This window comes from Arachis ipaensis, chromosome B9 (genome assembly GCF_059453495.1).
Source record: "Arachis ipaensis isolate K30076 ecotype BB chromosome B9, ASM5945349v1, whole genome shotgun sequence".
Classification (NCBI taxonomy): domain Eukaryota; kingdom Viridiplantae; phylum Streptophyta; class Magnoliopsida; order Fabales; family Fabaceae; genus Arachis; species Arachis ipaensis.
The window spans coordinates 67,293,122-67,365,210 of record NC_142444.1 but is presented as its reverse complement, the minus strand read 5'-3'; the positions used below and the strand labels follow the sequence as shown (position 1 = coordinate 67,365,210).

At 36.4% G+C, this 72,089-nt stretch overlaps 1 protein-coding gene and 3 non-coding genes across 5 annotated transcripts; all 4 read left to right on the top strand.

Moving 5' to 3' along the window:
* The first annotated feature begins 29,341 nt into the window (after positions 1-29,341).
* LOC107615600 (heme oxygenase-like, multi-helical) lies at positions 29,342-34,661 on the top strand. Of its 2 annotated transcripts, XR_015899782.1 has the most exons (7): positions 29,342-30,188; positions 30,978-31,086; positions 31,667-31,957; positions 32,098-32,512; positions 32,600-32,866; positions 33,735-34,535; positions 34,630-34,661. XR_015899782.1 is itself a non-coding variant. In XM_088499536.1 (6 exons), the coding sequence occupies exons 1-6, from the start codon at positions 29,833-29,835 to the stop codon at positions 34,145-34,147; spliced, it is 1,851 nt and encodes a 616-aa protein (XP_088355662.1). In that variant the 5' UTR covers positions 29,342-29,832; the 3' UTR covers positions 34,148-34,661. The 2 variants fall into 2 exon arrangements, 1 of the variants encoding a protein (XP_088355662.1); XM_088499536.1 differs by having other exon boundaries at positions 33,735-34,661.
* An 8,741-nt stretch (positions 34,662-43,402) lies between these two features.
* LOC148544949 (small nucleolar RNA R71) lies at positions 43,403-43,510 on the top strand. Its single transcript, XR_015901362.1, has one exon. It is a non-coding gene; the product is annotated as a small nucleolar RNA R71 (small nucleolar RNA).
* A 7,815-nt stretch (positions 43,511-51,325) lies between these two features.
* Positions 51,326-51,433, top strand: LOC148544948 (small nucleolar RNA R71). The gene has a single exon (XR_015901361.1). It is a non-coding gene; the product is annotated as a small nucleolar RNA R71 (small nucleolar RNA).
* Positions 51,434-66,416: 14,983 nt separating this feature from the next.
* LOC148544947 (small nucleolar RNA R71) lies at positions 66,417-66,524 on the top strand. Its single transcript, XR_015900912.1, has one exon. It is a non-coding gene; the product is annotated as a small nucleolar RNA R71 (small nucleolar RNA).
* The last annotated feature ends 5,565 nt before the right edge of the window (positions 66,525-72,089 follow it).

Here is a 72,089-nt window from a genome sequence, read left to right as displayed (position 1 = left end):
CATGAAAACCTTGAAAAAGAAAATACAGTTACAACAAGAAAAGCAAAAAGGAAAGAATGAGAAAGCGGAAGGCTCTGAGTACCAATGGCAATTCGTTTGCTAAGTACTTGTGGTGTTTATGTATCAGGCAAAAAGCTTGAAAACAACACACTTAGAAGTCAAGGCTAGGCTCAAGTGCAAAAGCACTCCCTCAAAGCACAAGATTCTAAGCATCAATGATTAGAGAGTCAACAAAAGAAACAAATAAGCTTAATGAAGTCCTCTAATTCAATGCTTGTGGTGCTTATGTATCAAGTGGTAATACTTGAAAACAAAGCATTTAGAATCGTAGCTTTGTTATCAACTCATGGGGTAAAACACCCAAAAGGAGAAGCTAATAAGAAAATCAAAAGCTTGTTTCAAGGAAGAAATATAAGGAAAAGATTTCATAAATTAAGCTAGATAGAAGCATCAATCACTTATATTTCTTTTGTGATTGTGGCATGCATGGAAAACTAGCCAACCATGAACATTGAGTTGCTATTCTTCTTACCTTGTATTGTCAATCTCTATTGCATGATTCTTTTCTTGCTTGGGGACAAGCAAGGTTTAAGTTTGGTGTTGTGATGACATGTCATCATGTCATGTTTTTCTATGCTTTTTCATACAAGAAATTGATGATTAGTGCTTAAATATTGCATTCTTTTATGCTTAAATGATATATTTCTTTGATCTTTTGATTTTATAAACTTTGTAGAAAATAATAGAAGAAGAAGCAATAAAAGCACCAAAAAGAAGAATCATACTCCCATGGTGGCAAGAGAGTTGGAAACAAACTCAAAGAGGCTTCTGAGTTAAGCAAAGAGGATTTGCAACCCTGACCTCTTCACATTCCAACGAGAATAACTTGAGCTACAAAACTCCAAATGAGGTGATTTTAGTGGCATTGGAAAGTAGACATCCAGAGCTTTCCAAGCATATATGGCACAACATGGTGGACACTAAATCTGAGGGACAAAACTTGCCTCGAAAGTGCATAGATGAACATGGTGTCAACCTGCAGTAAGGCCAGCTGACCTCTTCACCTTCCAAGGAGGATAACTTGAGCTGTAGATCTTGGAATTATGCGCTCTCAATTGCATTGGAAAGTAGACATCTAGAGCTTTCCAAAATTATATAATAGTATGGGGTGAATCTCAAGAATGGGCCTCAGAAGCTGGCGCTAAGTTTGGCATCCAAACAGCCCCAATAGCGCTACGTTTTGCCAATGAACGCTACGCTCTTTCTATGAGCGCTACGTTTTCTTAATAAACGCTACGCTTTGAGCGCCAGCGGCCTCCAAACAGCACGACCATGCCTTCTTCAAAGGACTATAACTTGAGCTCCAGATGTCCAATGATGCGCTTCTAGTTGTGTTGAAGCACAAGTGAAAGACACTTTTAAAGCCCAAAAATCAACCAAACATGCACTAGCCAAGGATCGCAGCGGGAGCGCTCAATCAAAAGCAAAGCGCTGCACAAGGGGAGCTTGAGGGGTGAGCGCTACGTTCACTCTTTTTCACTTTTTCGGGCTTCCAAGCCAAGGAAGCAAGGCAAGGACACACCAAGGAGCACTAGGAGCGCTCAGATGTTGCAACAGAGTGCCCAAGAGGAGTGCTGGCCAAAGGGATGCTAGGCAACGTTCAACAAGTTAACGTAGCATTCACTAATGCAACGCTATAGGAGGCAAGATGCACACCAACAATGCACGTGAGGAAGCATGCTTAGAGCAAGTGAACGTAGCGTTCACTTTCCTAACGGAGCGCTTCACTGGAGCCTCACTAAACACACCCTGATCCACCTGATCCAAATTCATCCAAGGCCAAATCCAAATCAATCCAAGGCCAAATCCAAATCAATCCACTCTTCTTCAAGCCTAAAGCAAGCAAAACTCATGGACATCACTCAAAGGCACAAGACACAGAGAAGCTAGATTAGGAATTTCATTTTATAATTTGTTTGAAATTTTGATTTCATTTTCATTTTTGAAAAAGCCTATAAAAATGCGTCTGTTCCATTTTAGAAAAAAAGGCTGGTCTGCTAGAGAGCATTAGGAGTAGGATTAGAATTAGAATAGAAGGCATCTCTTCTTAAAACACTTTAAATTTTCTGCACTTTTATTTTTCAATATTGGATTTATGAAATTTCAGTTTCTGCAACCTTTTGCTATAATTTCTTCCTCTGCAATTTCCTTTCTGTTTTGATCGAGAGCACTGAGCTCTTGGCTATCTTTCTATTTTTGCTATTTCATTGAAATTGTTAATTTCTCTTTGAGATTTCAAAATTGATCTAAGTCTTCTTGCTGATTTACTCTTCTGCACTTCTACTTCTCTGCAATTTTTACATTTCTGTTCTTGATTCAATTTGATTTACTCTTCCTGCAAGTTTAAGATTCTGTCAATTGTTCTAAGCTTTGATTTACTGCCTCTTTAGTTTCCAGCACTCAGCCCCATTTACATTTCATGCAATTTACCTTTCTTGTCATCTAAGCTTCTGCAATTTGCATTCTGCACTTTACTTTCACTGCAATTTACTTCCTGCACTTTATACTTCCTACAATTTACCTTCTGTTGGCTACATTTCATTTAATTCACCAATGTTAGCTTAACTAAACTAATCATTCACTAAAGTTGCTTGATCCATCAATCCCTATGGGATCGACCTCACTCTAAGTGAGTTTTACTACTTGATGCGACCCGGTACACTTGCTGGTGAGTTTTCTGTGGAAATCTGATTTCCACCCATCAAGTTTTTGGCGCCGTTGTCGAGGATTGATTTAGATCAACAATGATTAAGTGGGTGAGAAGTCTAGATTAAGCATTTTCTTTGTTTTGTTTTCTGTTTTAAATTGACACCAAGGTGTTTGAGTTATTGCCTCACTAAGAAATTCTTCTCTGAGATATGAATTTTAATTTTCCTTGGTGTTGTGTTTTACAAAATTCAAATGGAGTTCAACTCATCTTATGATCAAACAAATTTTATGGGATATTACCCACCATCACCAATTTCTATTGATGGCTGGGAATATCACCAACAAATTACGGATCCTGAGCACTCCAATCCATGGAGATATGTCTCAGAACTATAAGATGAGCAAGAGAATCATATGGGATACCAACCACCACCACAAAATGATTCATATCATTATCCTCATGATAGATGGGAGTATCAACGAGGAATGATGGAGTATGAACAATCAAGTGAAATGAAATATTTCCCAGAGCCACAAAGTGACTCATACTGTTATGGCACGTACATAAATGATGGCTGGAAAGGGAAATACAAAGATTCACATTCTAATTATTCAAAGACATTATCACTTGATTATGCTGTCAGTACATACATGGAAGATTGTTCTTCCATGCCACAAAATAATCCACACTGTGATGAATTCAATAATCACTCAAGTTGTGGGTGGGGGGATCAAAACCAGAAAGCATTTGATAGTTCAAACTGCACTTATCAAGAGCCATCTACAAACTTATCACCCACACAAACTTCCTTGAACCAAAGCCTCTCAAAGCTTGAGACCATGCTTGAAAAATATGAGGAAAAGGCACAGATATCCTAGAATGAACAAGGGAACTCCCTCAAAAACATGGAAGTGCTGCTAAATCAAATGTTAAGTATGAAGGAGGAAGTGGAAGAGCAAGAAGAAGAGGCCCTGGTGTCAAGAAAATTTTCAGTGAAGAATGAGGTGGTTTAAAATGAAACTGCACTTGAGATGACAAGAGAACATGAAAACTCACAATCCTCACAAACTTTTCTGAACCAAAGAATCTCAACACTTGGATCTGTGATTGAAAGATATGAAAAGGAGATGAAAAAATCTTGGGAAGAACAACAAACCTCCTCCATGAAAGTGCTATTAAGTCAAATGTTGGGTGCAAAAGAGGAAGTGAAAGAACAAGAAAGTGAGAAAGTCAATCAAGAGAAGTCACACTCAATTGAAGCAGAGAGCTACAAAGATGAAGGGCTCATTGAACCATCAATTCAAAAGGCTCTTGATGAAAAAAACACTCCAATAATCACACAGCAACCAAATCTTGAATCAAAAGAAGTGATGGCAACTAACAAGAGCACCAATCCTACCCCTAATCTAGCAAGCAAGCTCAATCAAGCCATTAACAAAAGGAAGCTTGCTGAGGAAAGACCAAGACAGGGGACAATAGCTGAATCGTCTCCTCCCTTACGGTCATTCTTCTTAAAAAACTGGAAGAAGAGGAAGAAAGTGAAGAACAACATGTCAAGCTAATGACACTAAAAGAGCTCTTGTTGGGAGGCAACCCAACCTTAGGTAATATTTTATTTCTTTGCTTTGTTCATTTTCTCTGTCTGTTTTGTTTAAATTTCAATAAAGTGGCTTATGATTACATTCTATGTTTGATGTTGCCCTGCAACAATTTATTTTCAATCTTCCTGGATGATTGCATCAAAAATAAAAGTGTCACACTAAAATTCTAAGTTTGGTGTACCACTTAATTCTCTATGCAATTCATTGAGCAACACCACTTGTATGCATAATCATAATGCCCTTTGCAGTGTTACCTTTCTTTTAGTTAGACAATTTTAGTTTTCTTTTTGTTTTAGTCATTCCCTTGTTTTTAATTCTTTCTTCTATTGACTGTTTTTGTTAATACATCACCAAGAGATCCTTATTCATGACAGATTATTGGCTTGGTGATTGTACTTAGCATATAACAGTTTCATTTGCTTAGTTTTAATTCAAATAAATTGACATATGATTGCATTCTAAGTTTGGTATTGCTATGCAACAAAATTTGGTTCCAATCCTTACTAGATACTTGCATCAATTCCAAGTAAAAGTGTCACACTAAGTTTGGTGTGCCACTAATCTTTTATGCCATGTATCATGCACACCTCTTATATTTGCAATCACAATGTCTCTGTCTCTTGTCCCTTGACTGTTATCCTTAATTTTGTTTGCTTAAAACACATGTACTACTAACATTTCATAGTGTAAGACACTCATGGTCCATTCTAGACACATAACCATTGTTCTAATTGTTGCTTGAGGATGAGCAAGTATTCTGAGTATTGGTATGGGAAGAAGGAAGAATAGAAGAAAAAGGACAACAGTAGAGAAGATGAATTACAAGGTTGTAAAGCTCCTTTTTCTCTCATTTGTTTCCAGCACTTTAAATTGCATGATTGTCTTTATCTTCTCTGTTTACATGTGTGGTATGAACAAGCATAGACTGAATTTTGATTTGCAACATGTTGCTGTGACATTATGACTACCAACTTGAGTTTTGTAAATTCAAAAGCAATAAAGCATCATGATCATAAACAAACAAGGAATTAAAGAAGAACTTAGCATGTGCATACAAGTATTGGAAGGCTAGTATGATTAATTGTTGCTCAATTGCATTAGATTTTATTTAATTGAAGTTTGCATCTAGAACATTTTGTAAAATCTTTGGAAATCATGAAAACCTTGAAAAAGCAAATACAGTTACAGTAAGAAAAGCAAAAGGGAAAGAATGAGAAAGCTGAAGGCTCTGAGTACCAATGGCAATTCGTTTGCTAAGTACTTGTGGTGTTTATGTATCAGGCAAAAAGCTTGAAAACAAAACACTTAGAAGTCAAGGCTAGGCTCAAGTGCAAAAGCACTCCCTCAAAGCTCAAGGTTCTAAGCATCAATGATTAGAGAGTCAAGAAAAGAAACAAATAAGCTTAATGAAGTCCTCTAATTCAATACTTGTGGTGCTTATGTATCAAGTGGTAATACTTGAAAACAAAGTATTTAGAATCGTAGCTTTGTTATCAACTCATGGGGTAAAACACCCAAAAGGAGAAGCTAATAAGAAAATCAAAAGCTTGTTTCAAGGAAGAAATATAAGGAAAAGATTTCATAAATTAAGCTAGATAGAAGCATCAATCACTTATATTTCTTTTGTGATTGTGGCATGCATGGAAAACTAGCCAACCATGAACATTGAGTTACTATTCTTCTTAGCTTGGATTGTCAATCTCTATTGCATGATTCTTTTCTTGCTTGGGGACAAGCAAGGTTTAAGTTTGGTGTTGTGATGACATGTCATCATGTCATGTTTTTCTATGCTTTTTCATACAAGAAATTGATGATTAGTGCTTAAATATTGCATTCTTTTGTGCTTAAATGGTATATTTCTTTGATCTTTTGATTTTATAAACTTTGTAGAAAGTAATAGAAGAAGAAGCAAAAAAAGCACCAAAAAGAAGAATCATACTCCCATGTTGGCAAGAGAGTTGGAAACAAACTCAAAAAGGCTTCTGAGTTAAGCAAAGAGGATTTGCAACCCTGACCTCTTCACATTCCAACGAGAATAACTTGAGCTACAAAACTCCAAATGAGGTGATTTTAGTGGCATTGGAAAGTAGACATCCAGAGCTTTCCAAGCATATATGGCACAACATGGTGGACACTAAATCTGAGGGACAAAACTTGCCTCGAAAGTGCATAGATGAACATGGTGTCAACCTGCAGTAAGGCCAGCTGACCTCTTCACCTTCCAAGGAGGATAACTTGAGCTGTAGATCTTGGAATTATGCGCTCTCAATTGCATTGGAAAGTAGACATCTAGAGCTTTCCAAAATTATATAATAGTATGGGGTGAATCTCAAGAATGGGCCTCAGAAGCTGGCGCTAAGTTTGGCATCCAAATAGCACCAATAGCGCTACGTTTTGCCAATGAACGCTACGCTCTTTCTATGAGCGGTACATTTTCTTAATAAATGCTACGCTTTGAGCGCTAGTGGCCTCCAAACAGCACGACCATGCCTTCTTCAAAGGACCATAACTTGAGCTCCAGATGTCCAATTGATGCGCTTCCAGTTGCGTTGGAAATCTGACATTCAGAGATTTCCAACGATATATAGCAATCCATATTTGGCATGAAATTGAAGCACAAGTGAAAGGCATCTTTAAAACCCAAAAATCAACCAAACATGCGCTAGCCAAGGATCGAAGGGGGAGCGCTCAATCAAAAGCAAAGCGCTGCACAAGGGGAGCTTGAGGAGTGAGTGCTACGTTCACTCTTTTTCACTTTTTTGGGCTTCCAAGCCAAGGAAGCAAGGCAAGGACACACCAAGGAGCACTAGGAGCGCTCAAATGTTACAACAGAGCACCCAGGAGGAGTGCTGGCCAAAGGGAAGCTAGGCAACGTTCAACAAGTTAACGTAGCATTCACTAATGCAACGCTATAGAAGGCAAGATGCACACCAACAATGCACGTGAGGAAGCATGCTTGGAGCAAGTGAACGTAGCGTTCACTTTCCTAACGGAGCGCTTCACTGGAGCCTCACTAAACACAACCTAACCCACCTGATCCAAATTCATCCTAGGCCAAATCCAAATCAATCTACTCTTCTTCAAGCCCAAAGCAAGCAAAACTCATGGACATCACTCAAAGGCACAAGACACAGAGAAGCTAGAATAGGAATTTCATTTTGTAATTTGTTTTGAATTTTAATTTCATTATCATTTTTGAAAAAGCCTATAAAAAGGCATCTATTCCATTTTAGAAAAAAAGGCTGGCTCTACTAGAGAGCATTAGGAGTAGGATTAGAATTAGAATAGAAGGCATCTCTTCTTAAAATACTTTAGATTTTCTGCACTTTTATTTTTCAATATTGGATTTATGAAATTTCAGTTTCTGCAACCTTTTGTTACAATTTCTTTCTCTGCAATTTCCTTTCTGTTTTGATCGAGAGAGCATTGAGCTCTTGGCTTTCTTTCTGTTTTTTCTATTTCATTGAAATTGTTAATTTCTCTTTGAGATTTCAAAATTGATCTAAGTCTTCTTGCTGATTTACTCTTCTGCACTTCTACTTCTCTGCAATTTTTATATTTATGTTCTTGATTCAATTTGATTTACTCTTCCTGCAAGTTTAAGATTCTGTCAATTGTTCTAAGCTTTGATTTACTGCCTCTTTAATTTTCAGCACCCAGCCCCCTTTACATTTCATACAATTTACTTTTCTTGTCATCTAAGCTTCTGCAATTTACATTCTGCACTTTATTTTCACTGCAATTTACTTCCTGCACTTTATAATTCCTGCAATTTACCTTCTGTTGGCTACATTTCATTCAATTCACCAATGTTAGCTTAACTAAACTAATCACTCACTAAAGTTGCTTGATCCATCAATCCCTATGGGATCAACCTCACTCTAAGTAAGTTTTACTACTTGATGCGACTCGGTACACTTGCCAGTGAGTTTTGTGTGGAAATATGATTTTCACCCATCAAGTTCGCATCCACTTCTTTGCATCTGGTCTTGCCTATACAAAAAATAGATGCATCTAACTCGTTAATTTAATTATATAGTTTTCTTTCTTTTAAGTTGTGAGCAGCTTTTTACATCAATATACATAGAAGTAGTATTTTCATGGAAATATAGTGCCAAAATATTGGCTATCTATACAAATTTTTCAGATGAGAAAAGTATAAATTGTGGATAAATTTGATTCCTGTTAAAGAATTATAATAATTTAGAATTATTAGTCAAAATGGTTTCATACTCCAAGATTAATTTTATAAATGATTAAAGTTTATAGCAAATTTTTAAGTTTAGTGAAAATGAATAAGGTTAACAAAACCAAATGCTATAAAGAATTATGCGCAAACGAATCATAAACCCTTGAAGCAACTTATTATCGCATTAATTACCTTTATTAAATCCACCCAAACTTCAGGTTCAGCTGTAAACAGTTTTGTGTTTGAACTCCATGAAAATCCACTAATTTATGAAAGAGATCATAGCAAACTCCAAAGTGATCATTCAAAGTCTTCAATCTATTTTTAAGATTATCTTTGCGAAGATGGTCATATGCACTTGTAGTAAAAGTACCATCAACTCTATTTTTCCTTTTTGCTACATTCCTCAATCAAAGCAACAAGAAAAGTTGCATCCATTTTTTCAGTCCATCTTAAATTGTCTTTGTTTGATGTGTCACCTTGGGATGCCATCTTCTTTGCCATTGACATGTCTTAATCTAAAAATTGAACAGTAAATTATAAAAATCAGGTTTCATAAAATAACTTCAAGGGAATTACAAGATGAATCATGAATTGCATTAAAAGAAAATATAAGAAACAAAAGTGCATCAATATCAAAGTAGAAAATTACAAGAATTAAATGCTAAACTAGAGAGAGGAGAAGTAGAAGAACAAGAATTACAAAAGAAAAAGTAAATCAAAGAATGAAATTAACCTAGATCTAAGAAATCCTAATCTACCTCTAACCTAATTCTAGAGAGAAGAGAGAGCTTCTCTCTCTAGAAACTAACTTTCCCTCCAAAACTAAACTAAATTAACTAAGACTAATTGGTAACTAGATGGTTGATCCTCCTTCAATCTTTAGGTTAAATAGCATCAGAGGTGAGTTGGATTTGGGCATGGGAAGCCCAGAAATCGTCCCCAGCGGATTGCCTTTAAGTGAGTCACGTGCGAGCACCGACGCGTACGCGTGGGTCACGCATACGCGTCGCTTGACAAATTGCTATGTAAGACCCAGAACTTTTGAAAAGTCTTATTATGATCAAGTCTCAAATCATATAGTTATTTATAGCCTTAATTTCAGAGATTATTTTATTAAAGGTAATTAAGGCAAGTTTTGATTTATTGAATTTGAGATAAGTTATGATTATTATCCAATTTTATAATTATTGAATTATTTTCTATATTTAAATTATAAAGTTGATAGTTATGAAATAATAAGGATTTTATATGATTTGGATTAGATAATTAATATTTTAAATATTAATATTGCTATTTTGGAAAATAAAGAAATTAAGTATATTATTTCTAGTTATTTGGTTGGGACATTTTATTGAAAATAATTTATGAAATTGATGAGAAAATAGTATTTTTATACATTATTATTAATGGATTAGAATTTATTTCTAATTACTATAATATTCCTATTTTTATTTGAAATTACTAAAATGCCCCTAACCCTAATTTTTGAAAGAGAAACCCTAACCCTAAAACCCTAACCCGGTAACCCGTTTCCTCCCCCACAACCCATCACACAAAAATACTCCCTAATACTACAGCAGCAGCGGCTGCAACGTGAAAGAAGAAAATGAAGGGAGAGGGGGAAACAGGGGAGGGGTTTCGGAAGCAGATTGAGAGAGAGAGGAGGAAAGGCGGCGCGGTGGACGCCACTGCCACCGTCGCCGCCGCTGCTGACAAGGAGGGGAGAGATCTGTGAGGGCCGAGGAAGGAGAAGGAGGAAAGAAAGACTCGCGCCGGCATGCAGGCTTCACTGCCGCCATCGCACCGTTGCCTGACCGAGGGAGAAGACCGTCGCGCCACACTACCTCGCCACCGCCGAACTTGCACGCAGAGAGAGAGAAGATGCGCGAAAGGGAGCCACCGCGGGGAAGCCATCACCGCCTGTCACCGTCGTCGAGCGTGGGCCCTCGCCGTTCTCCTCGTCGCCGACCAGCTTGTCGCATCACCGCTGACGCGCCATCACTGCGCCGTCACCGCGCCGTCATCCTCGTCACAGAGCCAGCCGCCGCTGAGCTTCCACAGCCATAGCGTTTCACCGCGGTTGAGGGCGTTTCCACCACCGCACCTTAGCCGACGGTGCTGCCGATCTGTTGCTCCGCGGTGCCTAGCTGGAGCTTCTGTTGCTAATGATGGAGGTCGATGGTTGCCGGAAGACACCATTGTTGTTGCTGCCGAAGGAGAGAGAAGCCGTGCCACTATTCTGGCCGCCAGGAGCAGTCTTGTGGCTGCTAGAAACACCGCCGGAGATGCCGTCACTGGGCTCAGTCACTCCTTAGTTGCGGTAAGGATTTTATTTTTGGCTTTGGTCCTTTTCGAATTCTCGGAATGCTGTAGTTACTGAATGTTGCTGCAGCTGCCTCTGTCGCCAAAAACAGTCACCGAGTCCGCTGCTTTGGTAAGAATTTCAGAGTCAAAAGGCCTTTTGTCGCTGCTCAGTAAGCTTATGCTGAGGCATTACGGTGTTGTCCATCATAGGGTTGTGGATTCGTGCTTGCATTCCGTGCTCGGAGTTGCAGCTGCCTCATTTTGTCATCCCAGTAGGTATTTATGTTTTGGAAAGTCTCGCGTTAGTATTATGTTGTGTTCGGTTAATGAATATGAATTTTGATAACGTGGGGTCGAGTCCTGATTATTGTATGTTGTGATTAGTGTTGCTATGGTTATTGCGAACGTGACTTAGAGCTGAGGTTTTGGTTGCCGTCAGTTCGAGTTGAGGTGGAAAGGACTCTGCGAGACTTTTGGGTTATGAATTTGCGTTTTGAGGTAGGGGCGCTTTCCAAAAACTATGTTTTAAGTATTGGAATTATTACATATGTATATGTTGTGAGATATTGTGTATTTGGTGATTGTATCTGCCTTATGTGTTATTTGATTGACTCGAGTGATTATGGATGTTGGTTTGGTTGAATTGTTGTGCGGCTTTATGAAATGTAATGTTTCGAAGTGATTCTTTAAAGATTTAAAATCTGAGTTTAATCCGTTGAGGATTGATTTGATTTGAGTCAATTATTTGGTGATGTGAAAAGTCGAATGCACTTTTGAATTTTAATTGACTTGATCTTGGACAAATGATTTGTTACTGAACCGTTTCTTTAAAGCTTTGGAAATGAGTTAAATCGGTTGATATTGAGTTGATTTTGAAATGGTTTTCTTGAGATATGCCACTGAGGCGACTGTTGGATTTAGCTTGCTTTGAATTGATTTCTGGTTTTGAGCTGTTAAAAAGGAATGAGAAACGGTTTAGTTGGGACCCGAACCGGGTGGCAAAAGTCCAAGTTTTAGGGGAGGTGCTGCCAAAATTTCTACAAAATCCTAGTCTTGTTTGAAAAGTTATTTAAAAAGGATTGGATTTGAGAAGTTGTATTATTTGATTTATTAAGAGAATATTTATATTTTCAAGCTTAATTTATTTAGTGAACTTTATTCCTTGAGTTTGACTTATTTAGAAATGAACTATTTTTACCGTTTGAATCACTGAAGAAAAGAATGATGCTCTAATATTGATTTCAATATAAAAAGGAGCTTTTAGTGATTTCAAAGGAATCTAGACTTTTGATTGAGTAATTAAGTTTGAGACATTTTGGAAGAGTTAGAAAAATGGGTTCCAAAAAGAAACCTGAAAGTGGTTTGATTCAAATGAACTGGTTCCTTTTCAAATGAGTTGATTTTTGGACCGGGTTGGAACTTGTGATTTTGTATGGTCGGTTTCATAATAAATTCAGTTTTATTTACTTGAACCGAGAATCCATGATTTTAAGAATTTCAATGAATTTTAAGGAATTGATATAGGTTGACCTTCCCTAAAGACTTGGGACTCTGCCGAGAAGCTTTTATTATAAAATCCCATTGTGGGACGGGTGGTTTTGAATAATTTGAAATAAATCCTTAACTTGTCATGGTTTTGGAAGTTTTGGAAAGAGAATACCGAGAGTGGCTTTGTTTTAAACAGGGAACTCACTTTGAGTAAATTTGGCTTATGAGCCTGAGATGATTTGAGAAATGAGATCTTTTAAGCCAAAGCTGAAAAGAGTTGAAATTTGATTTCAAAGTGAAATGGCTTGAGAAAAGTGATTTGTGGCTTAAATGCCGGTTTTATGAATTTGATGATGTTGAATGGTGGAAGTGCTGTTTTGTTATGGGCCGGAATGGCTGTGTATGATTATGAATATTGGCTGGTTCTGGATTGAACCGTGAACCGAAATGGCTGTGTATTATATTAATTTATGGCTGATTGCCGAATGAGTTATGGGCCGTATGGCTGACTATGAATTATGAATTTAAGCCGGATGGCTGAGATGGATGTTGATCCATGGCTGGGACTGAATGAATATATGCTTGAGATACCTGGGTAGTAGCAAGGGTTGTGGTTCGTCCCACTTGTTCCAGGTCAGAGACTGTGACGCCTGGGTAGTAGCGGTAGTAGTGGTAATTCCACTCGCTCCAGGTTGAGCTTTTAAACAGCTGCCTGGGTAGTAGCCGCAGTAGTGGTTATTCCACTGGCTCTGGGTTGAGCGGGTAGTAGCAATGGGGTTGTAGCTCAAACCTACTTGCTCCGCGATGGGTGTTTCTGTCTATGGTTAGCTACCAGGACGTGTCGGGTTGGCTATATAACCGACAGATGATATCATCAGCCACTAGGGACAGGCATGCATCATATGCATCTATGTGACATTGTTTGCGTGTGCATATTGTACTTGGTTTGCCTATGTGATTACTTGAGATTAATTGCTACTTGTTCTACTTGCTGTAACTGTTTGTTTGTGCTTGAACTTCCTATCTGTGTTTGCAACTGGGACTCTGTTGGATTGTGGTGATTGGTTGTTGGTTGGATTTGTTTGGGCCTAGGGGCGTGGTTAAAATGAGGTGAACCGATGGTTGATTTCATTTTTGTGTTTCTGAGTTGGAAAAGTGTGAAATGCTAATTTGATTCGGCATGGTCAAACCTTTTTGAAAGGCTTTTGAGTTTTTAAGAATTGAACGGTTCCTCTTTTAGAAATGATTTTCAACTTTACTTTTATTGTAAACTGTTGTTTTTGAAAAGGGGCATAAGACGGGTAGTAATCACTGGTACGGTTTATCTTCACGTATCCTATTACAGTAATTCCCAAAACCCCTCTACTGAGAACCCTTTCGAGGATGATGTTCTCACCCCCCTACATTTTTTCCCTTTCAGGATATGGACGCTGAAGTCACGAAGGGTTTATTTAGTTGTTGTTGAAATGCTCTGTATTGTTTGTTATGGTTTATTAAACCCTCGCTATTATCTTGATATATTATGTAAGAGGGATAGGAATTGTATTGGTTAATGCTTGTAACATTATATATGTATATGTATATATATGGATGTACCCTTTATGAGTTTTTGTAAGTTGTATGGTATCTATGGATGTACGTTATTGAAAGAAAGTGTTTTCGGGAGTGGTGTTGCAGTTTAAAGTTTTAAACAGGCTCATATTTTAGTATTAAATAGCATAAAAGTCGTCGTAATGTCCGAACTATCAGAGTGGTGCAGCCGGAAGCGTGAACTTTGGTAGTTAGGGTGTTACATGCTATCCACGCGTACGCGTCACCATGCGACCTCACAATCCACGCGTGCGCGTATGCTGTGCGTGCGCGTCGATCTCAGCATCCCAAATCCTTGTTTCTTCATGAGTTTTCCACTTGCATGCTTTTCCTCTTCACCCCTTTGACCCATTCCTAGCCTTTCCATCCTGAATTCACTAACAAACACATCAAGGCATCTAATGGAATCAAAGGTGAATTAAATTTAGCCAATTAAGGCCTAAAAAGCATGTTTTCACACTTAAGCACAAATTAGGAGACAATCATGAAACCATGCTATTTTCTTGGATAAATGTGAGAAAAGGTGATAAAATCCCCTAAATTAAGCATCAGATAAACCCTAAAAATGGGGTTTATCAACCTCCCCAGACTTAAACCATAGCATGTCCTCATGCTAAAAGCAAGAAGGAAACAAAGGGTATCAACATTTATTCAATGCAAACTAACTAAATGCAACCTATCTATATGCAACTTTCTAAATGAATGCAACTGCTTGGTCAAAATAAATCAATTCCCAAGAAAACATATATATGCACAAGGGTTAAGGCAATAGCAATCAAATCAAATCCACAATTGAATTGAGTTATTAAATATTTTTATAAACTTGCAAGAAGAGATGATCATAGGTGAAAACATGTAATTGAGCAATCGAACCCGCACCGGATGTGTATCCGCTCTAGTCACTCAAGTGTTTAGGGTTGATTCTCTCAATTCTCCCCTAATCATACTTTCCAAGATTTGTTTTTCATATAACAATCAACAAATATTTCATGCATGCATACAATTATCATGAGGTCTTTTCATAGGTTGTAATGGGACTAGGGTCAAGGTAGGATGCATATTTGGTCAAGTGGACTTGAAATTTGAATCCTTGATAAGCTTAGACTTCCCACCTAACCTATGGCATCCTATACAATTTCAAAGCTAACCTAACTACCCATTTTTCACTTTTTCACATACTCATGCATTTTCTTTTCATTTCACAACACCTATGCATTGATTCTTATTGAACTTTACTTTGGGGCATTTTGTCCCATTTTTATTTATTTCCTTTTTTTCTTTTCCTTTTCTTTTTCATATATATATATATATATATATATATATATATATATATATATATATATATATATATATTTCTTTTTCTTTATCATTCATTTTTTTTCTTTGTTTTTTCTTTTCAAACTTAAAATATATACAAGAGCATCAATGCATATGGTTTTACATTTAATTAACACATGAGTATGTACCCAATTCCCAAATATAGAAATACAAAACAAAAATACCCTTTTCTCTCAACCAATGTCCCAAGTTTTCCCACTCTTGAATGACACACACACTCACTAGCCTAAGCTAATCAAAGATCCAAATTAAGGACATTTTTTTTTTGCTTTAAGGCTTGTAATGTGCTAAAATTAAGAACAAAGTGGGTTAATCATAGGCTCAAAGTTGGCTAACAAAAGTTGATAAAAGGTAGGCTATTTGGGTGAGTGAGCTAATGAAACAAATGGCCTCAATCATAAAAGTGCGTGAATATAAGGAATAATGAACATATAGAATTAAACAAATCAAAGACTACAATCATAGGAAGAGACTAATGCACACAAGAAGGGAAATAAGTGGTTATAAGATGTAACACAATCAGGCTCAAATCTCACAAGGTTGTGTGTTCTTAGCTCAAAAATCATGTTCCACAATGTATATAATTCAAGCAAGTTCTATGAAAAGTTTTCACTCAAATCAATTGAGATGCCCTATAGATAAAATCCTTGGAAAATTTCATTATTTTGACTAAGCTTATTATGTATACATATGCAAAAATAAGAAAACACGAGTAAAAATCCTAAAAACCTAAAATGAAATGCACAAGTGTTGGGATTAGAAATTTGTCACCCAAAAACCCCGACTAGTTGGACGACCTCCCCACACTTAAAAGTTTGCACCGTCCTCGGTGTATTCAAAGATGAGCAAGGGGGTACGGCGACTCTTCGGATTGCCACCTCCAGCTGGTGGATCATCCGGTTGCTGCGTGTTCTTTCTTCTACTTCCGTTTAAGCTTATAATGACTCATCCTGAAAATAGAAGGCAGGATAGTGAGAAAGTAAATGCAAAAGCAAGGAAGCACACATTGTTGGAATGAGGTAATAATCACTAGAATGCAGTGAGTGACTGACGAACGGAACTCTCGCGCGGTCTAGAATTTTCACAATTAAGTTCTCGTTGCAAGTATAGCTTCTAGACCGACAAAAAATCCTTTCGTGCAAAATTTTTGGTTGTCACAAGTAACAAACCCCTAATAAAATTGATAACCAAAGTATTTAAATCTCGGGTCGTCTCTCAAGGAATTGCAGGGAGGTGTATTTATTATTGGTTATGGAAGATTATCTTTTTGAGGTTTTTGAATAAGGAACAGGAAAATAAATTGGCAGGAAATTAAATTAATAACTAGAAAAACTCTTGGCAAGGTATGAGAACTTGAAATCCCATCCTAGTTATCCTTATCAGGTGTGATGAGAATTGCTATTGCTCCCACTTAGTTAACCCTTACTAAATAAAGGAAAGTCAAGTGGACTAATCAATTTGATTCCTCAAGTCCTAGTCAACTCCTATGGAAAGACTAGCTTTAGGGGGATCCAAATCAATCAGCAATTTCCAATTTTCAATTAACAGCTGAGTTTGACAACTCAAGTGTCACCAATTACTCAACCAAAGCCAAAAGGGAAAAAATCCAAATTATTTATATCCTAAATAGAAGAAAGCAACCTTAAATCTGAAATACTTCAAATTGTATTAAATAGGAAATCAAATTAACATGAAGAGTTCATAAGCCAATTTGGCAACATAAGTAATTAGCAAGTGAAATAGAGCAACTAAAGTAATAGAGTAAATAAAAGTAGAAGAGAAATCACATTAAAGGAACATTGAACCTAGAATGGAGAAGAAGTAAACATAACCTAAGAGAAATCCTAAATCCTAAAACCTAGAGAGATGAGAGAGCCTCTCTCTCTCTAGAAACTACATCTAAAACCTAAAATTGTGAATTATGAATGTTGTCTTTTTTTGTTGAATGAATGGATTCTCCCACTTTATAGCCTCTAATCTGTATTTTCTGGGCAGAAAACTGGGTCAAAAACAGCCTAGAAATCACCCCCAGCAATTTCTGATACGTCAAGGATGCTGTAAAGTCACGCGTACGCGTCGTCCACGCGTACGCATGGATTGAGTTTTCTCCAGGCCATGCATGCGCGTGATCCATGCATGCGCGTCACCTATCTTCGGGGCAGCTACAGCAAATTATATATTGTTGTGAAGCCCCAGATGTTAGCTTTCCAACGCAACTCAAACCGCCTCATTTGGACCTCTGTAGCTCAAGTTATGGTTGATTTAGTACCAAGAGGTCAGGCTGGACAGCTTTACAATTCCTTCAGTTTCTTGTATTCCTTCCACTTTTACATGCTTCCTTTCCATCCTCTAAGCCATTTCTGCCCTATAAACTCTGAAATCACTTAACACACATATCAAGACATCGAATGGTAATAAGAGGGAATTAATAATTAGCAATTTTAAGGCCAAAGAAGCATGTTTTCAATCAAAGCACAGAATTAGGAAGGAAAATGTAAAACATGCAATTTACATGAACAAGTGTGAGAATAGTGGATAAAATCCACTCAATTAAGCACAAGATGTATCACAAAATAGTGTTGCATCAAATCTCCCCACACTTAAACATTAGCATGTCCTCATGCTAAGTTCAAAAGAAACTATAAGAGTGAAGAGGAATGGTAGAAAGTATGAAATGCAACCTATCTATATGAATGCAACTAAATACAAAAATACTTCTATCTACTTGGTGAAAAGTAAATAAATCTTTCAAAAACAAATATAAAATGGATTTCACTAATTCAAATCATAAAATAAAGTATAAGTAAACGTGCAGAAGAAAATAGCCCATGAAAGCCAGGAACAAATAATCGAGTCTCAAACCCTCACTGGAAGTGTATACACTCTAATCACTCATGTGTTTAAGGTTTGATTCTCTCAATTCTCTACTAACCTTGCTTTCTAAGGCTTGCTCTTCTTCTATCAATCAACAAAAATTTGATGCACAAATGCACATATCAAGAGGTCTTTTAAGGGTTGTAATGGGGTTAGGGTCAAAGTAGGATTGTATTTGGTCAAGTGGACTAAAATCTGAATCCTTAATTAACTTAAACTTTTCCCACCTAACTTAAGACAATCCATGTAATCACAATACAAAATCTAACTATCCATTAACCATGTTTTCCACATAATCATGCATCCTAATTCGAGTACAGTACATATGCATTGCTATCACCATTTACTTTGGGGCATTTTGTCCCCTTTTACTTATTTGCTCTTTTTTCTTTTCTTTTTCTCTTTTTTCTATTTTTTTTCTTTTTATATTTTATATATATTTTTTCTTTTCTATTATTTTTCTCCATGCATATGATTAAGATATTGAATGCAAGAATATATGCTCAACTATTATTTTTGCACATTTTCACAAGAATATACACACCCAATTCTCAAACCAAATATTGGCAGACCAAACTTTCCCACACTTAAATCATGAACACTCTCACTAGTCTAAGGTAACCAAGGATTCAAATTAAGGACAATATTATTTTCCGCTTAGAGTTAGTGATGAGCTAAAGTAAAGAACAAAGGGGTAAAATAGGCTCAACATTAGTTTGCAAAGGATAATGAAAGGGTAAGACCATATGGGTACGTAAGCTTAGTGAAACAAAGGCCTCAATCATATAAGCGCATGCATACATCAAACAATGGAAATATAGAATTAAGCAAGACAAAGATCACAATTTTAGAGAGAACAACACACACCAAAAATAAAATATTGGTTGATAGAATGCAACCAATTCAAATAGGCTCAAAATCTCACTGGTTTTGTGTATTCAAGCTCTAAACCATGTTCCAAAATAAAATTTCTTCAAACAAGTTTAAAAAAAAAATTTATTCAAATTAGTGAAATACTCTAAAAAGTTTCTTGAAAAAGTAAATATTACTTCAACCAAGTAGTTGGTAAAATATGCACAAAATGTAACAAACATGCAATCAAACATGCAAATGCAATAACTAACTACAAAGAAAATTTAAACATTGGTGTTGAGACAGGAAAGTACTGACCCATGGAGATCGGTATCGACCTCTCTACACTTAAAGATTGCACCGTCCTCGGTGCATGCTGAGATGCGCAAGTGGGCGGGTTACTCCAATTGATGCTCCTTCTTTAGTGGATTATGCAGATGGACTTGTTGTTCGTCCCATTTAGAAACTTCTCCTTTCCGTTCTCGATGGCCACCCTGAAAGAAGAGGAACAGGAGGAAAAGTAACCCAAGAGCAAAGATGGAAAACAAATAAAATATGGGTGGGTTTATGCCGAATAATGAGGGTCTCAATTACATGGTAGCTACAACATGCAAGTGAGAAAACAATAGAAGTAAATGGCATATCAATAGTGCAAAAAGTGCAATAATAGGGGAGAGAGTGTAGGTAATGAAAGACAATATAGGAGCATGTCAATGCAAATGGAATACAAGTATCATAAAAAATTAGCATTGACCTATAAATAATATTACCTAACAATGGAAACAAGTCACGAAGCACCAAAAGAAAGCAAGAGAAATGCAACAGTGGAATAAGGACATTTAACACCAATAGAAAAATAATAAACATAGAAAAGAAAATAAAAAACATGTATACAGTTAAAATGTAATGAACGAAAATATATAAATAAATTAAGTAAAATAGAATGGAAGAAAATAAGGAGGAGAAGTCAAAGAAATGAAGAAGAAGGAAGTAAGAAAGGAAAGAGAAAGAATAAGAAGGGAGAGAAGATAGAAGAAAAGAAATTAGGATTGGGAAAGAAAAGATAAGTAAAGTGGGCATTGCAGGGTTCTGGTCATGCGGCACTGTCGACGCGTACGCGTGGGGCGCACAATTGAGAAGGCGACGCGAGCGTGTCGCGCACGTGTACACGTGACCGAGTTTGTGCTACTCGCGTGAAGCCAGCCTCGCGCACGCACAACCCTCTGTTCGTTTTGGGATATGTGCCAAAATGTCATATGACGCGTGCGCGTCAGGCACGCGCATGTTTGGAAGTGCAAAAGTGGAAAATGACGCGCACGCGTTAACGACGCATACGCGTGGGTGGGTTTGTGCTTCTAGCAAAATTCCAGCACCAAGCCAGCATAACTTTCGGCCAATACACCTTTTACGTCGAATTTGTAGGGTCACGCGTACGCGTGGGTGACACGTACGCGTGGAAGGCTGATTTTGCAAGTGACGCGGACGCGTCAGGGACGCGTACACGTGGGCGTGTTTGTGCCTAAAGCACGCCTCCAGCCATGCTCTCGCACAACTGTTTGTTTAGTTCTTCTTTGTTTCGCATGCACATATGACACGTACGCATCAGCGACGCTTGCGCGTCGCGTACAAATTTTTTTTTATGCAGTATGCAGAATGCAAAATGCAAAATGCATAATGCAAATGACTGTGCAGAAATTATGAATGAACACGAATGAAAATAAAATAAAACTAAGAACAAAAAGGAAAGAATATACCATGTTGGGTTGTCTCCCACCTAGCACTTTTTAAGTTGGACATTTGGTGAGTCCCTTGTTATGGTGGCTTGTGCTTGAACTCATCCAGGAATCCCCACCAATGTTTGTAATTCCAATGGCCTCCGGAATCCCAAACTAGGCGCAAAGAGCCTTCAAGCAAGATTAAGCAAGTGACAAGGCCCCAAGAGTGTTGATTGCTGGACTGAATTCCAGGGTCCCAAACCTTGCTTTTGCACCCGTCTTCTTGTTGACCATCTTTGTTCCAACCGGGTGGTAAGCAATCTGAATTCTCACTGAGGCATCCAAACAGCTTCCTAGACCCATACAATTTAGTATTCTTCCAACCATGATAATTCAGCCGTGAGCTTCCTACCACAATGAACCTAGGATTGTGTTGCCAACCACTGACCATCTCCCTCTTACTCTTATAGCCACAAAGAGCTCTAAGTTGCCCATCCGTCTCAAGCAAAGCATATTCAAGTGGGCTAATTAAGCTTAGAGATGAGAGATTTACCCACTTGAATGAAGGGATGGATGGTGATGGCTTTGGGGGAGAAGTCTCCAACAACCTTGGCAAGGTGATCTCCAGCTCCATTCCCTTGGGCTCTTCTTTAACAACTTCCACCTCTTTGCAAGCTTCTTCAATATCAACCTCTTCCTCTTGGTAGCTTTCTTCCAATTCGATCTCTTCTTCATTGTTCACCAAGGGCATGGGAGGTTGTGCTTCTTCTTCTTTAATCTCCATGTCAAGTCCAATGGGAGAGGATTCAAATGTAGATAAGAATTCATCAATGATTGAATCCATCTCTTGATCATCCCCTTAGAAGGGGACTCTATGACTGGGCTTTTCCATGGACGTTCCGCATCTCCTAAGTTTTTGACCACTTCTTCCTCTTCAACGATTACGGCTTCCTCCAATTGTTCCAATATAAAGTTATACTGCTCACTGTCCACTAGAGTTTCTAGCTTCTCCTTCATGCTACGTTCTTCAGTAGATTCTCCACATGAAGCCGTGGGAGTTCCTTGAGTGTCCGAACGTTGGGAAGCTAATCGATTTATTGCTTGCTCCAATTGATGAAGGGTTGCATGAAATCGATCTACTGTTTCCTCGAGACGATCCTTTGATTCTTGTTGCGCTCGGCTATCATAAGTAGGATGATAGTGCTCTTGGATTGATGGATATGGACATGGTGTATATGGAGGTGGTGGTTCTTGGGAGTAATTGGGTTAGAATTGGGGTGGCTCTATGTATGGTTCGTACGGCTTATAGGGTGGTTGGTATGGTGGATAAGGGTTAGTGTCATATGGAGGTGAATGGTGGAAGGGGGCTTGTGAGTATGGTGGTTCAAAGGTATGTTGGAGAGGTGGTTCATAAGCATATGGTGGGGCTTGTTGGTAACTACAAGGGGGTCCACCATATTCATCATCTTGGTACGCTCCCTGGAATGGCTCTTGACCATAGTAATTTGGTGGAAATGGTTTGTCACGAAAGGGTCCACCATAACTATTGTCTTGGTATGCATTACAGAATGGTTGTTGGTTAGAGTGCATTAGAGGGGGTTGTTGCCAAGAGGGTTGATCAAATCCTTGTGGCTCCTCCCATCTTTGATTCTTCCAACCTTGATGCCTGTTCTCATTATAGCTTCCATTCCTTACAACAACATTGGAACCAAACTCATAGCGATAGGGGTGAGAATTCATAGTAGCTAATAAAAAAATTAAAAACAAAAACAACTAAACAAGCAAAAGCAAATATTTACAATAACCAATAATAAGGCACACGTTTGCATTTTCCTGGCAACGGCATCATTTTGACGAACAAAACTCTCGCGCGGTCTAGAATTTTCACAATTAAGTTCTCGTTGCAAGTATAGCTTCTAGACTGACAAGAAATCCTTTCGTGCAAAATTTTTGGTTGTCACAAGTAACAAACCCCTAATAAAATTGATAACCGAAGTATTTAAACCTCGGGTCGTCTCTCAAGGAATTGTAGGGAGATGTATTTATTATTGGTTATGGAAGATTATCTTTTTGGAGTTTTTGAATAAGGAACAGGAAATTAAATTAAAAACTAGAAAAACTCTTGGCAAGGTATGAGAACTGAAAATCCCATCCTAGTTATCCTTATCAGGTGTGATGAGAATTGTTATTGCTCCCACTTAGTTAATCCTTACTAAATAAAGGAAAGTCAAGTGGACTAATCAATTTGATTCCTCAAGTCCTAGTCAACTCCTATGGAAAGACTAGCTTTAGAGGGATCCAAATCAATCAGCAATTTCCAATTTTCAATCAACAGCTGAGTTTGACAACTCAAGTGTCAACAATTACTCAACCAAAGCCAAAAGGGGAAAAATCCAAATTATTTATATCATAAATAGAAGAAAGCAACCATAAATCTGAAATACCTCGAATTGTATTAAATAGGAAATCAAATTAACATGAAGAGTTCATAAGCCAATTTCGCAACATAAGTAATTAGCAAGTGAAATAGAGCAACTAAAGTAATAGAGTAAATAAAAGTAGAAGAGAAATCACATTAAGGGAACATTGAACCTGGAAAGGAGAAGAAGTAAACCTAACCTAAGAAAAATCCAAAATCCTAAATCTCTAGAAACTACATCTAAAACCTAAAATTGTGAATTATGATTGTTGTCCTTTTTTTTATGAATGAATCGATTCCCCCCTCCCCCACTTTATAGCCACTAATCTGTGTTTTCATGGCTAAAAACTGGGTCAGAAATAGCCCAAAAATCGCCTCCAGCAATTTCTGATACGTCCAGCACGATGCAAAGTCACACGTACGCGTCGTCCACGCGTACGCGTGGATTGAGTTTTCTCCAGGCCATGCGTGTGCGTGATCCACGCGTGCGCGTCGCCTATCTTCAAGGCAGCTATGGCAAATTATATATCTTTGCGAAGCCCCGGATGTTAGCTTTCCAACGCAACTGAAACCGCCTCATTTGGACCTCTGTATCTCAAGTTATGGTCGAGTTAGTACCAAGAGGTCAGGCTGGACAGCTTTACAATTCCTTCAGTTTCTTGTATTCCTTCCACTTTTACATGCTTCCTTTCCATCATCTAAGCCATTCCTGCCCTATAAACTCTGAAATCACTTAACACACATATCAAGGAATTAAATGGTAATAAGAGGGAATTAATAATTAGCAATTTTAAGGCCAAAGAAGCATGTTTTCAATCAAAACACAGAATTAGGAAGAAAAATGTAAAACATGCAATTTACATGAACAAGTGTGAGAATAGTGGATAAAATCCACTCAATTAAGCACAAGATGTACCATAAAATAGTGGTGCATCAGTGACCAAGTGTGTTACATTAATGAAACACGCCTGTGAGTTCTAAGATGCATGCGGTCTAGAACACACTAGCATAAAAAGCTATGTCACATTTACACAAAAAGAAGCATGCACTTCACTCACCCTAATTTGCTTGAGATGCTCTAAACTTGTGGGTCAAAATAACCAAACAAGCAATAAAGAAGCATGAAAGCATTCAAGCCAAAAACAACATATGGATGCATATGATCATGAAACACAATGTATTAAGATAAATGCATAACATCCATCAAGAAATTGCCTAATCAAAGAAAAGAATTTAAATCACATGGTGGCCAAGTCATGCAATTCAAAAAGATTTAAAAAGCTTGAAGGCAAAGTCTCATAAACTTGGTGTACTCAAAATTAAGCATGAAAAGGTTCAAAAACTAAGTAATTAATTGTATCCTCAACAATGAAATCCAACAATAGAAATTAACAACAAGGATGTTAAACTAACATTTCATCAATAGTCAGCAGCAATGGACAGTAAACAAGATTAACAATCCAACACTTAGTATGAAAAAGAGAAAATAAAATGAAGATTTAAACTAACTAAACAACTAACGAAAAGGAATGGTTATAAATGGTGTTTGGTAGTGTTGGATGAGGGGTAGGAGAAGGAAAGAAGAAAGAAGAAGGAAAGAAATGAGAAGAAGATGAGAAAAGAAGGTGATGGAAGAGGGCTATCCACGCATATGCGTCTGTCACGCGTCCGCGTGGATTGAGGTGAAATGGCGCGACGCGTAGGCGTGGATAGTGCGTACGCGTGCATGGCAAACCAGAGAGGCGACGCGTACGCGTGAGGCATGCATACGCGTGGGTTGATTTTCGTGCCTCAGGCACAATGTTGGTGCAGTATAGGCGCAACTCTCTGGAAAATGGCTGGGAGGTAAAATTTTTGCATCCACATGTACGCGTGGGTGACGCATGCGCGTGGATGGTCGAAAATACTTGGGTTACGCGTACGCGTGAGGCACGCGTGCGCGTGGATTGATGCTCTGTTTTTCAAAATTTTTCCATGTTCTTGCACCAAACCAAGCATTCCTAACCTCCCATTTTGATTAATGGATTCTTGACGCTTTAGAATTCACAAATGAAATCTCGTTGCAAGTATAGTTTCTAAACCAACAATAATCCTTTCATACAAAAAATTGTTTGTCACAAGTAACAAACCCCTAAAATTAATAACCGAAGTATTCAAACCTCGGGTCATTCTCCCTAGAAATTGCAATAAAGTGTTCTTGTTATTGGCTATGAAGTATCTTTTGGGGTTTTGGGTAAGAAACAAGAAAAGTAAATGGCAATAAAAATTAAATGGTAAAAAGAGGTCTTGGCAAGGTTTGGTGGTCAAGAATCTCTATCCTTATCACTAACCACAACATGATAATTGCAAGGATCAATCCCATTAAGTCATCCTTTAACAAGTAAAGGAAAGTCAAATGAGATATATCAATCCAAGTCCATAAGTCCTGGCCACTCACTAATTGAATTAGTGCAAGCTAGAGTCAATGGCTACCAATTATCAATCACTTGGACATTAGTGACTCAAGAATTCTTAAGTTACCTTCCCAAGCCAAAAACACAAAAATCTACTCTAAGTTCTTTCCAAGTATTTTACCAAACACTTGGAAGGCACAAAAGGAAAGTAAGATCAAATTGCAAGAATTATAAATCTATAACTACCAAAAGCAAGGAATTAACAACAACAAATCAAATGAACAGTAAAGGAACATGAATCATGATTTGCATTAAAAGAAAATAGAAGAAACAAAAGTGCATCAATATCAAAGTAGTGAATTACAAGAATTAAATGCTAAACTAGAGAGAGGAGATGTAGAAGAACAAGAATTACAAAAGGAAAAGTAAATCAAAGCATGAAATTAACCTAAATCTAAGAAATCCTAATCTACCTCTAACCTAACTAAGACTAATTGGTAACTAGATGGTTGATCCGCCTTCAATCCTTGGGTTAAATAGCATCAGATGTGAGTTGGATTTGGGCCTGCGAAGCACAGAAATCACCACCAGCGAATTGCCTTTAAGTGAGTCACGTGCGAGCACCGACGCGTACGCGTGGGTCACGTGTACGCGTCGCTTGACAAATTGCTATCCACGCGTACGTGTCAAGTACGCGTACGCGTCGCCATGCGACCTCACAATCCACGCGTGCGCGTATGCTGTGCGTGCGCGTCGATCTCAGCATCCCAAATCCTTGTTTCTTCATGAGTTCTCCACTTGCATGCTTTTTCTCTTCACCCCTTTGATCCATTCCTAGACTTTCTATCCTGAATTCACTAACAAACACATCAAGGCATCTAATGGAATCAAAGGTGAATTAAATTTAGCCAATTAAGGCCTAAAAAATATATTTTCACACTTAAGCACAAATTAGGAGACAATTATGAAACCATGCTATTTTTTTGGATAAATGTAAGAAAAGGTGATAAAATCTCCTAAATTAAGCACCAAATAAACCCTAAAAATGGGATTTATCTAAGTGTTAATAATTAATTCATCAATTAATCAAGGATATTACCTTAAGAAGTGATTTGTATGTTACAAGTAATTTAATTAATTCTAGAAAATCATTGTCATCATAAGTGAATGTTTTAACTACACATTCTATATACAATAATATCACGAATTCACAATGTTCATGAGTTTTACGTATTTCAAAATATTAGTGTGATACATAATGCACATGACATTCACATAAAATTCACACATTACATTTTTCGTTGAAACTAAAATGTAATTCTCGTTAGTAAGGATGATAGGTTTACAAAAATATCATTTTCTCATTTGATAGTCAACCTACATTTGAGCCGCAATGTTATCCCTAAGAGCTGCACCTCGCTTATAATCTTCACTTACTTCTTCCCTTTTCTCATAAGTGGCTTTTGGATTATTATTTTGTAATTCTGGATCCACTTGAGCAATTAAAAGCTAATCAGGATCTACATTCATTAAAAAATTGTAGAGTATAATGCATGCTCGGACAATGTCACCATAACCTCCACATCATAATATGGTTCTGTACCACTTGCTATTATTGTAAACCTATTTTTCAAAACTCTAAAGGATCGTTCGATCACATTTCGTAAGGACGAATGACGGAGATTAAATAATTAGTACGCATTTTTAGGTTCTAGCAAACTCCTTTAGATGGTACTTTTCACCTCAATATGAAGTAATTAGAGCATGTTTAAGAATGAATACAACATTTTTCAAGGTAAAATTTTCCTAAAAAAATTCATATAGAGAGCATACTTTAGATATCACTACTTTATTTAAACATGTCAAAGTTTTTTTTAACAAATATACCTCTTAGAATTTGAGCCTATCATCCCTTGATAATGCACTCTTAAGAATTTTGAGTCAGATGCAGTGCTTTCCCATCTTCCTAAAGCATATGTGAATCTCATATCAAAGCCATACTTAGCAAGTACATTCTGAGTTGGCCATTCTTTTCTACCACAAAATTTAGGTTGATTAGCTATTGGAACCTTTGATTCTAACATGTGTTCCATCAATGGCTCCAATACAATCCTATATGATATTGCTTAATTAAAAAGAAAATTTTATTGTGTATGCTAACTATAACTATCTACTTCAATGTGCAACTAGTCATACCTTAAAATATCGGTAAAATCTATTGCTATGAAGAATCTCTGAAGAAATGGTAGTTCCGGAAGGTTGCTGAAGAAACTCTTTTTCAAGTGAGATTACAACTCTTAAAACAGCATAGAAATTACGACATTTTGTTTCTCCGGATCGGTGGAAGAAAAATGAAATGGTTTTATTTTTAACATTATAAGCTATAATATATAAGAATCTAGCTACTTGCTCTTCAAGTGTGACATGTATAGTATCTTTCACATGACCAGTTGACCTTAGTTTTTCACATAACTCTATATAGGCATGAGGGCCCTTTCGCAAAATATTACGACACTTGTTGGTTTTGCGCAACTGTTGCAACAAAGTGGCTCGAATTTGTTCTCTCCCAATAATGTGATTTCTTATGGGTTTCTCAACCTTCTTGGCTAATACATTCAGTAAATATAACATGTGTACAGTATAACACATTGTTATTGTGCAAAGTCGCTTATCCCTCTTCCAATTTCTTTAAGAAAAGTTGATAAATATTCTTCACTTTCAATAGTGCATATATGTCCCTAATTACCTTTAGGAACAGCTAACCTACGCTCTTGATTTTCAACTATAAAGTTGAATATATGGGGAAATGGAAAATCATTAAAAAAAATATTTTTTATGTTATGATTTCAATTACAATACTACAATCAAATAATTTTCAATTTTCATCACCAACGTATATTACATGTCCAAACTACAAAAATAATCAAATCATGTTTAAAGCAAGCAACGAATGAAAGACAATTTTTTCCTACGTTTAATACATTTCAAATTTATATATTGCAATGCCATTTTTAACAAAAGCCAAAAACTAACATCAACAACAACAACAGAATAAACAATATATATATAAAAAGATCAAATAAAATATTTAAAATTGATAACACTCTAACCTTTATTTGTAACTAACACAATTTAAAAAACTCTTGATTTTTTATCTTCACACCTTTTGATTTTTTTAGTTATAACAGAGCAAAAAAAATAACGCATCCAAATTACAAGGTTCATAACTGATTGCAAAACAGAAAAAATAATCTAAAAAATAGATACTACAATGCTATAACTTTAAATTAAAAACGAAAAATAAAATTTCAAGAACTATCATAAAGTCCATATTACAGACTTAGTTTCATATATAAAAAAAAATTATATTAAAAATCATAAAACCCTAATCTATTTGTGTAAACTTAGACCGAAAATGGTTGAATTAGAATGTTAAGGGTAACATCGTGAATAAATGAGAAATACATTCTGATTTTGCAGTAGAGGTTGAGTTTTGGTATTTTTATTAGATACTTTTTTTTAATTAAAAAATAAAAAATCGAAATTAAAACTAAACTAAATGATAAATATGATACTTCGGCAGAACATAAATGCACTCAAACATTATGTAAAAGAACTCATTTTTTTCTTTTTTTTTTCTTTTGTAGAAGGGATAAATGTGAAAAATTACTCTTGCTTTTATTTTTTCATCCAATTTTCCGCCCATAATGGGGAGGAAAAATTGTGTGTGAGTGAAGTCCATTACTTTTTCTTTTTTAACTATTTAAGTTTTCTTTTAATTTTTTCTTTCCGGACAAACAGGAAAAAAGTGCAATTTTCCCTAACACTTCCTTGCTTTACTTTTCTGTCCATATATTTTCATTCCAAATAAACAATACCTAAATGATTAGACTCGTTTCACCGCCCTATTCCTGAGTTAGGTCCAGGGGATTAGACTCTGTTTTTTGGGTCTTTTCCAGGGGATTAGATTTCGCGGTGCAAAATTTACGACCATCAAAATTGTCACTAGCCCAAACGAATCACCCATACGTTGAAATTAAAGGTCCATTTTCAGACACCAGGATACCCGAAAACCCAGGCCCATCATATCCGGGCGGCTAGCACTGGCAGTCCTCGCAGACCGCAGTCAACCACCCCCCCCCCCCCCCTTTTTCCGTCCCCCCTCCCTCTCTCTCTCTCTGTAAAAATCACGACAGCACACACACTACTCAGTAGTCAGTCCTCAAAAGAGAGGGGGAGAGAGCACAACACAGAGCACAAAGCAGCATATCCATCTCTCTTCGCGTGTATATTTCTAGTAATACTGTACTATATATCTACATATATAAATAATTACCTGTGATGTGATGTGATGTGATGCGCATGCGGTTCTTCCTCCCAAACCCAATCAAAACCCTCATCGCCGCCACGTCATCACCACCATCGTCGTTCCGCCTTCTCAGCTCCCTCAGATCCTGCCGCTTCGACTCGGCCTTAACGCGCAACCACACTACTCTCAGATCCCCAATCGGAAGGAGAATGACATCGATCGCCGCCTCCGTCAACAACGAATCGGGACTCGCACGGCGCTTCTGGATCAAGTTCACGCGCGAGTCCGTCTTCGCCATGTACACGCCATTTGTCATCGCCTTGGCCTCCGGCAACCTCCACATAGATTCCTTCCGCCATTACATCGCACAAGATGTTCACTTCCTACGCGCTTTTGCTCAAGCGTCAGTCTCCATTTCCCTCTCTTTTTTCTTACGGAATTTAGTTAAGCGCGAACTCAAACTATCTCTTTAAATGTTTTGAGCTTGGTTGCTGAAAAACTTCAATGGTATTCAATCATAGAATGGTTTTAAAGATACAAGTGAATAAGTAATTAGTTTGTTAGAGTAGGCTTTGAGTTTGGAATTGAAAATGCTGCTGCTAGGGCATAATGAGACCACTCCATTAGACTTCAGTCTAACTAGATTGTGGTGTATTTTTTAGCAATTTTCGGAAACTGGTGATTTAGATTGAAGATGGGAAAGAAAAATTGAAGATGTATGACTGGGTTTGGTTTTGTTTCATGAGTTGAGTAGTGGCATGAAATCATTCTTATCAACGAAGACCGCGAAAACTGGAATATTTCTTGCTTTGAGCTTAGTGATAACATGTTGAATCCGCTGTACTTTTATGGCTTTTGATGGGTGAATTTTATAGGGATGTGGAGAAAAGTGGTAATTAAATAAATATAACTGGAGTTTTGATTTTTAGTTTTCTTTTATTTTTTGGTTCTGTTTGTCACTTGTCAGTCTTTTTCAGCAACCAAAACTGGAAGGTTAGATTATTTGGTGTTGGTGATACACTGATTTGAGGTGAGTTTGGCTGTTTGAAGATTTATGATGCTTGGCAGGACGTTTGCCTCTTTTTAAGACTAGTTTGTCAATTTTTTGGAGGGTGGGGATTGGCCACAGCAGCTGGGTGGGTGGGGGAATCATGTTTAAACTTCCTTTGTTGAAATTTTGTTGAATTTTTAGGTACGAGTTAGCTGAAGATTGTGCTGATGATGACGATGCAAAGGTTGGAATCTCTGAGTTGAGGAAGGCGGTTTTAGAGGAGCTGAAGATGCATAATTCACTGGTACAGGTAGGGCATTTTCCACTTATATGAGCCTGAATTTGAGCAGAGTTATTCATTTTATCCTTAGGAATCTTACTCAGGTTTGTGCATTGTAACTTGAATTTTGAAGTTTGAGGGGAAGATTCTTGTTGTGAATTGAGATGGATCACAATTAATGTCAAGGGACTGTGTAGCTGAATGAGATAAATTATCTGCTTAATAGTAGTTGGATTCCTTTTCAATGTTTAAAAAACTTTTAACAATTTGCATGAATTATAATGAAGCTTTATTTTGTTGGAACATGGCCCAAGCAATTTTGGTGGAATAAGAGAGTATTTTTGGGAAAGAGAAGAAAAGTAGGTGTTTCGCCCAAATCAACTTGAGTGAGTATTTAGGGAAAGAGAAGAAAAGTAGGTGTTTCGCCCAAATCAACCTGAGTTTTCTATTGATGTGATTATTTTACTCATAAACCTTTGTTTTAGATTAAGAGAATCTTTAAATGTGAATTGTATTAAATGTATGTGTCATTCTAACACGTTTTGTGCTGATAGGTTTCCTCCCTTCTCCATTTTGCTTATATCATTGTTGTTTTATGCAAATGGTGTAGGAGTGGGGATTGGACCTTGCAAAAGAGAACAATATTAATTCTGCAACGGTAAAATACACACAATTCCTGTTAGCCACAGCCTCTGGGAAGATTGAAGGACTAAAAGGTGCTGGTAAACTCGCAACACCATTTGAGAAAACAAAAATTGCTGCTTACACTTTAGGTGCGATGACTCCTTGCATGAGACTTTATGCTTTTCTCGGTAATAAGTTCCAGGAGCTTCTAGATTCCGATGAAAGTACTCACCCATATAAGAAGTGGATTGACAACTATGCTTCTGATGGTTTCCAGGTTTGTCATATTCAGTAAAGCTATACCATATTGCCCATTGCGATTGCTTGGATACCATTTTGAATCTTGGTCAAATATACATTTCATTCATGACTTTCTTGTGGCTGCAACCACTCAGTTATTCTTATATTTGAATTTAGGCTTCTGCTCTGCAAACTGAAGATTTGCTTGACAAACTAAGTGTCTCTTTGACTGGAGAAGAACTTGATGTAATTGAAAAGCTTTATTACCAAGCAATGAAGCTTGAAATTGACTTCTTCTCTGCTCAGCCACTTTTTCAGCCAACTATATTGCCCTTGACTAAAGGACATAACCCTACCAAAGATCATCTTGTGATTTTTAGCGATTTTGATTTGACATGCACTGTTGTTGATTCATCTGCCATCTTGGCAGAAATTGCAATAGTGACAGCACCAAAATCTGATCAGAATCAGACTGAAGATCAAATGGTTCGGTTGTCATCTTCTGATCTCAGGAATACATGGGGTTTTCTATCCAAACAATATACAGAGGAGTATGAGCAATGTATAGAGCTCATTATGCCTGCAAATAAATGTATGGTGATTTCTATATCCTCTGTAAGTCTTCAGTGCTTACACAGAATTGATCAAATTTTGTTAATTGGCCTTGTGTGCTTTGCAGTGGATAATTTTGACTATAAAGAACTGTCTACAGCACTTGAGCAACTTTCAAAATTTGAGAACACAGCAAATAATAGGGTGATCGAGTCAGGGGTACTCAAAGGCATAAATCTAGAAGACATAAAGCGTGCTGGAGAGCGTCTGATCCTTCAAGATGGATGCTCTAACTTTTTTCAGAGAATTGTTAAGAATGAAAATTTGAATGCCAAGGTGCATGTTCTCTCCTACTGCTGGTGTGGAGACCTCATTAGATCTGCTTTCTCCTCAGGTATGTTTGTCAATGTGAGCTTTAATTTATTCTTTTTCTGGATACTTATAATTTTAGTTGCTCATTTTCAAAATTGAGTTTGTGAAATTCAAATTCATTTCCCTTGGGATACTGCTTCGATTAGAAGTAGATTATTGTGCCGATTTTGGACTGCCTTCAGGATTTGCTTTCTTGCTGTATTTGTAATGCTAATTGCTCTGTCTGTCATGGTTTTGTATTGTAACCTTTCCTATTCATGGTGTATTTAAGAGTATCTGTCAGGAATAAGGTGGGCAACAGCATTGTGAGAATCATGAAATTTTCTGTGTATTGAGTTGTAGAGGATGACCATTCTTTTGATAATTTGTTTAGAAATGCGAAGGACTTTGTTTCATACTTTGCTCATATAGTTGTTATGAGATAAATTCTACTGTTGTACAAAAAAATTGGAAAGTCATGCTACAATTTTGAGCCACTTTAGTTCAACGGTTTTCTACATCAATCACTACTTTGATGTAGATAATTTTTAACTTCCGAAGATTTGATGGCAGAATATATCTTCAGCTTTTATTATGAAGCATGGTATTTTTAAGTTACCCGCTTACCCTTCATCTTTTGACATGGTAAAGCATGACTTTCTGTGTTGGAATGGCTTATCAGAAAGAACTGAATCACCAAGAGCTACTTATTCTTTGCTTTCTTGGTCATGTTTATCTGTTGGACATATGCGCACTTTTCTGTGGAGTAATTGTTTCTTTGATCAAGCCTCTGTTTCTTTTATGTGATTTTAGTAATTCTTGATTTCTTTCTTAGTTGCCTTCAAGTGGTTTATTTTTTATAGTTGGAAATTTGGCAACTTAATTAAATAGGCAAATTATTTTTCTAACAGCTGATTTAAAGGAGTTGGATATCCATGCAAATGAATTCACTTATGAGGGATCTGTTTCCTCGGGTGAAATTCTTAAGAAGGTGGAGTCTCCCATTGACAAAGTCCAAGCTTTTCGCAATATATTGAAGAATTCCAATGATGACAAAAAGAAATTAACTGTTTATATTGGAGACTCAGTGGGTGATTTACTTTGTCTACTTGAAGCAGATATAGGAATCGTTATTGGTTCAAGTTCAAGCCTTAGGAGCGTAGGGGCACAATTCGGTGTTACATTTGTCCCATTGTTTTCTGGGTTGGTTAAGAAACAGAAAGAATACAATGAAGAAAGCTGTTCTAATTGGAAGGGTTTATCTGGCATTCTTTATACAGTTTCTAGTTGGGCTGAAGTGCATGCTTTTATTTTGGGTTGTTAGTATTGTGTCTTGCACACCTAAATTCATGCTAAACTAAAAAGAAAGGAACATATATAAATATATAGTGCAATACAGAATACACAAGCAGGTGGCTAATTTTATAAGGGGCCACAGATTTTCTGCTGTCTCTCTTGCTTCTCTTAAAGGCCGTGGCAATTCAGAGATATGGTATCAGTCTGATTAAATGTTCTATGGATGTGCTGTAACCAGGGTATCTGCAGTATTCTGGAATGTGCTCAAGGTTTTTCTTTGAAATTTCTCTGTGATCATGGCTATTGATACCTTTTTTCCCTCCCTGAAATGTTGCCAGGTATGAGAAATTTCAGACAGCAATAATCAAATGCTTGTTAGATCAGGACAACAATTCAGACTGTGAAGTCTTGTACTGGTATTTTAGTAGGTTATTGCTGTTCCATTTTTTTAAGAATTTGGCCGAGATCCTGTGTATTTTCAGTTTACTCATTGGTCATTTATGAATGCAGATGCCGAAGTGATGTGCATCTTTGTATTGGGCGACTTTTTTTTCTTGTTTTATTCTCTGTTTATAATTTTTTCTTTGGCTGTTTTAATCCTTGGTTATATGTTTATAATCCTTGCATATGGATAAAACAACAAATAAAGAAAGAAACCTAGAAACAAGCATTCGAAATTATTTCCTTTAACGCCGAGTGTTGTTGAGCAGATATTGATTATTATTTAAAAAGAATATATTTTAATTGCATAATATTTTCTCTCAAATGAGTAACTGCATTCTCAGAATATATATAAGAAAACTAGAATTTGAATTTTTTAAAATGAGAAAATTGGTAAAGTAATAAAGTGAGATATTAATTACCATTGAATTTGTAATTTTTACGATATGTAAGTTTTATTATTTTAATTCAACGGTGATTAAATGTTTATTCTTTCACTTTACAAATTCTTGTAGTTTAGAGAATTTTGATCCGAAAAGTAGTGCTAAAATTGAAAATGATGAAATCTCAGTTAACCAACCCACCAATCACCATTGTGCCGTCGTTGTTACTCCACAATTATAGCTATACATTACATACTCTTTTGCTAGATACAAAAAACTTTCACCAACTCTAATGATATATGTCTGCATTAGTTTCTCGTCCTCTGGAAAAAGCACTCTGAGAAAAACTGAAAAAGATCCTCGTACTTATAATGTACTGAGAATATGCACTTTTTACGGCTCCAAGACAGTTTAACCAATAATACTTCTCTCCTAAAATGCGTCCATCAATGGCATCAGTGGCAGTTAAACTAACTTAGCTCAGAGGACTTCTTTCTGATTTCAAGGTCTAAGTCCCTCCATCAATGCTATGTTATGGCTCACCATCAGCCATTTACATTGCTGCCAATCCCACATTTTATGAGAGGACTAAACACATTGAGATTGACCGTTATTTTGTTTGAGAAAGAGTGGTGGCGGACCTCATCAAACTCATCCACGTTCGAATTCAGCATCAACTCACTGATGTTTTTACCAAGGTGAATGCTACCCAACCCCCTCTAAAATAACATGTAAGTTACCCTTCATTATGTGTCACATTGTAATTGGTCTTTATCTTAACCATAGTTGGGTTATTTTATAATTTATTATTTTAGATTTATCAAAGCTCCACTCCCGTTAATTGAAGCACATTCCACTCCTTCCAAGCACCGTCGCGTTGGTGACAAGAAGCGCCAACGTCATCGCCATCTACTGCCCTCCCACACAAACTCTCTTTCTTTAGTGCATCATCCCTTAGTCACGTCGTTGAATTCCGTCGCCAATAACTTTGTCGTCCTTCCCAGTATAGCCAACGTCTCTTTTTGCGATGGATCACTGCTTATTCACATAATTAATGGTTAATTTTGGTTATTAAATTTTTTTATTAAAAAAATATATCTTTATTTAATTACGTGATGGAACATATATTTATATGTAAAATATAATATAATATAATAAAATAAATCTATTCAAAGTATTTAAAAGTATAATTAAAATTATGAACATACAAATATAATAATAAAATTTGTACTCCAAACAATAAACATATTTTTTTATCATACATATATTATTTAAAAAATAAATATATTATTAAAATTAATAACAGAAATTTAAAATGATAAAATTCAATTTTCTTACCGTATTTTTTATAGTATTTTTATTTTTATTTATTAGTACTTTATTATTTAATTAATAATTAAACAAATTATTTTTATGAAAAATTATTTTTTGTATTATATTAGAGAAGAGACTAATATAGCAGTTTAAAAAATAAATTGTATAAATATTTAAGAGATATATATAAAATACATACCTAAAATAAATAAAACAGACAAAATAGGAGTACTCTTGGAAAATAGAGAATTATTGTTGTCTGTTTTATTTATTTTAAGTATGTATTTCATATTTATCTCTTAAATATCTATCTATATAATTTACTTTTATTTTAAAAATTTTAATATTATCTATTTTTTATTTAAAAATTAATTTTACATTATTTTTTAAACTGTTATATTGGTCTCTTCTTTAAGATAATACAAAAAATAATTTCTCATGAAGATAATTTATTTAATCATTAATTAAATAATAAAGTACGAATAAATTAAAAATTAAAAGAATAAAAATACTATAAAAAATACTTGTAAGAAAGTTAGATTTTATCATTTTAAACTTGTGTTATTAATTTTAACAATTTATTTTTTTTAAAATAATTTATGTACGATAAAAAATATGTTTTTTTCTGATTTTAATTATGCTTTTAAATACTCTAAATAGAGTTATTATATTATATTTTACATATGAATATATGTTCTATCGTGTAATTAAATAAAAATTTGTTTTAATAAAAAAATTTAATAACCAAACTAAACATTATTTAGGTATGTATTTCATATTTATCTCTTAAATATTTATACAATTTATTTTTTAAACTGTTATATTGGTCTATTCTCTAATATAATACAAAAAATAAATTTTCATAAAAATAATTTGTTTAATTATTAATTAAATAATAAAGTACTAATAAATTAAAAATTTAAAAAATAAAAATACTATAAAAAAATACGGTAAAAAAGTTAAATTTTATCATGTTAAATTTCTGTTATTAATTTTAATAATATATTTATTTTTTAAATAATATATATATGATAAAAAAATATGTTTATTTGTTTGGAGTACAAATTTTATTATTATATTTGTATGTTCATGATTTTAAATATACTTTTAAATACTTTGAATAAATTTATTTTATTATATTATATTTTACATATAAATATATGTTCCATCACGTAATTAAATAAAGATATATTTTTTTAATAAAAAAATTTAATAACCAAATTAACCATTAATTATGTGGGTAAGAAGTGATCCATGACAAAGAGAGGCGCTGGCTATACTGGGAAGAGAGGTTGTGTGGGAGGGCAGTAGATGGTGATGATGTTGGCGCTTCTTGTCCCAACTATGGTTAAGATAAGGACCAATTACAACGTGACACATAATAAAGGGTAACTTACATGTTATTTTAGAGGGGGTTGGGTACCTTTCACCTTTTACCAAACTAGTGACACTGGCTCAGTTTACTAACCTAATTTTCAAGTTTGGCATGCTAAATATATACTGGCCAACTTGAGGGGAGATATTATGCTACATGCTTAACTTAATCTATAAGTTAGTTAGTGTCTAGTTACATTCTGTTATTGTTAGTTAGTTCCTTTTTTCTTTCCTTCTCTTCATTATATATATATATATATATATATCTTATTGTACTTGATAGATGATTGATGAGAATCATTTTCTTCTCTCTTTCTACTTTCTCTAATCATAATACACTTCAAATGTCTTTTAACTTGAGGCATTTATTTGTTTCCCCTTTTTACTTCCTGTTGTATAATCCTCTGTGGTGGGAGGCATGACAGGGGATCAATGCTATTTAAAGACAAAAATGTCAAGCAATTGTTCCATATTAATCAACCTTTCTAATAACCTTAATGACAAGATAATCTCTTTTGTAACAAACTTGCCACCTTTCAGTGTAGTGTACTCATAAGTAGGTCCCAAAGCTCTTGTTGAGTCATTGCCTTGTTTGAATGGCGGAGCAAATTCAACCAATAATGCAAAGTATTGGGTTCGGAAGCGTATTGAAGAGAAAGTGTAAATTGTTATAGATGATTTCTGGTTAGTGGTTGGTGGAGGGTTTGATGTTAATGATGGATGTTAAATTAATGGTGCCAAGTTTGCTGCAACGAAAGCCTATCTTTGGTCATAGTTTCAAATTTTGGTTCACAGCTGGAACGCAGTTAAAATATTGCAAATATTGAGATACTTACAATCATATTACGTTTGTAATTATGGTGGTATCAATTGCATTTTTCCACAACTTTGACAAAATGCCAATATTTACAAACAGATGCCAATATTTACAAAGGAAAATTACTCTAAAAGACGTTAGAAAGATTTAATTATTAAAAGGGACTTTTAATACCAAAATTATTAAGAATGATTAATGTTTATAATATTTAAAAAAAATACCAAACTTTTTTATAAAAAGACAAATATATCCTTAATTATTTTTTTATTTATTTTTTATAATATTTATAGCAATGACTTTCATTCTTCCTAAAATCTTGGCCATCTTCACTGCAAAAGTCACAGCTTGTTCATACAGCCATTTAAGACTTATCTAAGGAACTATTTTTCCATGAGCATGTACAGTTTCTTCAGCAGTTCATTGTCCATAACATGGTTACCACCCGAAGTAGATTCTTAGCTCCCATATGAAGTAGGTTTTGTGGTATTCTCTTGAATTCTTTTGTCGTGTATTTTCTTTTTGATTAACAATGACTATGATCGATCGATTTAAATTAATAAGTTAACACAAATATTAGCATAGAATTGATTAAGTTTATTATCTTACTATTTGGGATTTTCATACATATCTTAAATTTAAATTCTGATAGTATTGTAATTTTCTTATCTAATTTTCTTATCTATGATAAATTTAAAAAGTATCATTTTAACAAAATAATATTTTTAAAATTTACTATTAAAATTTAAAATATTACAAAATTGGATGTTATATATTGGATTGAAAATCTAAGCATCATGTTTAATTAGTGTAGCCTAGGAGAGAAAGAAAAGATAGAAGACCGCATAAATAAGAAATTAAATGATTATGAAGATGGCCAAAATTTTAAGAAAAATGGAAGTCATTGCTATAATAATTATGAAAAACAAATAAAGAAATAATTAAAAATATATTTGTCTCTTTATAAAAAAGTTTAGTCCTTCATTTTAAATATTATAAATATTAATCTTTCTTAATAATTTTAGTATTAAAGATTTTTTAATAATTAAATCTTCTTAACAATTTTTTTAAAATAATTTTTCATAATTGCAATGTAATTTTTAACAATTGAATTTTCACTCATTCGTCTAAGTATGATTAGCCTTTATTTTCCTTAAAAAAAAACACTAAAAATCCTATTTAATTTTCGAGTAGAAAAGTCGGATTATCATTTATTCATATACATAATAAAAGAATAGTTTAGAAACAAAAATCTATAAACCAAACCATTCTCAATTCCCATTAAATAAAAATACCAATTCCATGGTAATAAAAATTCACCATTTCTACAATTATTTATGCAGTGCATGATGCATGAGCATCTTTAGTTATTTTTCTTCATTATTCTGTTGAATAAAATTAGTGATTTTCTTATTATAATTGAGATTCTTGTGACTTAATTGATTTTATGTAGAGTTCTCTTGAACTTTGATATGTTTAAGAGATTTTCGAGAGGTCTTAGGCAATGCCAAAGAAGAGAAGGAAAAAAAAAACAAAGAAGCCCTGGAAGAACCAAGGAAGGTGGCGTACAATGCCAATCCAAGCCAAGAAGAAGGGCGTGTGATGCGTGCACATCATGTTGTGTTTTTCTATGCTTCTTCATATAAGAAATAAATGCATAATACTTAATTATGAAGAGTTTTGGTGCTCAAATTGGATATTGCTTTGATCCTTTTGATTTTATGATTCTTTTAGAGAATTGTTAGAAAAAAAGAAGCTAAAGAACAAGGAGGAACTAAGAATTAAAGACAAGTGCAAAGAGAATTCGTGGATGCTGTCAATCCTGACCTCTTCACACTCCAACGAGCATAACTAGAACTATAGAGGTCTAATTGATGCGATTTTAGCAGCATTGGAAAGCCAACATTTAGAGCTTTCCAACAATATATAATAGTATGCACTTTGTTGCCAAATTGCATGGCCTTGATGGCGCCTAACTTGGAAAAGGAATTTTCCAAGTTAGGCACTAGATGAAGAAACCACTCTCCAATATGTTTGGGAATGGTGGCGCCTAACCTGGGATTTTCCAAGTTAGGCGCCAGAGGAAGACAAGCACACCCAATTGCATGTTGGAAAGGTGGCGCCTAACTTGGGATTATCCAAGTTAGGCGCCAGATGCACACGAATACGCTAAGTTAGGCGCCAATCCTCAAGCCTTGAAGTGGTCCCCGTTCGTCCTTTAAGTGATATGCGAAAATCTTTATTTTATTTTCATTAAAGCTTTATTTTATTTATAAATAGAAAAAGATATTATTTAGTTTTATAAAATATATTTTACATTAATTAGGATTAGATATAAAAGGAGAAGAAATCTTGACCTAGGCTCCTCTCCTAATTTTTCATTCCGCACTTTTACACTTTTTTTCTGTTAGGGTTTATTTTCTCCATGAGTAACTAAGCCTCCATTGTTATGGTTAGGAGCTCTATTTACTTTTTGATGGATTAATAATTATTTGTTCTTCTATTCTTGATTAATGTTTTGATTATTGTTTAAGAATTGGTTTTGTTCTTCATCCTAAGAATTAGTGATTATTGGGAAATAACTCTAATTAAACTTGAATTCTATTTGAATCATGGAAAAGTGATATCGTTAGAATTATATATTGAAATCAATTCCTCACAACTCTCTATTTATCTAGATTTAATGCGATACGCGACATATAATCGTCTTATTTTTGGGTATCTAGGGTTTGTGTGGCTCATAAACTAGAATTGAACTTAATCTTCTAATTCAATCAAGTGACCAAGGAATTGGCGGTTGATTGAGTTAGAGGAGATTAAATTACTAAGGAGTTAGGGTTTAATCACTTAAGGTTTGCCATGAATATAATCTTTGCATGATCAAAGTAGTTAAAATTGAATATTAATTTAGAAATTTAAATATCTCTGACACCTTAATTATTTTTATCATATTATTTTCTTAACCAATTTTAGTTTCCTCTTAATTTTGTTTTCTATGTTATTTGCTATTGAAACTATAAGAACCGGAGTTTTTCACGTAAAATCGTTTTAATAAAATAATTTTTAAGTGCCTGAAGTAGATTCAAATTTAGAAGTTTTAATTTGAAAATTTAAAGGTGAAATTTGATTTCAGTGAATTTTTCTGAGTTTGAAAATGTATCTTTTTCGAAAAATTTTTGTAGAAAATGCACGCTGGCGCTTAAGCCGGCAGTACCGGCTCTAGTCTATCCAATACTGCATATTTTGGAAAATAAGATTTTAGAAAATTGATTTATTGTTTTGAAAGGATAAAAATAATTTAGAATTTAAAACCGGATGCTAATCTTAAAGGTTTTGGCCCAAAGTGGGCCAAACGAACCAAAAGTGCTAACGGGTTGGACCGGGCCCAAACCGGACCCAAGGTCCAACATACATATATGTGTTTAATGAGCTTCAAGCTCATTTTGAAGGGAAGAGAGAGAGAGAGAGAGAACTCGGATAGGTGATGGTGGGGGGTGAAACCCCATTGTCACTATTCATCATCACCTTCCGGGAGCCATAACTTGAGCTACGGAACTCCGATTGACGAGCCGTTTACGGTCACACGAAGCTCTCAACGAGCTCTTCATTTCTATCTAGGTTATGTTGGTAAGATCTCTCAACTCATACTCCAGTTTCCAGCCCTAGTGTTTCTTCGTTTTTGGGTTTGGTTTTTGAGTAGATTTTGTGGTTTTGCTTGTTTAGGTGATCTCTAGTAGCGGATAATCGTTGGATTTTACCCCTAATTTCATTTGGTAAGTGGTGGACGAAATTGTGATCCTCAAAGTTAGTCTCTTTGTATTTGTATGAAATCAAAAATACCCCAAAGAGGTCATGGTGTAATGAATTGGGATCTTTGGGTTCAACTTAGTTCATTGATGAACAAGGGAGGTTCAACTTCCCAAGTATCAATGCCAAATAATTTGGCATTCAGCTTCATGATTGCACCAAGAAACTTGGCAGTTTGCTCTTCAGTGACATCCTCATTCTCTTCAGAAGAGGAATACTCATCAAAGCTCATGAAGGGCATAAGGAGGTTCAATGGAATCTCTATGGTCTCTAGATGAGCCTCAGAGTCCTTTAGTTCCTCAGAGGGAAGCTCCTTATTGATCACTGGACGTCTCAGGAGGTCTTCCTCCTTGGGATTCACGTCCTCTCCTTTCCTTATAGGTTCGGCCATGGCGCTTATGTCAATGGCCTTGCACTCTCCTTTTGGATTCTCTTCTGTATTGCTTGGGAGAGTACTAGGAGGGATTTCAGTGATCCTTTTACTCAGCTGGCCCACTTGTGCTTCCAGATTTCTAATGGAAGATCTTGTTTCATTCATGAAACTTACAGTGGCCTTAGATAGATCAGAGACTAGATTTGCTAAATTAGAAGCATTTTGTTCAGAGTTCTCTGTCTGTTGCTGAGTGGATGATGGAAAAGGCTTGCTATTGCTAAACCTGTTTCTTCCACCATTATTAAAGCCTTGTTGAGGCTTTTGATCCTTCCATGAGAAATTTGGATGATTTCTCCATGTTGAGTTATAGGTGTTTCCATAAGGTTCACCTAAATAATTTACCTCTGCTATTGCAGGGTTCTCAGGATCATAGGCTTCCTCTTCAGAAGATGCCTCTTGAGTACTGTTGGATGCAGCTTGCATTCCATGCAGACTCTGAGAGATCATATTGACTTGCTGAGTCAATATTTTATTCTGAGCCAATATGGCGTTCAGAGTATCAACCTCAAGAACTCCCTTCTTCATAGGCGTCCCATTATTCACAGGATTCCTTTCAGAAGTGTACATGAACTGGTTATTAGCAACCATGTCAATGAGTTCTTGAGCTTCTGCAGGCGTTTTCTTTAGGTGAATGGATCCACCTGCAGAAGTGTCCAGTGACATCTTTGATAGCTCAGATAAACCATCATAGAATATATCCAGGATGGTCCATTCTGAAAGCATGTCAGAAGGACACTTTTTGGTCAACTGTTTGTATCTTTCCCAAGCTTCATAGAGGGATTCACCTTCTTTCTGTCTGAAGGTTTGAACATCCGCTCTAAGCTTGCTCAGCTTTTGAGGAGGAAAGTACTTGGCTAAGAAAGCCGTGACCAGCTTATCCCAAGAGTTCAGGCTATCTTTGGGTTGAGAATCCAACCATAATCTAGCTCTGTCTCTTACAGCAAAAGGGAAAAGCATGAGCCTGTAGACTTCAGGATCTATTCCATTAGTCTTTACAGTATCACATATCTGCAAGAATTCAGTTAAGAACTGAAAAGGATCTTCAGATGGAAGTCCATGAAACTTGCAGTTCTGCTGCATCAGAGAAACTAATTGAGGTTTCAGCTCAAAGTTGTTTGCTCCAATGGCAGGAATGGAGATGCTTCTTCCATGTAAATTGGAATTAGGTGCAGTAAAGTCACCAAGCATCCTCCTTTCATTATTATTATTTTCGGCTGCCATCTCCTCTGCCTGTTCGAAAATTTCTGAAAGGTTATCTCTGGATTGTTGTATTTTAGCTTCTCTTAATTTTCTCTTCAGAGTCCTTTCAGGTTCTGGATCTGCTTCCACAAGAATGTTCTTATCCTTGCTCCTGCTCATATGACAAGGAAGAATGGCCAGAAAAATGATAATAATAATAGAGATCCTTTATACCACAGTATAGGGATCCCTTTGTAAGTAGAAGAAGAGGGGGAGATAAAGGATGTGATGTAAAGGAAGAAACACAACTGTGAGGATTGGAATGTGAGATGAGATGTTAGGACATGAATGAATAAATAGAATGAGATGGGGGAGGAATAATTTTCGAAAATTATTTTGAAAAAGAGTTAGTGATTTTTGAAAATTGTTTTTTTGAAAATTGTTAGTATTTTTTTCAAAATTTTTTTTTATATTGAAATAATTAATAAATTAAAAAGAAATCTTGAAAAAGGGGAGAGATATTTTCGAAAATGAGAGAGAGAGAGAGTTAGTTAGGTGGTTTTGAAAAAGTTAAGAAACAAACAAAAAGTTAGTTAGTTAGTTGAAACAAATTTTGAAAAGATAGGAAGTTAGGAAGTTAGAAAAGATATTTTGAAAAGATATTTTTGAAAAAGATAAGATAAGAAGATATTTTTGAAAAGATATGATTGGAATTAGTTTTGAAAAAGATTTGATTTTTAAAATCTCAATTAATGACTTGATTCATAAGAAATCATAAGATATGATTCTAGAACTTAAAGTTTGAATCTTTCTTAACAAGCAAGTAACAAACTTCAAATTTTTGAATCAAAACATTAATTGTTTATGTTATTTTCGAAAATTTGATTAAAAATAAGAAAAATATTTTTGAAAAATATTTTTGGAATTTTCGAAAATAACTAAGAATTTTGAAAAAGATTTGATTTTTGAAAAAGATTTTGAAAAAGATAAGATTTTCAAATTGAAAATTTGATTTGACTCATTGGCAACAACTTGATTTTAAAAATTTTTGAAAAAGTCAATCCAAATTTTCGAATTTGATGAGAGAAAAAGGGAAAGATATTTTTTTTTTGATTTTTGAAATTTTTATGAAACAAGAGAAAAACACTAAAAAGATGCAATGCATGAAATTTTTAGATCAAAACAATGAATGCATGCAAGAACGCTATGAATGTCAAGATGAACACCAAGAACACTTTGAATGTCATGATGAACATCAAGAACATATTTTTGAAAAATTTTTAATGCAAAGAAAACATGCAAGACACCAAACTTAGAATTCTTTAATGCTTACGCACTAAGAATTCAAGAATGCATATGAAAAACAACATACAACACAAAACAAAAAATCATCAAGATCAAACAAGAAGACTTACCAAGAACAACTTGAAGATCATGAAGAACACTATGAATGCATGATATTTTCGAAAAATGCTAGATGCATATGCAAATGACACCAAACTTATGATATGACTCAAGACTCAAACAAGAAACACAAAAATATTTTTGATTTTTATGATTTTCTAAATTTTTTTTTGTATTTTTATTTATTTTTTGAAAAATTATTTTAAAAAAGAAAAATAAGGATTCCAAAAATTTTAATATGAATTCCAGGAATCTTGCCATGTTAGTCTTAAAGCTCCAATCAAAGGGTCAGGCATGGCTTAATAGCCAGCCAAGCTACAACATATAATTACATGGGCTGGAGTGATTAGTTGAATACCAATCCCAAAGTAGTTTGGGTATGGCTTTACAGCCAGATATGATTCAACATATTTCATGAAACACTAGAATTCATTCTTAAAAATTTTGAAGCCATAGAATAATTTATTTTTGAAAACATTTTATTTTATTTTAATTTATTTTATTTTTTTTTTCGAAAACAAAGGAAGAGTTTTTGAAAGATTTTTGAAAAATTTTTGAAAACAAAACAAAAAGAAAATTACCTAATCTGAGCAACAAGATGAACCGTCAGTTGTCCAAACTCAAACAATCCCCGGCAACGGCGCCAAAAACGTGGTGGACGAAATTGTGATCCTCAAAGTTAGTCTCTTTGTATTTGTATGAAATCAAAAATACCCCAAAGAGGTCATGGTGTAATGAATTGGGATCTTAATAATCCCTGGTAATGGCACGTGTGATCACAACTCCATTCAACTAACCAGCAAGTGCACTGTGTCGTCCAAGTAATACCTTACGTGAGTAAGGGTCGAATCCCACGGAGATTGTTGGTATGAAGCAAGCTATGGTCACCTTGCAAATCTCAGTCAGGCGGATTTAAACATGATATTTTATTAGATTAAAATAAACAATAAAAGGGATAGAGATACTTATGTAGATTCATTGGCAGGGATTTCAGATAAGCGAATGGAGATGCTTTTCGTTCCTCTGAACCTCTGCTTTCCTGCTATCTTCATCCAATCAGTCTTACTCCTTTCCATGGCTGGCTGTATGCAAGGGCATCACCGTTGTCAGTGGCTACATCCCCTCCTCTCAGTGAATCATATGCTCACGCACCCTGTCACGGCACGGCTATTCATCTGTCGGTTCTCGATCATGCTGGAATAGGATTCACCCTCCTTTTGCGTCTGTCACTAACGCCCAACAATCGCGAGTTTGAAGCTCGTCACAGTCATTCAATCATTGAATCCTACTCAGAATACCACAGACAAGGTTTAGACCTTCCGGATTCTCTTGAATGCCGCCATCATTCTAGCTTACGCCACGAAGATTCTGGTTAGGAGATCTAAGAGATATTCATTCTAGCTTATTTCATATAGAACGGAAGTGTTTGTCAGGCACGCGTTCATAAGGGAGAAGGATGATGAGCGGCACACATAATCATCACCTTCATCGTGTTCTTGGGAGCGAATGGATATCTTAGAAGCGAAATAAGAAGAATTGAATAGAAAACAGTAGTACTTTGCATTAATCTTTGAGGAACAGCAGAGCTCCACACCTTAATCTATGGAGTGTAGAAACTCTACCGTTGAAAATACATAAGTGAAGGTCCAGGCATGGCCGAGATGGCCAGCCCCTCTGATCTAAGAACCAGGCGTTCAAAGATGTCTAATACAATAGTAAGAGGTCCTATTTATAATAAACTAGCTGCTAGGGTTTACATGAGTAAGTATTTGATGTATAAATCCATTTCCGGGGCCCACTTGGTGTGTGTTTGGGCTGAGCTTAAGTGTAGCACGTGCAGAGGCCATTTGTGGAGTTGAACGCCAGTTTCTGTGCCAGTTTGGGCGTTCAACTCTGGTTTTGGATCCTTTTCTGGCACTGGACGGCAGATTTGGGCAGAAGGCTGGCGTTGAACGCCAGTTTACGTCGTCAATTCTTGGCCAAAGTATAGACTATTATATATTGCTGGAAAGCCCTGGATGTCTACTTTCCAACGCAATTGGAAGCGCGCCATTTCGAGTTCGGTAGCTCCAGAAAATCCACTTTGAGTGCAGGGAGGTCAGAATCCAACAGCATCAGCAGTCCTTTTTCAACCTCTGAATCTGATTTCTGCTCAAGTCCCTCAATTTCAGCCAGAAAATACCTGAAATCACAGAAAAACACACAAACTCATAGTAAAGTCCAGAAATGTGAATTTAACACAAAATCTATTAAAAACATCCCTAAAAGTAACTAGATCCTACTAAAAACATACTAAAAACAACGTCAAAAAGCGTATAAATTATCCGCTCATCACAACACCAAACTTAAATTGTTGCTTGTCCCCAAGCAACTAAAAATCAAATTAGGATAAAAAGAATAGAATATACTATAAATTCCAAACTATCAATGAAACAGAGCTTCAATCATATGAGCGGGACTTATAGCTTTTTGCCTCTTGAATAGTTTTGGCATCTCACTTTATCCATTGAGGTTCAGAATGATTGGCATCTATAGGAACTCAGATTTCAGATAGTGTTATTGACTCTCCTAGTTCAGTATGATGATTCTTGAACACAGCTTCTTTATGAGTCTTGGCCGTGGCCCTAAGCACTTTGTTTTCCAGTATTACCACCGGATACATAAATGCCACAGACACATAATTGGGTGAACCTTTTCAGATTGTGACTCAGCTTTGCTAAAGTCCCCAATTAGAGGTGTCCAGGGTTCTTAAGCACACTCTTTTTTTTTTTTTTTTTTTGCTTTGGACCTTGACTTTAACCGCTCAGTCTCAAGTTTTCACTTGACACCTACACGCCACAAGCACATGGTTAGGGACAGCTTGGTTTAGCCGCTTAGACCAAGATTTTATTCCTTTAGGCCCTCCTATCCACTGATGCTCAAAGCCTTGGGATCCTTTTTATTTTCCCTTGCCTTTTGGTTTTAAGGGTTATTGGCTTTTTCTGCTTGCTTTTTTTTCTTTTTCTTTCTATTTTTTTTTCGCCTATTTTTTTTTTCTGCAAGCTTTGTTCTTTGCTGCTTTTTCTTGCTTCAAGAATCATTTTTATGATTTTTCAGATTATCAAATGACATGTCTCCTAGTCATCATTCTTTCAAGAGCCAACATATTTACCATTCTTAAACAACAACTTCAAAAGACATATGCACTGTTCAAGCATTCATTCAGAAAACAAGAAGCATTGTCACCACATCAATATAATTAAACTAAGTTTAAGGATGAATTCGAAACTCATGTACTTCTTGTTCTTTTGAATTAAAATATTTTTCATTTAAGAGAGGTGATGGATTCATAGGACATTCATATCTTTAAGACAAAGTTACTAACTACTAATGATCATGTAATGAAGGCACAAACACAGATAAGTACATAACATGGAAAACGAAAAACAGAGAAAGTAAGAACAAGGAATGAGTCCACCTTAGTGATGTCCTTGAGCTTTTCTATGTTTCTTCCTTGTCTTTGCTGCTCCTCCTTCATTGCTTTTAGATCTTCTCTGATTTCATGAAGGATGATGGAGTTCTCTTGATGTTCCACCCTTAGTTGCTTCCAATAATTGTGTGGAAGAAAATGTATCCCCTGAGGCGTCTCAGGGATCTCTTGATTTGCAGTCAAATGTTCTACCACTGAGCTATAGACCCTTGATGGAAGCTTTTGTCTTCCCTTTCCTCTTTCTAGAGGCCTCTCTGGCCTTAGGTGGCATTAATGGTTATGGAGAAAAACAAAAAAAGCTATGCTTTTTACCACACCAAACTTAGAATGTTGCTCGCCCTCGAGCAAAAGAAGAAGGAATAGAAGAAGAAGAAGATATGGAGGAGATGGAGGGATGTGTGTATGGATGTGAGTGGTGGATGAAAAACAGAAGGGATGGTCATGAATGGAGAGATAGAGGGTGAGGTGGGTGGGGATCCTGTGGGGTCCACAGATCTTGAGGTGTCAAGGCATTTACATCCCTGCACCACTTTAGGCATGCAAAATGCCCTTGCACACAACTCTGGGCATTCAGCGCCAGGTTGGTGCCCATTTTGGGCGTTCAACGCCCCTTTGCTGCCATTTCTGGCGTTTGAACGCCAGAACCATGCTTGTTCTGGGCGTTCAGCGCCAGAACTATGCTCTGTTCTGGCGTTTGAACGCCAGACAGATGCTCCTCCAGGGTGTGATTTTTCTTCTGCTGTTTTTGATTCCGTTTTTGATTTTTTTGTTTATTTTGTGACTCCACATGATCATGAACCTAAGAAAACATGAAAAACAATAAAAATTAGAGAAACATTGGGTTGCCTCCCAACAAGCGCTTCTTTAATGTCAATAGCTTGACAGTGGGCTCTCATGGAGCCTCACAGATGTGCAGAGCTTTGTTGAGACTCTCCAACACCAAACTTAGAGTTTGGATATGGGAGTTCAACACCAAACTTAGAGTTTGGTTGTGGCCTCCCAACACCAAACTTAGAGTTTGACTGTGGGGGCTCTGGTTGACTCTGCTTTGAGAGAAGCTTTTTCTGCTTCCTCTCCATGGTTGCAGAGGGAGATCCTTGAGTTTTGAATACAAGGGAGTTCTCATTCCATTGAAGGACTATTTCACCTCTGTCAACATCAATCACAGCTCTTGCTGTGGCCAGGAAAGGTCTTCCTAGGATGATGGATTCATCCTCTTCCTTTCCAGTATCCAGGACTATGAAATCAGTAGGTATGTAAAGGCCTTCAACCTTTACTAATACATCTCCTACTTGTCCATAAGCCTGTCTTCTTGAGCTGTCTGCCATCTCTAGTGAGATTTTAGCAGCTTGCACCCCATAGATTCCCAGTTTCTCTATTACAGAGAGGGGCATGAGGTTTATTCCTGAACCAAGGTCACATAGAGCATTAAAGACCATGGTGCCTATGGTGCAGGATAGTATGAACTTTCCAGGATCCTGTCTCTTCTGAGGTAATGTCAGTTGATCCAGATCACTTAGTTCATTGATGAACAAGGGAGGTTCAACTTCCCAAGTATCAATGCCAAATAATTTGGCATTCAGCTTCATGATTGCACCAAGAAACTTGGCAGTTTGCTCTTCAGTGACATCCTCATTCTCTTCAGAAGAGGAATACTCATCAAAGCTCATGAAGGGCATAAGGAGGTTCAATGGAATCTCTATGGTCTCTAGATGAGCCTCAGAGTCCTTTAGTTCCTCAGAGGGAAGCTCCTTATTGATCACTGGACGTCCCAGGAGGTCTTCCTCCTTGGGATTCACGTCCTCTCCTTTCCTTATAGGTTCGGCCATGGCGCTTATGTCAATGGCCTTGCACTCTCCTTTTGGATTCTCTTCTGTATTGCTTGGGAGAGTACTAGGAGGGATTTCAGTGATCCTTTTACTCAGCTGGCCCACTTGTGCTTCCAGATTTCTAATGGAAGATCTTGTTTCATTCATGAAACTTACAGTGGCCTTAGATAGATCAGAGACTAGATTTGCTAAATTAGAAGCATTTTGTTCAGAGTTCTCTGTCTGTTGCTGAGTGGATGATGGAAAAGGCTTGCTATTGCTAAACCTGTTTCTTCCACCATTATTAAAGCCTTGTTGAGGCTTTTGATCCTTCCATGAGAAATTTGGATGATTTCTCCATGTTGAGTTATAGGTGTTTCCATAAGGTTCACCTAAATAATTTACCTCTGCTATTGCAGGGTTCTCAGGATCATAGGCTTCCTCTTCAGAAGATGCCTCTTGAGTACTGTTGGATGCAGCTTGCATTCCATGCAGACTCTGAGAGATCATATTGACTTGCTGAGTCAATATTTTATTCTGAGCCAATATGGCGTTCAGAGTATCAACCTCAAGAACTCCCTTCTTCATAGGCGTCCCATTATTCACAGGATTCCTTTCAGAAGTGTACATGAACTGGTTATTAGCAACCATGTCAATGAGTTCTTGAGCTTCTGCAGGCGTTTTCTTTAGGTGAATGGATCCACCTGCAGAAGTGTCCAGTGACATCTTTGATAGCTCAGATAAACCATCATAGAATATATCCAGGATGGTCCATTCTGAAAGCATGTCAGAAGGACACTTTTTGGTCAACTGTTTGTATCTTTCCCAAGCTTCATAGAGGGATTCACCTTCTTTCTGTCTGAAGGTTTGAACATCCGCTCTAAGCTTGCTCAGCTTTTGAGGAGGAAAGTACTTGGCTAAGAAAGCCGTGACCAGCTTATCCCAAGAGTTCAGGCTATCTTTGGGTTGAGAATCCAACCATAATCTAGCTCTGTCTCTTACAGCAAAAGGGAAAAGCATGAGCCTGTAGACTTCAGGATCTATTCCATTAGTCTTTACAGTATCACATATCTGCAAGAATTCAGTTAAGAACTGAAAAGGATCTTCAGATGGAAGTCCATGAAACTTGCAGTTCTGCTGCATCAGAGAAACTAATTGAGGTTTCAGCTCAAAGTTGTTTGCTCCAATGGCAGGAATGGAGATGCTTCTTCCATGTAAATTGGAATTAGGTGCAGTAAAGTCACCAAGCATCCTCCTTTCATTATTATTATTTTCGGCTGCCATCTCCTCTGCCTGTTCGAAAATTTCTGAAAGGTTATCTCTGGATTGTTGTATTTTAGCTTCTCTTAATTTTCTCTTCAGAGTCCTTTCAGGTTCTGGATCTGCTTCCACAAGAATGTTCTTATCCTTGCTCCTGCTCATATGACAAGGAAGAATGGCCAGAAAAATGATAATAATAATAGAGATCCTTTATACCACAGTATAGGGATCCCTTTGTAAGTAGAAGAAGAGGGGGAGATAAAGGATGTGATGTAAAGGAAGAAACACAACTGTGAGGATTGGAATGTGAGATGAGATGTTAGGACATGAATGAATAAATAGAATGAGATGGGGGAGGAATAATTTTCAAAAATTATTTTGAAAAAGAGTTAGTGATTTTTGAAAATTGTTTTTTTGAAAATTGTTAGTATTTTTTTCAAAATTTTTTTTTATATTGAAATAATTAATAAATTAAAAAGAAATCTTGAAAAAGGGGAGAGATATTTTCGAAAATGAGAGAGAGAGAGAGTTAGTTAGGTGGTTTTGAAAAAGTTAAGAAACAAACAAAAAGTTAGTTAGTTAGTTGAAACAAATTTTGAAAAGATAGGAAGTTAGGAAGTTAGAAAAGATATTTTGAAAAGATATTTTTGAAAAAGATAAGATAAGAAGATATTTTTGAAAAGATATGATTGGAATTAGTTTTGAAAAAGATTTGATTTTTAAAATCTCAATTAATGACTTGATTCATAAGAAATCATAAGATATGATTCTAGAACTTAAAGTTTGAATCTTTCTTAACAAGCAAGTAACAAACTTCAAATTTTTGAATCAAAACATTAATTGTTTATGTTATTTTCGAAAATTTGATTAAAAATAAGAAAAAGATTTTTGAAAAATATTTTTGGAATTTTCGAAAATAACTAAGAATTTTGAAAAAGATTTGATTTTTGAAAAAGATTTTGAAAAAGATAAGATTTTCAAATTGAAAATTTGATTTGACTCATTGGCAACAACTTGATTTTAAAAATTTTTGAAAAAGTCAATCCAAATTTTCGAATTTGATGAGAGAAAAAGGGAAAGATATTTTTTTTTTGATTTTTGAAATTTTTATGAAACAAGAGAAAAACACTAAAAAGATGCAATGCATGAAATTTTTAGATCAAAACAATGAATGCATGCAAGAACGCTATGAATGTCAAGATGAACACCAAGAACACTTTGAATGTCATGATGAACATCAAGAACATATTTTTGAAAAATTTTTAATGCAAAGAAAACATGCAAGACACCAAACTTAGAATTCTTTAATGCTTACGCACTAAGAATTCAAGAATGCATATGAAAAACAACATACAACACAAAACAAAAAATCATCAAGATCAAACAAGAAGACTTACCAAGAACAACTTGAAGATCATGAAGAACACTATGAATGCATGATATTTTCGAAAAATGCTAGATGCATATGCAAATGACACCAAACTTATGATATGACTCAAGACTCAAACAAGAAACACAAAAATATTTTTGATTTTTATGATTTTCTAAATTTTTTTTTGTATTTTTATTTATTTTTTGAAAAATTATTTTAAAAAAGAAAAATAAGGATTCCAAAAATTTTAATATGAATTCCAGGAATCTTGCCATGTTAGTCTTAAAGCTCCAATCAAAGGGTCAGGCATGGCTTAATAGCCAGCCAAGCTACAACATATAATTACATGGGCTGGAGTGATTAGTTGAATACCAATCCCAAAGTAGTTTGGGTATGGCTTTACAGCCAGATATGATTCAACATATTTCATGAAACACTAGAATTCATTCTTAAAAATTTTGAAGCCATAGAATAATTTATTTTTGAAAACATTTTATTTTATTTTAATTTATTTTATTTTTTTTTTCGAAAACAAAGGAAGAGTTTTTGAAAGATTTTTGAAAAATTTTTGAAAACAAAACAAAAAGAAAATTACCTAATCTGAGCAACAAGATGAACCGTCAGTTGTCCAAACTCAAACAATCCCCGGCAACGGCGCCAAAAACGTGGTGGACGAAATTGTGATCCTCAAAGTTAGTCTCTTTGTATTTGTATGAAATCAAAAATACCCCAAAGAGGTCATGGTGTAATGAATTGGGATCTTAATAATCCCTGGTAATGGCACGTGTGATCACAACTCCATTCAACTAACCAGCAAGTGCACTGGGTCGTCCAAGTAATACCTTACGTGAGTAAGGGTCGAATCTCACGGAGATTGTTGGTATGAAGCAAGCTATGGTCACCTTGCAAATCTCAGTCAGGCGGATTTAAACATGATATTTTATTAGATTAAAATAAACAATAAAAGGGATAGAGATACTTATGTAGATTCATTGGCAGGGATTTCAGATAAGCGAATGGAGATGCTTTTCGTTCCTCTGAACCTCTGCTTTCCTGCTATCTTCATCCAATCAGTCTTACTCCTTTCCATGGCTGGCTGTATGCAAGGGCATCACCGTTGTCAGTGGCTACATCCCCTCCTCTCAGTGAATCATATGCTCACGCACCCTGTCACGGCACGGCTATTCATCTGTCGGTTCTCGATCATGCTGGAATAGGATTCACCCTCCTTTTGCGTCTGTCACTAACGCCCAACAATCGCGAGTTTGAAGCTCGTCACAGTCATTCAATCATTGAATCCTACTCAGAATACCACAGACAAGGTTTAGACCTTCCGGATTCTCTTGAATGCCGCCATCATTCTAGCTTACGCCACGAAGATTCTGGTTAGGGGATCTAAGAGATATTCATTCTAGCTTATTTCATATAGAACGGAAGTGTTTGTCAGGCACGCGTTCATAAGGGAGAAGGATGATGAGCGGCACACATAATCATCACCTTCATCGTGTTCTTGGGAGCGAATGGATATCTTAGAAGCGAAATAAGAAGAATTGAATAGAAAACAGTAGTACTTTGCATTAATCTTTGAGGAACAGCAGAGCTCCACACCTTAATCTATGGAGTGTAGAAACTCTACCGTTGAAAATACATAAGTGAAGGTCCAGGCATGGCCGAGATGGCCAGCCCCTCTGATCTAAGAACCAGGCGTTCAAAGATGTCTAATACAATAGTAAGAGGTCCTATTTATAATAAACTAGCTGCTAGGGTTTACATGAGTAAGTATTTGATGTATAAATCCACTTCCGGGGCCCACTTGGTGTGTGTTTGGGCTGAGCTTAAGTGTAGCACGTGCAGAGGCCATTTGTGGAGTTGAACACCAGTTTCTGTGCCAGTTTGGGCGTTCAACTCTGGTTTTGGATCCTTTTCTGGCGCTGGACGCCAGATTTGGGCAGAAGGCTGGCGTTGAACGCCAGTTTACGTCGTCAATTCTTGGCCAAAGTATGGACTATTATATATTGCTGGAAAGCCCTGGATGTCTACTTTCCAACGCAATTGGAAGCGCGCCATTTCGAGTTCTGTAGCTCCAGAAAAGCCACTTTGAGTGCAGGGAGGTCAGAATCCAACAGCATCAGCAGTCCTTTTTCAACCTCTGAATCTGATTTCTGCTCAAGTCCCTCAATTTCAGCCAGAAAATACCTGAAATCACAGAAAAACACACAAACTCATAGTAAAGTCCAGAAATGTGAATTTAACACAAAATCTATTAAAAACATCCCTAAAAGTAACTAGATCCTTCTAAAAATATACTAAAAACAATGTCAAAAAGCGTATAAATTATCCGCTCATCAGTAAGGTAAGATTTTACTACACCCTTGTGCTTAGTTGTTTTTGTGAACCCTAAGCTTGATGTTGGTATGTTATATGTGTTTGGCTTGATGGTTGGTGAGTCTTGGAGGTGGTGTTAGTGCTTGAGGCTTGTTGATCTTGTTGGAATCAAGTTTTTGGTATTTTGCGCATATTGGGAATCAGCCAAGGTATGGTTTCAGTTTTCTTTATGTAATATGTAATGTTTCTGGACACTTAGGCTAGTTGACCTTAAGATAGGTTGAAGGATGTGATTGTATGATTAGTTGTATATAAATGTTATGTTTGATGATGATTTGGATGTAGGTTGAATGAGTTTGAATGTGATGATATATATATTGTTAGATGATGATTATTGATGAATTACGTTGGTGGGTGTTGAGGATTGAAGATGGATGTTGATGATGATTTTAATTGAAGGTTATTGTGGTTGATAATAATTTTTGAGAATTATTGGTGTCAATGAGTATTGATGGTGGGTTGGACTATGTATGAGGCATGTGAATTGTGATGGAGATTTTATGAATTGTATGTATTGGAGTGTGATTATGATGTTGTTGAGGAAATTGATGATTGGTGTTGTTGATGAGAATTGATAGATGAAGTGGTGATGTTGTGTGGAATGAATCATAATAATAATAAGGATGATAATTGGGTATATATCTTGTAAATAGAATAATGTTATTGTCATTGGGATAAGTGAATGAATTAAGGAATGGAAGCAATGTGGGTATTTTGGGAGTGATATGTTTGGATTCGTAATAGGGAAAGTTGGAAGAGAATGAGTGATTAGGTGTGAAAATGTTTGGGATATGGTTGAAAAATGATGGTAAATGTGTGGCAGTGTTTTCGTAATGAATTATGGCTATAAATGTTTGGTTTGATTTTGAGTTTTGGTAAAATAGAGAACCTTGTGAAATTTGGTAAAAATGGATTTTTGGTGAACTTTGATGGATCATAAATTGAGCCTCAGTTTTCAAAATTTGTTGAAATTTGCTTTAAATTAAAGTTCATTGAAAACTCTTTAAATGGATATAAATTTTGTAAGAAATGGATTTTTGTAGAGGAAGTTATGATCATTCAAAGTTTGGTGTCAAAATCTGAATTCTGTGCATGCTGCAGAATTTGATTTCTGGTTTGTGTGAGCATGCACAGCCTTATGCGCATGCACATCCTGTGTGTTTTTGAAAGTGTGTAGACGCACAGCCTTGTGCGCACACATACACAGGAGAAGGCTTGGTGATGAGAGCGTTAGCATACCCTGTGCGCACAAACAACCAAAGAAGTTTTGCAAGCTGTGCATACGCACAGCCCTGTGTGCACGCACACGTTGGAAGGTACACTCTGTTGAGGGCGTTCACACGCCTTGTACGACTGAGCAGAGTTGGAAAATTTTTACTCCTGTGTGTACGCACACCTCTATGCATACGCACACATCTTGAAAATCCTTCTGGGCTTGCGCACGCACACCTCTGTGTGTACGCACACTGATGCGTGAGCATCTTTCTTACCTTTTTCTAGTGAATTTGCATTTAATTTGTTAAGTTTTATCAAGAATTAATTATCTTTTAGCCACTATGGATGCTACTTTGAGTCTTGTACAATTCTGTTTATTTTAGGTAGCATTCGGATGGATTTGATGGAGTTTCTGCAGAGAAAGAGAAGAAACCAAGGAGCTGATCAGCGAGGAGCGACGCGTGCGCGTGCCTAACGCGTGTGCGTGATTTGGAGCTATCCATGGCGACGTGTGCGCGTACCTGACGCGTACGCGTGAAAAGCGAAGTTGCTCAGCGACGCGTGCGCGTACCCGATGCGTACGCGTGACACGGGGAAAAGACCATTGACGCGTACGCGTGACTGACGCGTACACATGACATGTGCGACATGCAGAAAACTCAGAAAATGCTGGGGGCGATTTTAGGCTGAGTTTCGACCCAGTTTTTGGCCCAGAAACACAGACTAGAACCCAGGGATAGCAGAGACTCAAGGGAGATTCACACAAGAATGATTATGCCCACTCTAAATTAGGCATGGACTCTACAAAGCAAGTGGTCCCCATTCATCAATTGAAGACATGCTGATTGCTTTAATTAATTCTGATTTAAAACTTTAATTTTTATTTTAAAATAGGAAAAGATATTATTTTAGTTTTAGAAGATAGATTTTAAAATTAATCAGGATTAGATATAAAAGGGGATTCCAACAGGGAGATTCCAGCACAACATTATTCCATTCCAATTAACAGTTTACCAGAATCCTAGTTATTCTCTCTGAACCATGAGCAACTAATCTTTCATTGTTAAGGTTAGGAGCTCTGTCTATATGTATGGATTGATTTTATTGCTTTTTCTATTTTAATTCATGTATGGATTTATAATTTAAGAATTGTTTTCGCTCTTTATCTTATGAATTGGAGTGGAACGGAAGTATGACCCTCTTTCTATTTGAGTTCTTGTATAACTTGGAAAAGCTCTTTACTTGAACAATAGCTTGAAAACATATTCTCCTAAATTTTAATAATCTGGATTTAACGGGATACGTGACATATAATCCTTTTATTTTTGGGTAATTAGAGTTTTTGTGGCTTATAAACTGGAATTTGATCATCATCCTCTGATTGGAATTAATTGACCAAGGAATTGGCAGTAGATGAATTTTAGAGGAGACTAAGAAAGGTCTAAGGAATTAGGGTCTAGTCACACGTAGTTTGCCATGAATTAAATCCTACATGATTAAAATAGTTACTAAGAAAAGTTAATTCGAAAAAATAGATAACTCTAAAACCTTAACTGCCTTCTCCATATTTTACTCCCGACCTATTTACTTTACTATTTTAATTTCTGCACGATTGTTTAATGCTTCTTGAACATTCAACCACTCCTTTTTGTTTGCCTAACTAAGTAAATTAATCAACCATTGTTTCTTAGTCCATCAATCCTTGTGGGATCGACTCTCACTCACCTGAGGTATTACTTGGTACGACCCGGTGCACTTGCCGGTTAGTTTGTGGGTTATAAATACCGCACCAAGTTTTTGGCACCGTTGCCGGGGATTGATAGTGATTAACAACTATCAGTTGTTTGATTGCTTAGATTAGGCATTTTAGTTTTAATTTTTTTAATTTTTTATTAGTATTTTCAATTTTTTTAAATAAATAAATAGCACTAATATTTTTCCTTAATTTCTGAAATTAAGTTTGGTGTCATCTAGTTAATTTTATTTTAATTTTCTTGTTTATTTTCCCTATTAATTTTCAAAAATTTCTGTCTACTTTCAGTTATTATTTTAAAAATTTATTTATTTATTTTATTTAGTATTTTTATTTTATTATTTTACACAGGATACCTTACTGGGACTTCTCTGCACTCTGACGTAGAGAATCCCATATTTTCTTGTCTTCTGTTTGTTTATGCACAGGAACAGGGACAAGAAATCTTTGTTAAACTTTGATCCAGAACCTGAAAGGACTTGTAGGCGACATTTACAACAAGTAAGTCTTTGCAAGCCTACAGAATCCACTATGGATCACAATAATGCTGTTAATGCCAATGTGGCAAATCTGAATGGGAATGAAGAACAAAGGAGAGTGCATGGCTCTTACTCTGCTCCTACTGCAGATCTTTATGGTAAAAGCATTGTGGTGCCTCCTATAACTGCGAACAACTTTGAGTTAAAGCCACAATTAGTCACCCTGGTGCAACAAAATTGCCAGTATCATGGTCTTTCCCACGAAGACCCAAATCAATTTATTTCTAATTTTCTGCAGATTTGTGATACTGTGAAGACAAATGGAGTGAACCCAGAGGTGTACAAACTCATGCTCTTCCCATTTGCTCTATGGGATGGAGCAAAGCTATGGCTAGATTCCCAGTCCAAGGAGAGTTTGAATACGTGGGACAAGGTTGTTACTGAGTTTCTTACTAAATTTTTCCTACCAAAGAAGCTGACTAAGCTTACGGTGGAGGTTTAGACCTTCAGGCAGAGGGATGGTGAAACTCTTTATGAAGCTTGGGAGAGGTACAAGCTACTTATTAGGCAATGCCCTCCGGACATGTTCTCTAAATGGACCCAACTAGACATCTTCTATGAAGGCTTGGGTGAAATGTCCAAGATGTGCTTAGATAATTCTGCAGGTGGTTCATTGCACAAGAAGAAGACACTGGAGGAGACTATTGAGATGACTGAATTGGTTGCTAGCAACCAATATTTATATTCATCTAACAGGAATCCTGTGAACTCTGAGGCTCCTCAGAAGAAGGGTGTTATGGAAGTAGAAGCTCTTAATGCTCTTCTTGCTCAGAATAAGCTTATGTCTCAGCAAATAAGTCTACTTACTCAACAGATGGGTGGCATGCAAGTCTCAGCTATCAACACCCAAAACTCACCTCAAGAGGTCCCTTATGACATGACAGGTAATTCTGTGCAAAATGATAATTATGATTATGCTCACTCCTCTTCTGAACAGGTCAATTACATGGGAGTGCTCCTAGAAATCCCAATAATGATCCCTATTCTCAGACTTACAATTAGGGGTGAAGAAATCACCCAAATTTTGGGTGGAGGGACCAACCTCAGAGACATCAAAATTTCAACAGTAATTCTCAGGGTGGCTTCCAACAGAACAATTACAATAACCGCCAATTTCAGTCTCAGCAGCAATAAGCACCTCAGCAGGCAAACTCTAAATCCCAAGAAGATTCCGATTGGGAGATGATGAGGAGTTATATGAAGGAAACTAGAGCATCAATCAAGAATTTGGAGATTCAGATGGGCCAAATAGCCACAAGAGTTAATGAAATTGATCAGAGGACCATTAATAGCCTTCTTGGTAACACAATTCTAAATCCAAGAGAGGAATGCAAGTTTATCACTTTGATAAGTGGACAAGTGGCAAGTATTAAAGCACAAGTTAATGAGGAGCCAGTTGAAAAAGAAGATTGCAAGGGTATTCAATTGAGAAGTGGTAAAGTAGCTGGCTCTGAGACCAAGGTCAATGAAGAGTTTGTTGAAAAAGAAGCTCCAGAAGAGAAGAAGGAAGAAGTAGAGCACGTCCCTCCAAAACATGCAGACAACCCATTCCCAGACTCTCTTGACACTTATCTTACACTGCCAAAGGCTCCTGAGTACAAGCCTAAAATGCCATATCCTCAGAGACTTCAAAAGGAGACCAAGGACAAGCAGTTTTCAAAGTTCTTGGAAGTCTTCAGGATGTTGCAAATCAATATTCCTTTTGCTAAGGTTTTGGAGCAAATGCCTATCTATGTCAAGTTCATGAAGGAGCTGTTGTCAAAGAAGAAGCCTTTAAGGGGAGATGAGACAGTGGTCCTGACTAAAGAATGCAGTGCTATCATTCAGAATATCTTACCAAAGAAGATGCCAGACCCGAGGAGCTTTCAAATTCTATGCACCATTGGGAGCACAACTTTTGAGAAAGCCCTATGTGATCTGGGGGCAAGCATAAATCTAATGCCCTTGTCTACGATGAGGAAGCTGCAAATCCAAGAGGCACAACCCACAAAGATAGCATTATAGATGGCAGATAAATCTATGAAGCCTGCATATGGATTAGTGGAGAATATCTTGGTCAAAGTGGGTAAGTTCTTCCTCCAAGCAGATTTTGTGATTCTTGACACAGGAGAGGATGAGAATGCCTCTATAATCCTAGGAAGACCTTTTCTAGCCACTGAGAGAGCTCTAATTGATGTAGAAGTGGGTGAATTAGTGCTCAGAGTTCATAATGAGCAACTGGTCTTTCATGTCTTCAAAGATATACATTCAGCAGGTAAAGAAGAGAGGTGCATGTAGACTGAGCTTATTGATCCAAACCTTCAAGAACCCCCTGATGATGCACAGCAGAAAGTGCAGCTCAAACCTCCATGGTGACAACCAATAAAATTCCTCCTGATATCAAACCTAAGTTTGGTGTCGGGAATACATCATCCACCAAGGAGGAGGTTCCCAAAAAGAAGAAAGTACCTAGGGGATGGAGAAACAAAAAGATCCCCACTGAAGGTTTCTCCCCAGGAATGAAGGTAGTGTTGACTAGGAATCCAGTGCGGATTTATACAGTAAATAGAATCCTCTCTCTAGAGCATATTGAGCTAATTTATGGAGACACAGGAAAGAAGTTCAAAGTAAGGGGTGAAGAGCTAAGCCCCTATGATCCTCCTCCTTAGAGGAGCTGACCGTCAAGCTAGTGACGTTAAAGAAGCGCTTGTCGGGAGGTAACCCGATAATTTCGTATCCTTAGTTATTGTTCGTAGTAGTAGTTTTCTTATTTATTTGATTTTTTGAGTTTTTACTGTTTTTCTGATCATACAGCTATTTTATAACGGGAACTGAACACTTTAGGCGACATAAAAAAAAAAGAAAACAAGCACATGACGCACAAGCGACGCTGACGCGTACGCGTCATATGTGTGTACGTGAAAAATAAAATTTGCCAGAGAGTTGAGCAGGAGTGGGGCTGGAAGTTTGCTGGGCGCATAAGTCGCATCACGCGTACGCATCCCTGACGCGTGCGCATCATTTGTGCAAACGGCCACCCACGCGTGTGCGTCCTTGACGCGTTCACGTGACCTTGAAAAATTGACGTAAATGGGTGCATGGCCGAAAATTGTGATGGTGTGGGGCTGGAGTGGTGCTGGGAGCACAATTCCATCACGCGTACGCGTCGCTGACGCGTGCGCGTCCTTTCCCCAAAGGGCTACCCACGCGTGCGCATGAATGATGCGCACGCATTATCTAAAAATTTTGATTCCCAGCCCACGCGAATAGTGAGTTGTGCATGCGCGCGGCCAGCTTCGCGCGATTCGCACAAACCAGGTCCACGCGTACGTGTCCCTGACGCGTATGCATCGCTTGAAATTAGCGCCATCCACGCGTACGTGTGCCTTACGCGTACGCGTCGCATGCGACGCCCAATTAAACCCCTCAGCGCCTGAATTCAAATCATCCACCCCCCAATCCTAATTCTCTCTTGTTCTTTTATCCTTTTATTATTCTTTTATCTTAGTATTTGTTTTTGTTTTCAGTTCTTCTTTGCTTGAGGACAAGCAAACCTTTAAGTTTGGTGTTGTCGCTACGCTTTTGGCTTTTCTGCTTATTTTAATAGCACCAAAGAAAGATGAATGCTCTTCATGGAGGAATGATATGGCCACCAGTATAACTGATGTGGTTGAGTTCCTTTCATTCTATTTTTCTTCCATTCTTATTTTGTTATTTTCTATTTTCTGTTGCTTTGATTGCCTGCATCATCTTTAGTACTTTCAGTTTTTAGAAGTAGTTTCATTCTATTATTTGTCTTATGTACCGCTCATTGAACTTGAATCTAAAAAGAAAAGAAAAATAAGTGATATATTGCATGTGAAATTGAGTTTATATTGAAGAGTAGTCTTATTCACTTAAATGTGGTGGTATTTTCTATGACTCTGAATGCATGACATGAACAGTACATATTTAAATTTGAATCAAAGAATGTTGATGTACAAAAAACAGGGATTTAGAGAATTATTATGAGTTCTCCAAAATAAACAAAAGTTTAATCCTTGAAGCAAAATAAACAGCATTGAAAAAAAAAGGGAAATAAAATCATGGTCCAAGGCTCTGAGCATCAATGACTAGGGAGGTCAGACATGATTAAAAGCTCAAAGAGTTGTTTCCCTATTTATATGCTTGTGGTGTTCTTGTGTCAAGTAATCCTTGAGACAAAACTTTTAGAGTTGAGATCAATTGCAATTAGAAGAGTATGCCAAAGGCTTTGAGCACCACTGTCTGGGAGTAGCTGAAAGAAAAATTAAAACTCAAAAAAGAGTTTCCCAGTTAAGTGCTTGTGGTGTTTCTGTGTCAAGTAAAGCTTGAGACAAAACATTTAAAGTCACAGCTAGACTCAAGGTGCAAAGCATCAAAGAAATGAAAATTGCTGTGTTCAAGGGTTAAATTAAGCTACAAAAGATCAGAGAATTCATAGTATTATCCGGATTCTAATTTTGAATGACACTGATATCCTTCTGATTCAAAGGAGAGTAAGATGCCAAAACTATTCAGGATTGCAGTTATAAACCCCACTATAAGAAGAGACATGAGCTTAATCGAACTCTCATTCTCATGCAAATTCACATTCTAAGCTTATATTAGTTTGGTTGCTTGAGGACAAGCAACAATTCAAGTTTGGTGTTGTGATGCGTGAGCATCTTTCTTACCTTTTTCTAGTGAATTTGCATTTAATTTGTTAAGTTTTATCAAGAATTAATTATCTTATAGCCACTATGGATGCTACTTTGAGTCTTGTACAATTCTGTTTATTTCAGGTAGCATTCGGATGGATTTGATGGCGTTTCTGCAGAGAAAGAGAAGAAACCAAGGAGCTGACCAGCTAGGAGCGACGCGTGTGCGTTCCTGACGCGTGCGCGTGATTTGGAGCTATCGATTGGCGACGTGTGCGCGTACCTGACGCGTACGCGTGAAAAGCATAGTTGCTCAGCGACGCGTGCACGTACCGGATGCGTATGCGTGACACGAGGAAAAGACCATCGACGCGTACGCGTGACTGACGCGTACGCGTGACATGCGCGACATGCAGAAAACTCAGAAAACGCTGGGGGCGATTTTAGGCTGAGTTTTGACCCAGTTTTTGGCCCAGAAACACAGACTAGAGCCAGAGGATAGCAGAGACTCAAGGGAGATTCACACAAGAATGATTATGCCCACTCCAAATTAGGCGTGGACCCTACAAAGCAAGTGGTCACCATCCATCAATTGAAGACATGCTGATTGCTTTAATTAATTCTGATTTAAAACTTTAATTTTTATTTTAAAATAGGAAAAGATATTATTTTAGTTTTAGAAGATAGATTTTAAAATTAATCAGGATTAGATATAAAAGGGGATTCCAACAGGGAGATTCTAGCACAACATTATTCCATTCCAATTAACAATTTACCAGAATCCTAGTTTTTCTCTCTGAACCATGAGCAACTAATCTTCCATAGTTAAGGTTAGGAGCTCTGTCTATTTGTATGGATTGATTTTATTGCTTTTTCTATTTTAATTCATGTATGGATTTATAATTTAAGAATTATTTTCGCTCTTTATCTTATGAATTTGGGTGGAATGGAAGTATGACCCTCTTTCTATTTGAGTTCTTGTATAACTTGGAAAAGCTCTTTACTTGAACAATAGCTTGAAAACATATTCTCCTAAATTTTAATAATCTGGATTTAACGGGATACGTGACATATAATCCTTTTATTTTTGGGTAATTAGAGTTTTTGTGGCATATAAACTGGAATTTGATCATCACCCTCTGATTGGAATTAATTGACCAAGGAATTGGCAGTTGATGAATTTCAGAGTTGACTAAGAAAGGTCTAAGGAATTAGGGTCTAGTCACACGTAGTTTGCCATGAATTAAATCCTACATAATTAAATTATTTAGTAAGAAAAGTTAATTCGGAAAAATAGATAACTCTAAAATCTTAACTGCCTTCTCCATACTTTACTCCCAACCCATTTACTTTACTATTTTAATTTCTGCACGATTGTTTAATGCTTCTTGAACATTCAACCACTCCTTTTTGTTTACCTAACTAAGTAAATTAATCAACCATTGTTGCTTAGTCCATCAATCTCGTGGGATCGACCCTCACTCACCTGAGGTATTACTTGGTACAACCTAGTGCACTTGCCGGTTAGTTTGTGGGTTATAAATAGCGCACCACACACTGCCCTGTTTTTCAACGAAGACCTTGTTTTTAACTATTTTACCTTCCTGACAAGTTTGCAAACTTTCGTAACACTTGTTTAAAGCCTTTTTGCCAGTTTTAAGGTCTTTAATCAATGGAGAAAATAATAAAGGAATATATATGGGTATTATTGGTTCTGGGTTTAGAAGACGGAGACTTAGGTTTCTGAAGTTGTGGGTGAACTCGCGAAGTGTTGTATTGGCAATGGCTTGAGAAGTTGTGAATGGATGGTAAGTTGTGGAATTAAGAACTGATGATGGGTATTATGAGCTTGATGGATATTGAAGGAAAGTGTGCCAGGCACTATATCCTTGAAATGTTGAGAATTGATAATTGAAAGTGATTTGAGATGAGAAATGGTGATGACTGGTGATTGTTTGAGGTCGATGGACTTGTTGGATGTGGATAGTGTGCCAGGCACTATATTCTTATGAATGAATGATTATGGTTAATGGAATGAGTATGAGTGGAAGTGTACTATGAGCAGTGGCCTCTGAGATTGAATATGTGATTATGATATGCATTGTATTCCGTCGTAGGGGCTATGGCAGTCTCTCGCCTACGTTCGGATGTGAGGCTTGAAGCTAGGCTTCTTACTCATATTTATCGCTCAAGAGGACGGTGGTAGGGCACTTTCCCTCGGAATGTTTCCCTCTGAAAGGAGAAGGTGGTAGGGCACTCATCCCCCGAAATTTTTCCTCCTGAACATGGGTTTCTCTCTGGTTGCAAGGTGGTAGGGCTCTAACCCACAGAATCATGCGGCATCCAGAGGAAGGTGGTAGGGCACTCTCCCTCGAAACGTTTCCCTCTAAAAGGAGAAGGTGGTATGCGCAACAGAGAGACTAATCTGGGAGTTGCCATCTGGATTTTGTGTCGGATTTGGCACTATAACCGACAATATGGCATTCAGAGTATCAATCTGAAGAACTCCTTTCTTCTGAGTCGTCCCATTATTCACAGGATTTCTGTCAGAAGTATACATGAACTGGTTGTTTACAACCATCTCAATGAGTTCCTGGGCTTCTGCAGGTGTTTTCTTCAGATGAAGAGATCCACCAGCAGAGTGATCCAATGACATCTTAGACAATTCAGACAGACCATCATAGAATATACATAGGATGCTCCATTCTGAAAGCATGTCAGAAGGACACCTTCTGATCAATTGCTTGTATCTTTCCCAAGCTTCATAGAGGGATTCACCTTCCTTCTGTCTGAAGGTTTGGACTTCTACTCTAAGCTTGCTCAACTTTTGAGGTGGAAAGAATTTGGCCAAGAAGGCATTGACCAATTTTTCCCAAGAGTTCAGGCTTTCTTTAGGTTGTGAGTCCAACCATGTCCTAGCTCTGTCTCTTACAGCAAAGGGAAAAAGCATAAGTCTGTAGACCTTAGGATTAACCCCATTGGTCTTAACAGTGTCACAGATTTGCAAGAATTTAGCTAAGAATTGATGAGGATCTTCCAATAGAAGTCCATGAAACTTGCAATTCTGTTGCATTAGAGAAACTAATTGAGGCTTAAGCTCAAAGTTGTTTGCTCCAATTGCAGGAATTGAGATGCTTCTTTCATAGAAGTCAGAAGTTAGTGCAGTAAAGTCACCATGTACCTTCCTTGCATCTCCACCATTGTTGTTATTTTCGGCTGCCATGTCTTCTTCTTTTTTGAAAATTTCTATCAGGTTCTCTCCAGAGTGTTGTGCTTTAGCTTCTCTTAGTTTCCTCTTCAGAGTCCTTTCAGGTTCAGTGTCATCTTCAACAAGAATGTCTTTATCCCTGTTTCTGCTCATATAAAAAAGAAGAGAACAGAAAAGAAGAGGAGTCCTCTATGTCACAATATAGAGATTCTTTTATGTGAGTAGAAGAAGAGAAGAATATAAGAATGAGGTAGAGAGAGAATGAAGAGAATTCGAACACAGAGAGAGGGAGAGGGTTCAAATTTTAAGAAGAAGAGAAGTATTAGTAATAAAAAAAATAATTAGAAAGAGATGAGAGAGAGAGAGTATTTGAATTTTAATTAAAATAAAATAAAAATATTTTTGATTTTATTTTAATTATTAGTTAGAATTCGAAATTAAGAAAAGAAATAAAAGTAATTTGAAAACTAAATAAATTAATTAATTAAAAAATTTTTGAAAAATTTGTTAGTTAGTTTTCGAAATTAATGAGAGAGAAAAGTAGTTAGGTGGTTTTGAAAAGGATAAGAAATAGTAAACTTTTTAAACTTAAAACAAACAAATCAAGTGGTTAATTGAAAAAGATTTGAAAATCAATTTTGAGAAGATAAGAAGTTAGAAAAAGATTTTGAAATTAAATTTTGAAAAAGATATGATTGAAATTTATTTTGAAAAAAATTTGAAAAGGAAATTAAAAAGATTTGATTTTTAGAAATAAAGTTGATGACTTGACTAATAAGAAACTAAAAGATATGATTCTAGAATTTAAATATTGAACCTTTCTTAATAGGCAAGCAATAACTTGAAATTTTTTACTTAAAACATTAAACGCTAGCAATAATTTCGAAAATGTGAGATAAAAATAAGAAAAAGATTTTGAAAATTAATTTTGGAGAATTTTCGAAAAACATGAAAGAAAAATGAAAAAGAATTGATTTTGAAAAGAAGATTTGAAAAGATAGAATTTTTGATTTGAAATTTTGACTTGACTAACAAGAAACAACTAAAATTTAAAAATTTTGACTAAATCAACACAAAATTTCGAAATTTATGAGTAAATAAGAGAAAGATATTATTTTTTATTTTTAAATTTTTAATGAGGAGAGAAAAAAACAACAAAATGAAACAAGACATAGGAATTTAAGATCAAAACAAATAATGCATGCAAGAACACTTTGAATGTCAAGATGAACACCAAGAACACTTTGAAGATCAAGATGAACATCAAGAACATATTTTTGAAAATTTTTTAAGAAAAGAGACACATGCAAGACACCAAACTTAGAAATTTTTAATGTTTAGACATTATGAATTCGAAAATGCATATGGAAAACAAGAAAATACACAAAACAAGAAAAATTAAAGATCAAAAGGAAAATCATCAAGAATAACTTGAAGATCAATGAAGAACACAATGCATATATTTTCGAAAATTAAAGAAAATTAAAAAGATGCAATAGAAACTAAACTTAAAATTTGACACTAGACTCAAACAAGAAACACAAATTTTTTGGTTTTTATGATTTTATTAATTTTTTTGTATTTTTTTTGAAATTATTTTGGAAAAAGAAAATAAAGAAATTCAAAATTTTTAATAAGAATTCCAGGATTCGTGCAATGTTAGTCTAAAGCTTCAGTCCAAAAGAAATAGACATGGTCAAATGGCCAGCCAAGCTTTAGCATACCAATTACAGACATGTCCTTTCTACAATGGAAAGTGAAAACCTCGGTCCAAAAGATTAGACATGGCTTAACAGCCAGCCAGGATTCAACATATCTCAAGAAGCTCTAGAATTCATTCTTAAAAATTCTGATGAATTTTTCGAAAACTAAAATTTTTTTGTATTTTTTTTTGAAAATAAAAAATAAAAAAAATAAAAAGCTTAAACATAAAATAAAATTACCTAATCTAAGCAACAAGATGAACCGTCAGTTGTCCAAACTCGAACAATCCCCGGCAACGGCGCCAAAAACTTGGTGGGCAAAATTGTGATTTGCACTTTTCACAACTCCGCACAACTAACTAGCAAGTGCATTGGGTCGTCCAAGTAATAAACCTTACGTGAGTAAGGGTCGATCCCATGGAGATTGTCGGCTTGAAGCAAGCTATGATCATCTTGTAAATCTTAGTCAGGCGGATTCAAATGCTTATGAAGTTTTGATAATTAAAAGACAAATAAAACATAAAATAAAATAGAGATACTTATGTGATTTATTGATAGAAATTTCAGATAAGCGTTTGGAGATGCTTCGTTGCTTCTGAACCTCTGCTTTCCTATTGCCTTCTTCCAACCATGCGTGCTCCCTTCCATGGAAAGCTGTATGATCCTCTTGGATGAAAAATACCAGGTACGATCTCTGCACGGCTAATCAACTGTCGGATTTCTCGTCTCGGATGAAAAATACCATGTACAGCTACCGCACGGCTAATCATCTGTCGGTTCTCACTAGCATCGGAATAGGACCCTTATCCTTTTGCACACCGTCACTGCGCCCAACATTCGCAAGTTTGAAGCTAGTCACAGTCATCCCTTCCCAGATCCTACTCGGAATACCACAGACAAGGTTTAGACTTTCTGGATTTCAGGAATGCTGCCAATGGTTCTAGCCTATACCACGAAGGTTCTAATCTCCCGGACTTGGTCCGTAGATCAGAGACCCAAGAGAATATACTCCAGCTGTCGTCTAATGACTACGTTGAACATCATGTAGACTGCTTGTGGTTGTCAGGCACGCGGATCTTGGCTAAGCGAGTAACGAAGATAGTGGGTGATTGTCACGGGTCACCCCTTTATTTTGACTTAACTGAATTAAGTACGAGAGTATATCTTGAGAAGAAGTAGGCGTGAATTGAAAGGAAAACAATATAGTACTTGCATTAATTCATGAAGAACAGTAGAGCTCCACACCTTATTCTATGGGGTGTAGAAACTCCACCGTAGAAAATACATAAGTGAAAATAGTTTAGGCATGGCCGTGAGGCCAGCCTTCAGTCCAAGGGTTCTCTACCATGAAAAATTGATAAAGTCTATGAATACAATAGTAAAAAGTGCTATTTATACTAAACTAGCTACTAGGGTCTACAGAAAATAAGTAACTAGGTGCAGATAGTGCAGAAATCCACTTCTGGGGCCCACTTGGTGTGTTCTTGAAGCTTTCACATGCATACGCTGTTCTTGGAGTTAAACGCCAGCTTGGGTGCCAATTTGGGCATTTAACTCCAGTTTTGGTGCCAGTTCTGGTGTTTTACGCCAGAAAGTTTTTGGCTGGCTTTTAGCGCCAGTTTGGGCCATCAAATCTCGGGCAAAGTATGTACTATTATATATTGTTAGAAAGCCCAAGATGTCTAATTTCCAACGCAATTGATAGCGCACCAATTGGGTTTCTGTAGCTCCAGAAAATCCACTCTGAGTGCAAGAGGGTCGGAATCCAACAACATCTGCAGTCCTTTTTCAGCCTCTGAATCAGATTTTTGCTCAGGTCCCTCAATTTTAGCCAGAAAATACCTGAAATCACAGAAAAACATACAAACTCATAGTAAAATCCAGAAATATGATTTTTGATTAAAAACTAATAAAAATATAATAAAAAGTAACTAATTTATACTAAAAACTATGTAAAAACAATGCCAAAAAGGGTATAAATTATCCGCTCATCACCTTGAGATTGATACTCTGAATGCCATATTGGCTCAAAATAAAATATTGACTCAGAAAGTCAATATGATTTCTCAGAATCTGACTAGAATGCAAGCTGCATCCGGCAGTACTAAAGAAGCTTCCTCTGAAGGAGAAGCTTATGTCCCTGAGAATCCTGGAATGGAAGAGGTGAATTACATGGGAGACTCCTATGGAAACACCTATAATCCTTCATGGAGGAATCATCCTAATTTCTCATGGAAGGATCAACAGAAGCCTCAACAAGGCTTCAATAATAATAATGGTGGGAGAAATAGGTTTGGCAATAGCAAGCCTTTTCTATCATCTTTTGAGCAATAAACAGAGAATTCTAAGCAGAGCCTCTCTGACTTAGCAACCATAGTCTCTGATCTATCTAAGACCACTCTCAGTTTTATGATCGAAACAAGGTCCTCGATCAGAAATTTGGAGGCACAAGTGGGTCAGCCGAGTAAAAGAGTTACTGAAATCCCTCCTAGTACTCTCCCAAGCAATACAGAAGAGAATCCAAAGAGAGAGTGCAAGGCCATCAATATACCCAACATGGCCGAAACTATAAAGGAGGAAGAGGCAGTGATTTCCAGTAAGGAAGACCTCAATGGACGTCCACTGACCACTAATGAGTTCTCTATTAAGGAACCAAAGGAATCTGAGGCTCATATAGAGACCATAGAAATTCCACTAAACTTACTGTTGCCATTCATGAGCTCTGATGAGTATTCTTCCTCTGAAGAGGATGAAGATATTATTAAGAGCAAGTTTCTTAGTATCTAGGAGCAATCATGAAGTTGAATGCTAAGTTATTTGGTAATGAGACTTTGGGAGGATGAACCTCCATTGCTCATCAATGAACTGAATGCTTTGGTTCAACTGAAATTTCCTCAGAAGAAATTGGATCTCTGAAAGTTCTTAATACCATGTACCATAGGCACTATGACCTTTAAGAAGGCTCTGTGTGACCTGGGGTCAGGTATAAACCTCATGCCACACTCTGTAATAGAGAAACTAGGGATCTTTGAGGTACAAGCTGCTAAATTCTCACTAGAATTGGCAAACAAATCAAGAAAATAGGCTTATGGAGTTGTAGAGGATTGATGCCAGGGCATTTTGGCCCGTTTCACTGACCTTTCTTTACTGTTTTAGGGTAGTTTCATGCATTTTCTTAGTTAATAAGCAAGTTTTGGGTAGATAATCACTTACATCTTGATTCAAGCAAACATTGTGAATTTCAAGTGATTTTATGAGAATTATGCATGAATTGAATGACAAATTGGATAATGCATGTCTCATAACTTGGATTAGAGCTTTGATGCACTTTATTTGCTTGGTTTCAGGACAAAGGAAGCAAGGAAGAGCCACATTAGCAGCCATGTTAATCTAATTAACGTGACCACTAACGTGGAATGGGAATAAACTTGCAACATTAATGAGAAAAGTGATTGCCAATAACGCCTTCGAA

Coding starts and splice junctions, on each gene's coding strand:
- LOC107615600 (XM_088499536.1), top strand. CDS start 29,833: ATGCGCATGCGGTTCTTCCTCCCAAACCCAATCAAAACCCTCATCGCC. Junction 32,513..32,599: donor CATTATGCCTGCAAATAAAT/GTATGGTGATTT, acceptor TGTGCTTTGCAG/TGGATAATTTTGACTATAAA. Junction 32,867..33,734: donor TAGATCTGCTTTCTCCTCAG/GTATGTTTGTCA, acceptor TTTTTCTAACAG/CTGATTTAAAGGAGTTGGAT.